The 72,089-nt window shown below is 43.1% G+C and overlaps 1 protein-coding gene across 1 annotated transcript; it reads left to right on the top strand.

The window, feature by feature from the left end:
- Window positions 1-9,182: 9,182 nt before the first annotated feature.
- On the top strand, window positions 9,183-31,347 carry DCK (deoxycytidine kinase). The gene is made up of 7 exons (XM_075607948.1): window positions 9,183-9,539; window positions 16,803-16,918; window positions 21,341-21,534; window positions 23,167-23,314; window positions 24,555-24,670; window positions 26,936-27,035; window positions 28,470-31,347. The coding sequence occupies exons 1-7, from the start codon at window positions 9,425-9,427 to the stop codon at window positions 28,494-28,496; spliced, it is 816 nt and encodes a 271-aa protein (XP_075464063.1). The 5' UTR covers window positions 9,183-9,424; the 3' UTR covers window positions 28,497-31,347.
- Window positions 31,348-72,089: the final 40,742 nt, after the last annotated feature.

Consider the following 72,089-nt stretch of genomic DNA (forward strand, 5'->3'; position numbering starts at 1 on the left):
CACACACACACACACACACACATACAATGTATACACACAAACATGTATACACACACACACTATCCCCAGCACCACCACACCAGCACACCGCTATCCGATGTCCCCCCCAGCACACTGGCATTCTCGGCTCCCCGCCATTCCCAGCCCCCATCAACACCATCAGCACCCACACATCGGCACCTTTGCACCTCCCCCATCGGCACACCCACATCCGCACCCCCACATCAGCACCAAACCCTCCCAAATCAGCACACCGATGCAATCACCATCAGTACAGCCACAGCAGCACTACCACCGCACATGGGCCGCGTGGACCACTCCCCACCCAAATGCCACACCCACACCACAAACATCCCGGGCAACGCCGGGGCTCTCAGCTAGTATATTATATAATGATATCAAAATATATATATATATATATATAACTTTTTAATTTCCTGTTTAAATCAATATCACCACTGCAGTACATTATCACCACTATGTATTGTTGTTACATATCTTGTTTTCAAGGGCTTTCACATTGCAAAAAATGCCATTTAATAATCGAATACAAATCCTAACATCTTTGCCACTGGAGAAGCTGCAACACATTCTGCTATCACACCCTACAAGTCCTTGAATCCGAAAAAGGTTTACGACTGCTGGAAGTGCATTCAACCTACTTTAAGCATGTAGCTATGCCTAAATGAACGATACCCGTTAACCTGCATATAATTGTGTACTAAAAACAATGCAGATAATACTGTAGTTTCAGTGCAAGAATCTCTATTAGTTGACACCAAGAGGATAATTGTGCAAACATACACTGACTTTAGCTTGGAAATGACATCTGTCCTTAGGCCTGAGATAATAGTCAGTGTTCCAAGATTCTCCTACTTATGGTCAACAGGGAGGGGAGAGACAGGACCAAGATATACACCCCTTTCTCTGCCGGGGGGGCTTTGCATGGCAGCAAAGGGACTAATGTCACTTGTATTCCCTCTCTGAGCTTAAAAAAAAAAAAAAAATCATTCTTCCTTGTAAATTGGCTGTGTATGGGGTTTGGTGTACCACTGGCATAGGAATGCATTTGTAGATTGCTGCGACTGATTGTGCTGCTAGAAAGGGGTATTGAGAAACGCTTGTTTTATTTATTTTTTTACACACCTAAACCTGCACTTTTTTGTTGTTGAGAAATATGGATTTATTTTAAAAAGTCAAGCCCGTCATAGTACCAAAGTGTAATGATGCCAGTGCTACGAGTGTAAATTGTGATGCCTAACGCTTAAACAATGAAGCAGCCATTTTTGTTTTACAGCATCTTTGCAGTGTTTGCAGACATATATCACAAGACCGACCCTCCCTTTTTTTTTTTTAACAGGCAAATTGCTCCCAGGGAGGTGGTATTCATAAACATGGTGACCGCAGTATGGGGAGGAATAGAGTGGCCAAGGGTAGGAAAACAATAGGAGGTGGACAAAGCCAGGGTCTCAGCGGTTTAATCCACTTAATTATACTTATAAGATGTTTACAAAAATGTTTTTTTTTTTTATGAGAAATGAACTGTTACGTTAAAAGCAGGCACATTACAATTATAGTCCCTATTCAATATATAGTAAAGCCACTTGGGGAAGCCTCTGAGCTCCATTCATTTGACCTATGGTGGTGGCTTCTCAGCCTATTGTATAAGGGCCTGTGTTTCTGGTGACACTTTGAATAATTGTAACATGACTACAAATTGCCAAGGAATGGTATGGTAATATATCAATGTGTACAGCCAGAAGTGTATGTGTAGTGCACTAACAATGTTTTCACTAAGCTAATGTGCTCTACTGACCTTTTTTTAATGCCAGTGACCGGATTTTTACTTGATTTACCAATGAGCGGTTAGATTGGTGCAGCATTTTTGTGCCTAACAGCAAGCAGGAGGGTACCAGTTACTGCTGTTGTTTTTTGGGGACTCAAATAACTTATGTAGCTACTTAATATTATTGGCAAATTTGTATATTCACACTGATGAGAATAGGTCATGGATAAGAAGTCTAACTTTTTTTTATAAGAGCTTTAAAAAAACACTATAGTATTATACCGACCCATGTATATGCTCCACTGGGCATCCCCTGACACATTACACATCTCTATCATTTATACCAGGGGTCCCCAACCTTTTTTTGCCCAAGGGTGCACCTTGAGCGTTCAGGAGGGGTGGGCACCAACCAATGCGCACGCACACACTACACTTACCTTGGGGGGAGGCCTCCAGCCCTGCTCACGGATACGGAAGTTGGTCCTGCCTCCCAGGGCGGGCCCAACTTCTGATGCGGTCCAGCACACAGCAGCTGTCTGCGGCACTGCGGTCACCGGCACCGACAAAAGGCTTGGCGAGCACCGCGTTGGCGAACCCTAACATACTTATTTACTTTGTGGCTTGACTCTTATTGCCGGGGGATACAAAACAATTGAAATAATCACCGATGAAACATTTTTTTGCTTACTACATCCTGTGGATTTACATCTACCTACGGATGTACAGTGGCTTGCAGAAGTGTTCACCCCCTACCATTAATCTCACAAGTTGTGGAATTACAAATAATGTATGCACATTTTTTGTCAAACTAACTATTTTTATACAAAGCTGCAGTGTTTTAAACTGAGCACTGTTATATGAGGAGGAATGTCGGCAAAGGAAAAAAAAATGAAAAATACTGTTTGCATAAGTATTCAGCCCCTTAAGTCTGTACTTGGTAGAAGCACCTTTTCAGCAATTACTGAGTCTTCTTTAATCGGTCTCTACTCGCTTTTCACAGTAGGATAGAGACATTTTTTCCCCATTCTTCACAGTAAAATTGATCCTGTTCTGATAAGTTTGTTGGGGATCATCGATGGACTGCAATCTTCAAGTCCCGCCATCAATGTTCAATTGGATTCAAGTCAGGACTTTGACTGGGTCACTTAAGAACATTAATTCTCTTCTTGTTCAACTACTCCAGTGTAGCTTTGGCTTACTGCTTGCACAGGTCCTTTTCCTGCTGAAATATGAATGTCCTCCCCAGTTTACCTACTGAGCAAAGCTAGTAGAATCCGATCTAAAAAGACTCATAGCCGTAATTGCTGCAAAAAGTGCTTCTACCAAGTACTAACTTAAGGGACTGAATACTTATGCAACCAGCATTTTTCACTCTCCCCCCCCCCCCCCCCTTTCCTGTCATTTAACCTTCTCCTCATATAACCACTACTGCTTTGAATAAAAATTGTTAGTTTGAAAAAAGAAATGTGCATACATTATTTATAATTCAACAACATGTGACATTGGCAGGGTGTGAATACTTCCGTAAGCCACTGTAGCGAGACTTCCTGTTCCCGGTGTCACGTATGTAGCTTGCCCAGGTCATAATGACACTATGATTAAGAGGCCTTCTGTAGAGCTACTGAGCTTACTGTGCCACTTGCCAAAAAGTGGCCGGTTGAGTTGCTCTTCTGCATTACGGTTCTTCACATACATTGCAAATGCTGCATATATTTCTCTCATTTTGTTCAAAGCAAGTAGGATTCTGATATTACGTGATGTATAATGCAAGACTGTAACCGTGAGCTATGTGTGCCAATATCGTTTCAGGTTTTTAACACTGACCTAAAGTTTTAAGTCAAATTGCAAACTTCTAAAGAAAGTAATAGAATGTTTAAAACTTTTCAACATCTAGGCCATTGTAAATAATGTATACAGATTGTATTTGAGGGCTTACGATATTTAAAATAGTTTTTTTTCTCTAGTAATACCCGAATGCTGTTTTTATGAAAAATAAATATCTGGTTTGACCACACATCATGTTTTCCTTTCCTAAGAATTGCTGCATTTTCAATCTTTTTCAAAAATTGCTTTCGTGTCACCTTTTGTTTAATACCAGTTACGAAGCAATAGTGCAACATGAAGCACAAACAGTAATCACACGCAAAAATAAATAGCAAGGGGTCTTACATTTACATGCATATGTATTTACATACAGTACACGTGATTATCAAGAAGAATGTACATCACATCAATGCTTTCTCAGACGACGAATTGGTGTTTGACGCTCACTCCATACATGAAGCCATCGATGGACATATGGGTGACAGGACTGCTAATAAAAGATCGAGGTCACTGGCAGTGCACAGACCTAAGAAGATAACAGGGATTTTTCTAGAACACAGAATCATTTTTACAGGGATGAGAAATAAAGGCTTGTGCTAGGATGTCTATTCAGGGATTATAAATGCTCCCAATTGTTTTTTCAGAAAATGGTGTGGTCTTTTTATTGAAATCTCCCAGCTGCAAAACTGGGACAAAAACAAAACGCCATACTGTATTCATCAAAGAAAAGGAATCCCATTGAAAATCTGTAGACGTTTTTCCTTTGATAAACGCCCCGACGCTCTCTGCCGGCAATCACTGAGGAAGAGAGTGAGGACTCTGTCGTCCCAAAATCTTGCCGCCCTAGGGCGGGACTATAAGGTGTAATGGGAAATATGCCACTGTGCCTAGGTGTTTTACCCCCCCCATCCCCATAAGTTTATAAAATGCGGTTTTATCTTACCACCTATCACGGTCAAAAGCCCATACATTAAAGATATGACGGGCTGTTTCCCTTTACTGAAGAGAAGCACAAGATCTTGAACATCGCTCCTATTTAATGTAGTGAAAACAGGGTTAACGCACAATGGAAGTTCATGCATCATAACTAAGCGTAAACCTCACAGTTTAAATCCTGTTGGAAAATGTATTTCAATTTGGGTCGGCATTGCTTTTCAGTGCCGTGGGCCCTGCAGCACTTCTGCGTCACGTGATCACTCCTGGAGCACTCACGTGATGCGGCTGTTGGACAGTAACGGAAACTGAAGTGTAGGGAGCCCTACTTCTTCTGGTTTGAGCTGGTGGCTCCGTCGGAGTGGTCAGCACGATCACCTCCTAGAAAAAGAGAATTTGTCCATCCCGTACCAGGTACATCAGGGCACTGAAAGGGTAATGGTGGCGTATATGTTGTCTTCTACCAATCAGAGACTGTGTTGAAAGCTCAAGCACAACTGCATCTAGGAAGTACTCAGTTATTGGTCTACAAAAGAAGCAAGTCCCCAAAATGAGATTTATTTTTTTATTTTGTCTTTCGTTAACGGGCTCTCCCAGAGGAGGAATATTCTGGCTGGATGAGTAGACTCTCAATATTAATTTGGAAATGAACATTGGCAGATGTATTAGTAAACAAAGTGACAATAAATATCAAATTATGATATTAAAAAAAAAAACCCTAACACGCATCAGTGTAGTAAAAAGGTGAATATGTACTCAAACACATAAAGAGTGACTAGGTGAATATCCCAAAATAATACACACACAAAATGTGAAGTGATAAAAATATGTATAGTAGTATATCAACTTAAAATAAAGGACAGAACATAGAACACAGACAGAGCCCAGTGCTACATCCAATGACACAAATACACAGTAAAGTACATATACACATATATATATATATATATATATATATATCTAAAATAAAAACATATGGTCATTTAGTTTGATTCTTTGGCCAAAGCATCTTAAGCTTGTACACCAAACGCCAAGGTAGACCAAGTCTGTGCAAGTCCTAACACTAATCAAATTTCTTAATAACCTGTTAGTAATATATCAAATAATGAATATTGAAAATATATTTCCCTTGTTGGCTGAAGGGATAATCACAGTGCTTGAGGTCTGGATGGTTCAGCATCACAATTTAGAAACAAAAACACAAAAAGAGCGCTCAACTCTCATAGTGATGTAAGTATATTCAAAATGATTAGTAAAAATGGGCAAGTATAGTATAGCACATACAAAAAAGTGGCGTAATCTCTAGGGGCAGCTGCCACCCTCTGCAGGATGTGTTGTGGCATGGTATAAGCAGGCCTGTCCCTAGGCGGTAAGCAAGTAAGACACTGCCATGGGTTGGCCATGTCACTGAGGACGGTGGAAGGGGAGGACCGCGGGAGCAGGGCAGTCGAGCAAGGTGGTGGCAGAAGAGGACAGAGGACAACCAGAGCAGTGAGTGGAGCGCAGAGGAGGACGATGGCCGGGAAGGACCGCGCCCCAGCGGTCCGACCCGAGAAGTCTTCACTGACTTCCAGTGCCTGCCACTGCTACAGTGTGCTCCTCCCCAGCCATTGCCCTCGCTCTGGCTGCCGCCCTGCTTTGCTCCTGCCGTTCAACTCCTCTGCTGCCGTGCTCTGCTCACCGCTCTGGCGGTCCTTCGTCCTCTTCTGCCACCACTCTGCTCTATTCCTGGCCGCGGTCTTCCTCCACTGAAGCCAGGTAGGCAGCGCCGCAGCTGTATTGTTAAGGGGGTTAGAGGAGGAGGGGTTTCAGAGGAGATGAGGAGAAGGGATGAGGGGTGAGGAGGAGCGGGGTGAGGAGGAGGAGGAGGGGGTGAGAGAATGAGGAGCGGGTGAGGAGTTGGGTGAGAGGATGAGAAGCAGCCCTCTGCGCTGGTTGCTGATCGTGCGCGCATCCCCGTTCTGTTTACAGAGCATGCGCGCACGCGCAGCTCTTCTACCCATGCCACGGAGCCTAGCTCCGCCCACGGACATGCCACGTGCTCACATGACACCATGCACCGCTCCCCAGCTGCGTGGCAAGTATCCTGAGTGCCCCTTGTCTCCTGCAGCCTATCCTGAACTCCGCGGAGGACGCGCCTCCATTCCGCCCCCAGTCTCATTGGTTCCTGTGTGCTACCTAAGACTTTCACTTCCTGATTGCTGAGCATAACTCTTGCGACCTTCTGTTCCTGCGTTTGTTTTGCTTTGCCTTGCTTTGTCTTGCTTTGCTTGTGCCTTGCTGTGTTCTCTGCTGCTTTCCTGTGTACGGAACTGGCTTGACTATAGGACCTTCTCTGGAAAAAGACCCCGGCTTGTACCTGACTACCCGCACCGCTCCATCCCAGACCTCGGCTTACGGACAATCTACCACTCTTCTTTCTCCTACCCTAGACCACGGCACAACGGACACTGACCACCCCACTGGCTCCGCCTCCGGACTTTGGCAAGTACTCCTACTAACCCACTCTCTCCAACCCAGACCCGGCTACGCTAACTATCCACCCTCCAGGCGTGCTCCCGTTGCTGTGGGTTTGTAATCTTGTACTTTCCCACCTCAGTACCGGGGGCCCGCCTTGTTCGTGGTGAGCGCAAGTGTTACAGTGGGAGAGGATGAGGAGGGGTGAGAGGATGAGGAGGGGTGAGAGGATGAGGAGGGGGGTATGAGAGAGGATGAGGAAGATCAATAAAATATAAATAATTTGCTCTGCTTCAGCATTTACTTGTTGTTCCTGAAATGTTATCAAATAATATATTCTATGCATATCTAAGAGGTTTAAATGGGCCAATAGGAAGCCGTGACATCATCCCTTGCATTGCAGCTTCCTATTGGCTCACGTGACTGGAACCTGAGCATGACATACCTACACCCTCTATCGAGGTATTTATCTCAGGAATCAGGGGGTTCCTGGAGCCGAAATTAATGCGGTTCAGCACCGGAGATCCCCTGCTTCCTACCTAGAGGGAGGAAAAAATTTGGGGGGGAATTTGTTTTTTATTTTGGGGGGGGGGAGGGGGATGTGGCTTTAATAGTGCTTACCTAAGGTCGGCACATACCCTGGACATAGCTGAGTTTTAAAAGCCAGACACGTCTCTGAAGGATCTCCGCAGGCCACAGCACGCTGCCTCGGACTCCGTCAGAGGAAATCCGGCAGTTGCGCACCTCGAATTGGAAAGCGGGGGTGCTCAAGGATAAAGTAAGCATCAGGTGGAATTCAACAATCCAGAGAGCGTCTCAGGTTGAATAGGGCAAAGTATGTCCAGACAACTGGGTCACATCAAACCGATCCGAGCTGGAGAGTAACAGTCGCCAATAAACTCCAACACGTTTCGTGATGCTCTGCCACTTCATCAGGGTTAAAAGTCAATGGAAATTCAGTCCATACATATCTAAAGGTTACCATATACTATGTCCTAGTCTATAATTGACAAATGCATCTGCTGTGCGATGCACTTTCTGAACAGCTGGCCCTCCAGCTAGGGAGGATTTGTTTTATAAGGTACACCTAGTTTGGCATAGGTTTTGGATGTCAGGACATCAGTTTGCAACCCAAACGTTACATGGGAGTAAAGCCATATGCCCAGATATTTAAAACTAGTGACCAGCCTAGAATGGTGTTAGAGTTGGTTCTGATCTGAAGCTCTGTCATTGGTAGCTTTAGACATTTTTAAAGTTTGAAAAGTACTCCCATCCCATTGATTTAAAGTTTGTGACACCACTAATGAAAAAATTGAGTGAGACTAATGGTGAATCAAAGAGCTCTAACGGTTCAGAATAATAATTAAAAAAAAGATTTGAATACAAATGCAATGACTTCACACTTCCCCCATTGGACTTTATGCTTCAAACGAGTGAGCCTAAGGCCGCGTCCAGGCTGAGAGCGCGTGTGATATAACGGAATTGTAGCGTCCATACTGTGCACGCGCACGTGAGCGTGGGTAGGTACGATGCGTGCAGAAGCAAAAATTTTTGTCATTGTCGCGCAATGCCCTGGTCACGTGAGCGGTTCAGCCAATGAGGGTGAACCGCTCACGTGAAATCACGGGCACGCCCCCGGCATGCAGGCCAGAAATCGCCCCAGCTATAGCCAAGCGTGACGTCACGGTGCATGTGAGCGCATACGCAATCAGCCTGGACTCGGCCCAGCAGACTCCCAGCGACACTCTGTTAAAGGCCAAGTATTGATCACCTCACTGTTGGGACCATTTACCAGAGTCACTCAAATCTGCTTTCTGCCTAAATTCCTTCAAGACTTCAGCTGTTTCCTACTTTAAACATGTTGGCAACGTTTATTTGTGCCCAGGACATACAGGAAAACGAGAGGTAACTCAAAATGTATTATTTTCCGGTTAAACATTTTATGAATAATTTTTTTTAACTAATTTATCTGTGAAGCCATTTTCCCACATCTCAATTGGGGCTCCAGTGGAGTGCAGGGCTTCACTGACACCCTGAAAACGGATTCACAACATATTGAAACAGGTGACATGGACACCATGTCCCCACCCAGCAGCCTCCTACCGCTCAGCGGCAGCAGGGGGCGGGATGTCTCTCTGGGACGCAGAGCGCAGAATGTCCGCGTGCCAGCCTCCTGGAGCGCATCATCGTGACGTCACAGGGACTGGAAGCCCGGCGTGCATCTTATAGGTTCCAAAGTCTGATGTTGGAACCGGTCTTGTGTGACGTCGCCAGGTTCCACCCAACACCTCCAGGCTGCGACTGGTAGGCGGTAGCGCCAAAAATTCAAACGGGCGGGAGCTGCACAGACAACAAGCCACCATTCTCCCCCCCCCCCCGAGCCAGGCTGCACGTTCACGAGGGGATAACCCAGGGATCTTCATCATGGCTACTCCCCCGAAAAGAAGCTGCTCCGAGCTCCCACCATCACCTTCCTCCTCATCCTCCTCTCTAGGCAAGACCAACAAAATCAAGAAGATCTCTATAGAAGGCAACATCGGTAAGATGGGGGAGGGGGGAGAGAGAGGACATCACACGGATGTAGTAACGCAGTGCCCGTCTGGGAACGAAGGGGTTAATAAAAGCAAGATGCAGCGTGCATCCCCTGGAAACGAAGGGGTTAATAATGCAAGATGCCGATTACATCCCCTGGAAACGAAGGGGTTAATAATGCAAGATGCCGATTACATCCCCTGGAAACGAAGGGGTTAATAACGCTGCTTGCATCCCCTGGGAGAACAGAAAAAAACCAGGTTTGGCGCTAAGGATAGTGACTGGAAAGATGGCTGATGACAGGTGGAGATGTATACACAGTAAAGATACAGTGAAAATACTAACCTCTTTTAATAACCCAGCAGTGATTCCTTGGTGTAAAAGGAGAAATCTGAGTGCAGATAATACCCACAGCAGGGATAGAGTAAAAACACCACTGCTGTAGAGAAATTAAAAGTAACAATCTAAAGACAAATACTGCGACCCTACTCAACCTTCAGAGAAGGGAAAGAGTCTTCCTTTCCTTGGAACACAGTAGACAAACAGGATGAGGGAGAAGGATACACGATATGTCAAAAGCTAAACAAATAAAGCAGAATATAGTGTAATATTGTCTTGAACACCACTGATAAAACTAAAAAAGCTTCAAAGGTTTTACTCACAAGTGGGTAAAAGAGGCACGTCACACAAACAGATGAGATGTGCGGGAAACAGGTCTGTCTGTCTGTTAATAGATGTGAATCCAAACACAAGGAGGGAAAAAGGGGAAGTGGAGGTGGAAGGAATACCCTCGCTACTGCTTGCTGGATGTGGCTATGTGGAGGTGCTACTATCAGGGGTAATGTCAAATAGAAAAAACAGAGAGAGGTAGAACCCCAAGGAGAGCACTCTACCAATGTGTAGCCAAAATGTATCAGAACCTAGTAAGGTGGGTGAGTAATGAATTAATTAAAACCAGAAACTTTAATTGAGTCTTAACTCTAAATATAAAATAATATGGGGAACACTATAGGTCAAGTAATATACTAATGATAGGCAGTGTACAGTGAATTAATATTAAAAATGAGCAAAGCAGACCACAATAAACTCTGTACTGTAAACCCAGAGTCTGGGATATGGCCGCACGATAACACTAGTGGTGTAGAGTAGATCCAAAGGATGGTTATAGGTCAAAACAGGTAACGGTAAGTGTCTAGTTTGTACTATGTCGTATGGCATAAATCAGCATGTCGATATCAATGCTGACTGTAGCAGTATACAGGTATAGCTGGTTACTTGTACAGGTTAGTGGTATTGTACCTATATCAGTAGCAGAGCACACAGAGTCAGTTATCTGTGTAAATAATGCCAAAAGCCATGCCTGTTGGTGGTGGATCTCTATGTACAAAAGCCACTTGATGTTAGTATGGTGCGTGAGTATTGTACACACAAGTTAGTGGTATTGTACCTATATCGCTAGCACAGCCCACAGAGTCAGTTATCTGTGTAAATAATGCCAAAAGCCGTGCCTGTTGGTGGTGGATCTCTATGTACAAAAGCCACTTGATGTTAGTATGGTGCGTGAGTATTGTACACACAAGTTAGTGGTATTGTACCTATATCGCTAGCACAGCCCACAGAGTCAGTTATCTGTGTAAACAATGCCAAAAAGCCGTGCCTGTTTATGGTGGTTCTCTGTAAGTATAAGCCACCTGGTGTTAGTGCGGTGCGTGAGTGTTGTACACACACATACACGTAGCAGTATACAGGTATAGCTGGTTACTTGTACAGGTTGGTGGTATTGTGCCTACATCAGTAACACAGCACACAGAGTCAGTTTATCTGTGTAATTAATGCCAAAAGCCATGCCTGTTGGTGGTTGATCTCTATGTACAAAAACCACTAATGTTAGTATGGTGCGTGAGTATTGTACACACAAGTTAGTGGTATTGTGCCTATATCGGTAACACAGCCCACAGAGTCAGTTATCTGTGTAAACAATGCCAGAAGCCGTGCCTGTTCATGGTGGTTCTCTATACAGTATGTATAAGCCACTTGGTGTTAGTGCGGTGCGTGAGTGTTGTACACACACATACACACCATATCAGTGTCAGTATTAATCTAAAACAGTGCACAAGTAGTGCCTGTTAACATGGATTGTGGTAGATTCGCGAAATTCATACACTCACACACATGTCAGAGAATATATTGACTGAATCAGTATTAATCTAAAACAGTGCACAAGTAGTGCCTGTTAACATGGAGTGGAATCACGCAATGCTTTGCTCATAACACACCAGACATACCTCCTATGTGGGGGGCTGGGAGCCTTTGGCAGCATGCCAGGAGCTCTCTAGTATCAGCCTTGAGAAAGCAGTACGAGTGAAACGTATGGCACGTACGTCGGCAGGTTATGACGTCATCGCGTCAAAGGGGCGGGATATGCGCTGGCGGTCGGAGCGCCTCCTGCACCCAGTAGCTTCAGCTGCATGGCTGTGCTACCGATGGTATCAACTTAACTTTTAGCTATCACCTGACGCACCGAGGCTGATACTAGAGAGCTCCTGGCATGCTGCCAAAGGCTCCCAGCCCCCCACATAGGAGGTATGTCTGGTGTGTTATGAGCAAAGCATTGCGTGATTCCACTCCATGTTAACAGGCACTACTTGTGCACTGTTTTAGATTAATACTGATTCAGTCAATATATTCTCTGACATGTGTGTGAGTGTATGAATTTCGCGAATCTACCACAATCCATGTTAACAGGCACTACTTGTGCACTGTTTTAGATTAATACTGACACTGATATGGTGTGTATGTGTGTGTACAACACTCACGCACCGCACTAACACCAAGTGGCTTATACATACTGTATAGAGAACCACCATGAACAGGCACGGCCTTTTGGCATTGTTTACACAGATAACTGACTCTGTGGGCTGTGTTACCGATATAGGCACAATACCACTAACTTGTGTGTACAATACTCACGCACCATACTAACATTAGTGGTTTTTGTACATAGAGATCAACCACCAACAGGCATGGCTTTTGGCATTAATTACACAGATAAACTGACTCTGTGTGCTGTGTTACTGATATAGGCACAACACCACCAACCTGTACAAGTAACCAGCTATACCTGTATACTGCTACGTGTATGTGTGTGTACAACACTCACGCACCGCACTAACACCAGGTGGCTTATACGTACAGAGAACCACCATAAACAGGCACGGCTTTTTGGCATTGTTTACACAGATAACTGACTCTGTGGGCTGTGCTAGCGATATAGGTACAATACCACTAACTTGTGTGTACAATACTCACGCACCATACTAACATCAAGTGGCTTTTGTACATAGAGATCCACCACCAACAGGCATGGCTTTTGGCATTATTTACACAGATAACTGACTCTGTGTGCTCTGCTACTGATATAGGTACAATACCACTAACCTGTACAAGTAACCAGCTATACCTGTATACTGCTACAGTCAGCATTGATATCGACATGCTGATTTATGCCATACGACATAGTACAAACTAGACACTTACCGTTACCTGTTTTGACCTATAACCATCCTTTGGATCTACTCTACACCACTAGTGTTATCGTGCGGCCATATCCCAGACTCTGGGTTTACAGTACAGAGTTTATTGTGGTCTGCTTTGCTCATTTTTAATATTAATTCACTGTACACTGGCTATCATTAGTATATTACTTGACCTATAGTGTTCCCCATATTATTTTATATTTAGAGTTAAGACTCAATTAAAGTTTCTGGTTTTAATTAATTCATTACTCACCCACCTTACTAGGTTCTGATACATTTTGGCTACACATTGGTAGAGTGCTCTCCTTGGGGTTCTACCTCTCTCTGTTTTTTCTGTTAATAGATGTGACCTTTTGTTGATAGGGTGTGCTGGATTGATTAGGGTGTGCTGGAGTGGAAGACAGGGGGAGACACCATAGCGCAGACTGCAAGCAATAAAGTTTAATACTAATACTAGCAGTATGATATCATAGGCATTACTGAAACATGGTGGGATGAAACTCATGACTGGACAGTTAATTTAGAGGGTTATTCTCTTTTTCGGAAGGATCGAACAAATAGAAGGGGAGGTGGAGTATGTTTATATGTTAAACCGGATCTAAAACCTATTATAAGGGATGATGTCTATGAAGGGAATGATGAAAATGTAGAGACTTTGTGGATAGAAATTAGCAGTGGAGGTAAAAGTATAAAGAAAATGTTTGTGGGAATATGCTATAAACCACCAAATATCTGTGAGATTGAGGAAGCTAAAATACTTTTGCAAATGGAGAAGGCATCAAAACGAGGTCATGTTTGCATAATTGGTGATTTTAATTATCCAGACATAAATTGGGGCAATGAGATTAGCTTTACCACAAAAGGAAACAGGTTTTTGGGGGTGCTTAAAGACCATTATATGACCCAAATTATTGAGGAACCAACCAGGAGAGGGGCAGTTCTGGATTTGGTCATATCAAACAATGTAGAAGTAATAACAAATATTCAAGTCCTGGAACATTTGGGTAACAGTGATCATAACATGGTGTCATTTGAAATAAATTATCAAAAAACAGATTACTTGGGTTCAACAAAGACCTTAAACTTTAGAAAGGCAGATTTTAATAAACTGAGGTCTAATCTAGTAGTAATACAATGGGATGATGTTTTTGCAGGGAAAAATGTAGAAGATAAATGGGCAGTCTTTAAAACACTGTTAGAAAAGCACACATCAGTGTATACCCTTGGGTAATAAGTATAAAAGAAATAAGTCAAAACCAATGTGGCTAAATAAACAGGTAGGGGAGGAAATTGACAAGAAGAGGAAGGCGTTTAGATTCTTTAAGTCAGAAGGGACAGAGACATCGTATCAGAATTATAAGGAATGTAACAAAAATTGCAAAAGGGCAATCAAATTAGCAAAAATGGATAATGAAAAAAGGATTGCAATAGAAAGTAAGGTCAACCCTAAAAGTTCTTTAAGTACCTTAATAACAAAAAAGTGAGAAAAGAAAATATAGGACCCTTTCAGTGTGAGATGGGTAGGCAGATTATTGGAGATAAGGAAAAAGCTGAGGTATTAAACAAATTCTTTGCCTCTGTGTTTACCAGGGAAGAATCAAGTTCAATAGTAGTGCCGCAGGAGGAAGCCACAACCTCCATATTAATGAACAATTGGTTAACTGAGGAAGAAGTTCATAAGCAACTTGAAAAAATTAAAGTTAATAAGGCACCTGGCCCCGGTGGCATACACCCAAGAGTTCTCAAGGAGTTAAGCTCAGTAATAGCCAAAACATTATATTTAATATTCAAGGACTTCATTTCCACAGGCTCAGTATCACAAAATTGACGTAAAGCAGATGTGGTCCCTATATTTAAAAAGGGAGCTAGATCACAACCGGGAAATTACAGACCTGTAAGCCTGACGTCAATAGTAGGGAAACTACTTGAAGGTTTAATACGGGATAATATTCAGGAATACCTAATGGAAAACAAAATTATTAGTAATAGTCAGCATGGATTTATGAAGCATAGATCATGCCAAACTAACCTTATTTGTTTCTTTGAGGAGGTAAGTAAGAATTTAGACCAGGGTAATGCAGTTGATGTGGTCTACTTTGATTTTGCAAAGGCTTTTGATATGGTTTCACACGAGGTTGGTGTACAAAATAAAGAAAATTGGTAATAATATATGCACCTGGATTGAAAACTGGTTAAAGGACAGACAACAGAGGGTTGTCATAAATGGAACCTTTTCAAGTTGGGCTAAAGTTGCGAGTGGAGTACCTGAGGGATCAGTAATGGGACCCTTGCTTTTTAACTTGTTTATTAATGATCTTGAGGTTGGCATCGAGAGCAAAGTCTCCATCTTTGCTGATGATACTAAATTGTGTAAGGTAGTAGAATCAGAGCAGGATGTAATTTCTCTCCAGAAGGACTTGGAGAGACTGGAAACGTGGGCAGGTAAATGGCAGATGAGGTTTAATACAGATAAATGTAAGGTTATGTATATGGGAAACTAGAATAAACAGGCGACTTACACATTAAATGGGGATAATGTAGGAGAATCATTAATGGAGAAGGATTTAGGAGTCTTGTAGGCAGCTTAGCAATAGTGCCCAAAGTCTTGCAGAAGCTGCAAAGACAAACAAGATCTTATCTTGCATTAAACGGGTAATGGATGGAAGGGAAGTAAACATAAGTATGCCCCTTTATAAAGCATTAGTAAGACCACACCTTGAATATGGAGTACAATTTTGGGCACCACTCCATAGAAAATACCTTATTCCGTGATCGATGAGCAAAGATCCTGCTTCCATGGGTTCACTAAATGGCTGCCCTTCAGTTTGAAGCAATCATTCAGTCAGTGTAACTCAACAGCTACAATTTATTCTTATATTACTAAGGTAACATTATCTATTGTTACAGCTTGCAGCTCAAACTGCAGGGAATATTGGCAACACATTATCACAAACAGAAAACTGTTGCAAATATCTTGTACTGCTGGGGAAGTGTGCTAAAACCTGCTATAGAAATCAAGGTATATTTAGCAATATATTAAAAATTGAGTTTTTTTTTTTTTTTTTAATTTAAACCACACGTAGGATATTTCAGGGATGGTTCATTTAAAACAGCAAAATGTGAAAAACAAACAAACCAAAAAAATCCGTTCTGTAGTACTAGGTAATACTGTTTGCATTTTTTTTTAATGCCAGCACTTTTTTTTATTATTGTACTGATCATTCTCTGGTTGCTACAGCAACCATTTAGAAAGTCATATCACCTTCCTCTTTTAGCTCTGCCCTTTGCAACAAAGTATCACAACCAAATCTGTTGCTGTGTTCCATACATCAGACTGTCTATTGCTCATAAAAGCTGTAACAATAATGTGTTACGTTTCGCAATATAATCTTACATATCAGCTGTAGCATTTCACGGACTATAGCATAGTCAGGCCGCCATTTTGTTAGGCACACAATCGGGATCTTTACAGATTTATAGCCGGAGCACCAAACGATTGCCAGATTAGGTTAAAATGTAGAATTATACATTGTCACATGCTTTACATATGCAAATAAGGGAAAGGAAAGGGGGAATGTAGTATTGCTGCTTTAAGACACTTATTAACCTTAATGCTGACCAACGTATTGCATTAATTATACTCCTCTTATTTACTACAAAAAAAAGTGTACCATGAATATCTGTTAATGTCTGAAGTGCCATCATTTGTTCTGTTTTTTTGCTTTTCCACACAGCTGCCGGGAAATCTACATTTGTGAACATCCTCCAGAGAACCAACGAGGACTGGGAGGTTGTGCCTGAGCCCATAGGAAGGTGGTGCAATGTTCAAAGCTGCCAAAACGAATTTCAGGTACGAATTACAGATGTTTGTCTATGCTGCTGTTATGTATATGGGCACTTTGATCTCTAAACTCACAACCAGTACCAACAAGGACAATATTATTTAATAGAAATAAAAGCTTTGGTATAAGCCACATACTAGAGTTCTAACCTGCTAAATGTGTATTTATTTGTATTTACCTCTCTTTTTCAACTATGTCCTGGGCACAGAGTTATGATGATAGATACGTGGTTACATTAAATGAACAGAGGTCAGACAGTCAATTCACAGACATTTCATGGACAGTTAGAGTTGGAAAATGGGGTACAGGGGATACAAGGGCTGGTGAGTTTCAGATTGAAACTAGAGCAGCTTTAATATCAGCGAACAGCAGCAAACGGCTCATACCCTTTGGCTGCCTTTTGAGGCGACACATGTGTACACTGAAGGGGTTCAGATTGAATGCAGCTGTGGTTTCAAAAAGTCCTTTGTCCTCTTGGGTCACTATACAGTAGGTACAGTTGGAGGGTATGAGATTGTGTGTGTGGAAATAATTGGTGCTATAGGACTCACCTAAAGTGTTAATAGTGCTTACAAAAAGTGCTGACGAATAGAAACAATTAATATTGATCACTTGACTGGAAGTGTATTAGAACATAAAACTGTTCGTAAAGGTGCACCAATGATTAAATGCAATAAAATGTAAGTATTAATAACACATACATGTAGGTGAAAAATATAAGTAAAAGTCAGAGATCACAAAATGGGAGTCCAATAAGTCAATATAAAGTGCGTGTGACCAACTTGTAGGGTTTTAAAAAATGGGGACATAGCAGCTTCAGGTGGAAAATGTGGGTTCCAAAAGAGTCTAGAATGCAAAAAAGAAAATAAGCGCCTGCTCCATAGTACAGGTCAATTTTATATAAAAAGTGATGTATTCAGATTCAGGATTTATCTGCGTTACAGTAGATGGCTATCTTTTTTTTCATTTATATTATGCTCATGGAATCTCTGTAAATCAGTATCGCTGACCCGAGGAAGAGAGAAAGCTTGTCTTAAAGTGTGTGTGTGTGTGTGTGTGTGTGTGTGTGTGTGTGTGTAACCCCTCTACTTTTAGCTGTCAGACTTTATTACTATTGCTAACTTACTCGGCCACACGTGACCTACGGTCAGACGGCAGGAAGAACACAGACGCAGTATTGGGGATACAACTAGTTTACTTATGCCATTCTAACTCTGATATCTCTGCCGAGGATCACTACAGACGGCACACAAATATAACACAATCCCCAATAACGCTGTGTGAATCAGTGACAGTGGTGTATTAGCCACCCAATCCTGGGTATGTTGGCTTGTGATGGTGCCCGTGGGAGCTCATTGTGTGCCAACTGTTGCAGGCCTGTGCTTCGAAAAGGTTGCTTCGGTACCACTATGCTTTATAGCCATTGAGGGTCCCCTCCGATGGTGCTATGTGCACTCTACAAACCTCGACCGAACCTGATAGCATTCAGGTCCACACAAATCTGACTCATCCTAAAGGCTCCTCCTCTCCCTCATAGGCCCTTCTCTTCTACAGCGGATATTATTGGCTGCTTTCATGTCCATCAGGCCTCGGCCAGGTAGGGAACTGGCGCTCGTGCGCTGCACCCTGCTCGGCCGGGCGATTCGTGGCCGGCTAGGTGCGCGCACGTCTGGGGGCGCGGCCACGACTTCATGGAGCTGAGGGCGAACCGCTCACGTGACGCGCTTGCAAGCAGCAAATTCAAATTTGCTTGCTCGGCAAGCAGCTATGCGCCGAGCAGGCGCGCCCGCCTGCTCACGCTAGCCACACATTGTTGCAATGTGTCTCATTGTGGCGGGCGTGAGCGCGCCCGCTCAGCACCACCCTGGACGAGGCCTTACAGTCACATGTCAAGAGCACACTGGAGAGGAACCAGCTAGGGGGCAATGTGTGTGGTAATCATCACAACTTTCATTAGATCAACAATGTCTTTCAGTACACAAACCTCACATGTTCTTCAGGTATGGCAGCTGTACAGCAACTCCAATTATATACAATTGGTAGTATGTCTAAATAGGGGCCCATTTCTAAATGAGGCAATAATGCCGTAATTAGGGCTAGCACACAAATCGGCTTCTTAAGAGGCAACAAAGTGTTGCATCAATATATCCAAATCAGGAAATATACTTGATGATTTTCATAGAGGACTATGTTATCAGGATGAAAAAGTAGAGGTGGTGTGTGTGTGTGTGTGTGTGTGTGTGTGTGTGTGTGTGTGTGTGTGTGTGTGTGTGTGTGTGTGTGGAGGGGGGGTGATATTTACCTTAACACCGGGCCTTCAAACAGCGCTAGTAAAACAATATTACTGTATCTGCCCTCTAACTACCATTTGAATTACATGTTGTATTTTAGATTTGTGTTCAGAACCGGAGGGGTTATTTGTTCATTAATACATCACTCAGTAGGTCCAAAATATTTCATAGGGATCTATATACCTTTTTATGTTTACTTTTTCAGCTCAATCTAGTCCATTTAGTTTTAAAACATTGAGTAGTTGTATGGTTTGGGGAAATATTAATTGAAATATTTGATTTTGATTTTGTAGAAACGTTTTTAGACTTGGCCCTGTTCACTACAACTTTTTTTCACTGTTGCATTATTTCCTCTGGTATACGGGAGCTTCTAGCACTAAACTTTTCCCCCTGTGCACCCCTGCCTGCTCTCCTTACCGGCTCGTGCCCCCCTCCTTCCTTGTCCTTGGTGTCAAATGACGCAGCAGGGTCACGTGACCCCGTGGCGACGCGTCACCGAAGACAAGGTTGGAGACATTGCAGAGGCCTCGCGCAATCCCCCACCACAGAATTTAAATGCCGTGGGGAAGAGCACGGGGGCCTCTGCAACCACCGCGCCCCCCCAGAAAAATCTTGTGCCCCCCACTTTGCACACCCCTGCACTAGACCACACTGAAAGTATTGTATTTAATATTATTGTAACATTTTCAGTTAGGTGGTAATAGAGACTATATAATATAGACAAGTACTTTCCCTTTTTAGAAATGACAGGTGTGTGTTTTAAATTGCAAATTAAAATGAATACAACACAAGAAGATTATAGAAAAAATAAAGATATTACTTTATTAATATATATATATATATATATGTATATATATATATATATATACACACACACACACACACACACACACACACACACACACACAGCTAAACCCCGTTATAGCGCGGTCCTCGGGGGCCACCCGATCCGACCGTGCTAGAACCGGGGTCGCGCTAATTTGAAAAAAAATGACCGCCGCGCGCCCGATCGGGAGGGAGTGAGGAGAGAAGGAAGGAAGGAAGAGGTGGCCGGAAGCCCTACACGTCCCCTAGCAACGGCGAGTCCAGCCGCAACCTGCTCCTTACCTCCCACCACCGGCATCCATTTCCTCCCCCCCAGGCCCCCACACCTACCGGCCCTCCGCGGCATAGCCCACGCGGCCCTCCGAGTCCCAGCCTGCTCCTCACTCACCCCCACTCCTCCCGACACCCCCCTCCTCCCGACACCCCCCTCCTCCCGACACCCCCCTCTCCTCCTGATGCTAGCTCCGCTCCGATCTCAGCAGCCGACACCCAAGGTAGGGAGGGGGAGTGGGAGGTGTGGTGTAGTGTGCTGTGAGTGCTGTGAGAGTGTGCTGTGAGTGCTGTGAGAGCTGTGTGCTGTGAGAGCTGTGTGCTGTGAGAGCTGTGTGCTGTGAGAGCTGTGTGCTGTGAGAGCTGTGTGCTGTGAGAGGTGAGAGCTGTGTGCAGTGAGAGCTGTGTGCAGTGAGAGCTGTGTGCAGTGAGAGCTGTGTGCAGTGAGAGCTGTGTTTGCAGTGAGAGCTGTGTTTGCAGTGAGAGCTGTGTGCAGTGAGAGCTGTGTGCAGTGAGAGCTGTGTTTGCAGTGAGAGCTGTGTGCAGTGAGAGCTGTGTTTGCAGTGTGGCAGTGAAAACCGCGTTATAACAGGTCGCGATATAACGGGGTGTATACGCACCCAAACCCAACATTTCGGATGTTCATGAGGGATAATGGGGATTTGATATATGTATTAATAAAGTAATATTTTTATTTTTCTATAATCTTCTTGTACTGGTATTCATTTCAATTTGGAATGTTAAACCTGTATATACCACGTTTTCCAGCTTGCACAGACTGAGTGTTGCACTCTTCTAAAAGCTTAACGTGCACAAACTCAAAGCAAAATATGTTTGTGTTCACGCTTTACACCATTGAGTAGAACACTTTGGTGTCTTTATACTTATTCGTTCAGTTTTGCAGTATACGTTTTCTGATGACCGTTTTATGATCAGGGCCTTTTTGTTTGTTTTTTAACCAAGAACAAAATATTGAGCAGAGAGAGGGTGCCTGCGTATAACTTCCCTGCATTTTTCTTTTGCTATCATTTTGTCTCTGAGCAGGAGCTGACTATGTCTCAGAAAAGTGGTGGGAACCTCCTCCAGATGATGTATGAAAAGCCTGAGCGCTGGTCCTTCACTTTTCAGTCCTACGCTTGTCTGAGCCGTATCCGGGCCCAACTGAAAGCTCTTGGAGGAAAGCTGAAAGAAGCGGAGAAACCTGTGCTCTTCTTTGAACGCTCCGTCTATAGTGATAGGTATGGGGAACTTATACTTTTGATGTTGAACACCTCGAACTGCTGGAGAGACTTGAACCACGTGGCTCTCCAGCCCTCTAACAGAAATGTTGTTTTAATCACGGGTGACGTCCCTTTTAAAATATTTACAAAATAATTAAATACACCATGTATTAAAAACGACTTAATCTAGCCCACATGCACCATGCCACTTCTTACAACTTGTTCCTATCGTGTGACTTTTCTGCAATCCCCATAGTCCTTTGCGTTTTCTGATTCAAGTGGCGCACACATTTCTGGATATATGTATACAAATGATCGTGTGAACTGCTGTAACTTCACTTTCCCAACACATTGACTTTTCTGTGATATTTACTAAGCGGTGCTATTTCATAAGACCTTTTCCGGCATCGGTAGCTACCGTACAGCCCGTTCAAGTGAGTGGGCTGGAAGATGTCTTATGGCAAAGCACCGTTTAGTACATTTGCGCTTTTGTGTGCGGTGTGCTACATTTTAAAATAGTAAAAGCTTCGGGGCAGGAATAACACCACTTAGTACAAAAATACAATAGCAGCAGGATCTCTTCCAATATTGGGAACAAAAAAGCTCTACTTGCCGTTTCTGTATTTCTGTATTCATTTTGAGGAACATGAGAGAAACCAACCATTAAGTCCTACTGTACACTGAACTTTCATCAGGTGAAAATGACGAGAACAAGCACATATTTACAGTATAGCCACATTTGACCCCAAACACAAGTGAACAGGAAATGACACTCGCAATCAAGGATAACAGATTTTTCTATACAGTGCAACCACAGAGCAATATAATCCTTAGGGTGCATATAATTGGGGCACGTATAATAGATCTAATAGGAAACTTGCTTAGAAAAATGCAGTCTCAGATCAACTGCAGCTGAAACCCTGTGTGATTCAGTGTAGGCATGAAATTGGTGGACGTACATGTTACTAACTCAGCGTCACTGAAACGCGATGCTAACGCATCCCCGGAAGTCACACTAAGACTCCTATCGCTCCACTCAAAACATGACGTCACTAACATGCTGTGTTGGAATACAACCCGGGCGTGTGCACATACAAAGGAGGTCATCCCTCAAATGTATCATTAACAATGATACAAAAATACAAAATATATAGATAGTAATGCAGCCTTATGAAGCAGTATGCACAATGATTCAATGTAAACATAAGTGCAATAAAGCCTACTGAAAAAAAAAATATATATATATATATATGAACTGATACAAAACCAATAAGACCAGGGGACCCTTTTTTTATTATTATTATTATTATTAATAGCACGTCACAAATCCAGATTCTTGAAAATAAATGAGAATGTGACACATATGTAAGTAGAGCTTTTTTGTTCTCGATATTGGAAGAGATGCTGCTGCTTTTGTATTTTTGACTGTGGTGTTGGCCACACGTGCAGTTTTTTTCTGAGCTCCCACTCCTGTTTTCTGCTTAATTGAACCACCTACTACACATTACTATGTCGGTGCCCATGGATCTGCTGGTAGACAGCTGCAAACCGACACACATTAAGTGTGCTTCTTTTGTGTTTTAACTTTACTTCACCTGGTGATCCAGAGTAGGTAGCAAATCAAAGTAATCAGACCTCTTTCCTTTCCAGATACATTTTTGCATCTAATTTGTACGAGGCGGATTGCATGAATGAGACGGAATGGGCTGTTTACCAGGACTGGCATGAGTGGATGAATTCTCAATTTGGCGCTGATCTTGAACTTGATGCAATCATTTATCTCCGAGCTACTCCCGAGGTAATTAGGGTCTCGAGATTCAGCTTTTTGGGTAATACATGATTTCCAGATGAAAGATTTCGGGCTTATTTTATATCCCCCGCAGTGGCTGTTCGGGCTGTTTTCGGGCAAAAACGGCATGGTAGGTCACTTCGGCAGATCTACGGCCCATAAACATAGTTTATTCTGGAACTCATATACAGGAGGGAAAGCAAGACCTGCAGAGAGCTAAATGAGTACCCTATTTACAGAACTAGGAAGGCTAAGTGTTACACCGGGGAAGGCTGTGTAGTTTTGCTTCAGTGCTTTGTGTTGATTAGAAAGTGCTGTTATGTGTTTTTTGTTTTTTTTGTGCACTAAAAAACACACAATAAAGCAGAGTATGTCATGGTGTCAGAACTAGTGATGTATGAGTACCCGAAACTACCCGGCACATTTTCAAATACCCGGACCCGGCAACTGAGAAGTGGGCCCGGCGCCGGGTAATGTCAGGATAGCTGAAAATAATCACATCACTTACCTGCAGCCAGCGACGGAAGACATCTATGAAGAGCAGCAGAGGTCCTGTAGCGGTGGCAGCATCAGCAGTGTCTTCAGCCGGCGTGGGAGCAGCAGGAATCCATCACACAGCACCGCAGCAGGTAAGCAGAGTGAGCCAGGGAACCATGTGACCGGAGCAGGAGCATTCCTATTGGACAGCTGTGTGTCCAATAGGAACGCTCTTGCTCCTGCTCCGGTCACATGGTTCCCTGGCTCACTTTGCTTACCTGCTGCGGTGCTGTGTGATGGATTCCTGCTGCTCCCACGCCGGCTGAAGACACTGCTGATGCTGCCACCGCTACAGGACCTCTGCTGCTCTTCATAGTTGTCGCCGCGGTCTTCCTCCACCCTGCAGTTAAGTGCTAACCGGGTACCCGACCGGGTAGAAATATTGATTTTGGCTGGGTACCCATTACCCGATATTTTTTTTTTTTTTTAAATAAAACATTACCAGATACAACACTAGTCCAGAACATGTCCTGACTTTATTAAAGATGCTCATTTACATCGACACCTTTTTCGTATTTGAGATTTTATTTATTTTTCATACCAGTTTTTAACCAGCAGAGAAAAAAAAGATTTAAAACGAAGAAGAAAAAAGGAACTTTTTGGAATAGGCAATTGTTTCTTTTTAATAAATCCATTTCTGAACTTCTGGTTCTAGCTCCTGAATTATTTTCTCTCTGTAATACTTTGCTGATTGCTATCCCTCCCTTGGCAGAAATGCTTGAGCAGGATTTACTCCCGTGGAAGAGAAGAGGAGCAGGACATTCCCGTGGAGTACCTGGAGAAGCTTCACTACAAGCACGAGAGCTGGCTTCATCACAGGACCATGAGGTTAATCACTCACATATATGTACAACTTGCAGTCTGGTCACAAACTCAAATGAGCATATTTTCACCAATCTCTTTTTTGGAGAAATGTACAGGTGCGCCGACGAGTATTCTAAAACTTGCCTTAAACTTGCCTTGGAAAATCTGGGGCTATCACCAACAAGATCCGGGTACATGCTGCAATATTTCAGTGACATTTCTGCAGAGACTAATGGCCCATCGGATTAACACAGCAGGGGTCCCTGGCAGTCCCATTCAGTTGGAATGGGACTGCCAGGAACCCCCGCTGTTAATCCGATAGGCCATTAGTCTGTCTGGAGGAATGTCACTGAAATGTTGCAGCATGTACCCTGCATGTACCTGGGTCTTGTTGGTGATTGCCCCAGATTTGGCACTACAGTAGGATAACAAAGTTGCAGGTTCTACCGATGCAGCCACCTGTATCAGCTGCCGCAGAGCATGTACTGGAGCACAGCGTGAAAAGAGTTGACCTTCCCTGGTACAGCACTTCACAGAGAGTAATGGCCCCATCAGGATTAACACAGCGGGAGTCCCTGCTTCAGTAAGGCCTCGGCCAAGCTTCGTGCTGAGGCGCGCTGAGGCTCAGGGAAAGCGGGTGCTTTCCCTGGCCTTGCGGGTGCTTTCACTGCGCGCTGTCAGGGGGCGGGCCAGTGACGTCACGGAGCTGGTTCGCCCTCATTGGGCGAACCGCTCACGTGACCGGCCCTGTGCTCCGGCAAGCGCTTGATTTTGAAAATTACCTAAGACCTACGCTTACGCGCGCTTGCGGAAGCGTAGGCGAGCCCCTACTAAAGCCGCTCTAATTGTGGCTGTAGGGGCTCAGTGCTGAGCGGGAGCGCGCCTCAGCGCGCCTCCGCCAGCAATAAGGTAACATGGCCGAGGCCTAAGAGTAGACAGAATCAGTGTCTCTCCCCCAGCGCCTCTAACAGGCGATCATGCAGCTTTTATTTTAATAAAACGGTATTAAAGCAAGGTGTCACTGGAACTGAACCGCATTAATTTCAGCCTCGGGACCCCCTGCTTCCCGAGTTACAGGCTCCGGTGTGGGGTGCCAATATCTCTACCATGTTTAAATGTCCCGGTCATGTGATGCGGGACATTTTAAAGAATGCAGGGAAATAGCTTGTAAAGTTTAAAACGTACATACAGAGACTTGCAAAATATAACTTTGTGGTTTTGTTTGCAATTTCTCTGAGCATTGCACGGTCTGACCTTGGGGTGAATTTGCTGGGACGTCCACTCCTGGGAAGATTGGCAACTGTCTTGAATGTTTTCCACTTTTGAATAATCTTTCTCACTGCAGAATGATGGACTTTTAAATTGTTTGGAAATGGCCTTATAACCCTTCCCAGATTGATGGGCAGCAACAATTGCTTCTCTAAGATCATTGCTGATGTCTTTCCTCCTTGGCATTGTGTTAACACACACCTGAATGCTCCAGACCAGCAAACTGCTAAAACTTCGGCTTTTATAGAGGTGGTCACACTTGCTGATGATCAATTAATCAAGGGCATTTGATTAGCAGCACCTGTCTGCTACTTAGCATCTTAATTCCTACGGAAGCTGTAAGGGTGTACTTAGATTTTCACACATGGCTTCTCCATTTTGGCTTTATTTTTGTTAAATCATGACACGGTGTAATATGTCATATGTTATTGTTCATCTGAGGTTGTATTTACCTAATTTTAAGACCTGCTAAGGAACAGATGATTGGTTAGTAGGGCTGTTGTGTGTATTTTTTTTTTTTTTGTATTGTGGGTAGCGGTGGTGCGTGAAGGGGGTATTGGCCCCAAGGATGGGTGTTGAGGCCTACTACCGGGTGTGTAGCTGTAGGGGTTATATAGCACTTGGGACACTAACTAGAAGTAGTTCTCACCCCCTACCTCCACACTGTGCGCAGAGTTACAAACGTGCTCAAATTTATTTATAACATCTTTGCGTTCGAATATTCATTCTCAAATCGAATATTGTCTAAAACTCCACAAATTTGCAAGTCGAATTTTGTCACATTCGCCCGTCTCGACTTAAATTATACCTCCAACATCTTTTAAGCATTTTCAACATCTGTTTTATATACATATTTACATTGCCTTCGCAAGTGCATTTGAGAAATTAGTGAAATTTGTCACGCCCAGAGGCAGTGCAGGGAAATTAGTAGAAAGTCCAAGGGTCACTCCAAGTCTCTTTGCGGGCTTGTAGTTGAATAGTCCCGCATCACCTTGATATTTTATTTCCTACGTCTTGCAGGACGAACTTTGAGTATCTGCATCAACTACCCATCCTCACCCTGGACGTGAACAACAGTTTTAAAGACGATAAAGAAAAACAAGAGAGTCTGATTGAAAAGGTACATTCCAGCAACTTTTTCTTTTATGTGTGCTTTGTAATTAAATAATGACCCACAACATGATTTGTTAAATACCCTTCTTTGCTACATTTCGGATCCTTTCACTACCATTTGCCCTCCAATGCATATACATTGACTATACATTGCATACTGCTCTTATAGGCAAGTACGGGCTCACGCCTGTCTAAGGAGAGTGCACTGCAGCAGTGATTGAAGCACAGTGCTTGTTGGACCTCATTTGTCCCAAATAAAAATGTACTGGAAGATTTCCCAGTGGCGTTTGTGATGATCATGAAAAGGACGTATATTTGTTTAACTGGTACTGCAGCTTTAAAATGCACCCACTTTATGTATACAACAATAGACAAAGAAGCCCTGATGCTACATCCAATATGACACATTGTTTAGTTCATATATCTGTTTTTCTATGTGTCTTCTCAGAAATATGGGTCACTTAGTTCAATTCTTCGGTCAAAACATTTCAAGCCTGCGACCATTTCAAGCAGTGTGCATGCATTTTTCACTATAATTATTGGCGCACTTCTGGTTTTTAGCAGTTTTATCTGCACTCGAGCTCACAGATAACACATACAGTGTTCTAAATCTTATCTCCTTGGGCACCGCATACAAAGGACACAGTATAAAATTGGTAGTGTAAGACCTGCTGATGGGTTTGTCTTGAAATGGTTGCAGGTTTAATAAACATGTTTTGGCCAAAGGATTGAACTAAATGACCCATATTTAAGAAAAGAAGAAAAAACAAATATATGAACAAAATAATTTGTCAGATTGGATGTGCATTGCAGTTTCTTTGCCTATTGTGTACTTGAGGTCACTTTCCCATTGACACTTCTGTATAGACACATAATGCAGTGGGTTTGGGTCTTGAGCTTGCTAAGACTGTGTATTCCTCCACTTTAACCCTCCAATAAAATGACATACGTGCAAATGATTATTCTAATTACTAATTGTTTTTGTTATACAAAGTAATGGTTCTGACTAATCTCAATAATTACATTCTTGGTCACGGTCTAAATTTTCAGTGGTTAAGTGAAATATTACATGAATGAGGTTTATTTAATAAAAAAAAAAAAAGCAATCGCCTCTGGCAGTAAAATGGTTAAATAGGACAGGGTCTGCACTGACAATGTGAGGCCGTCTGTTGTGCTGTTAGCTCAGCACTAGATGGCCGTGTTCTACAAATAAAGCTTTTTTTCCCAGATCCGGAAAGAGTGGAGCAGTCAGATATTGTTCATGCACAATTTCCCGAAACAGCTAACAAGTCCATTCATTCCAATATTCTAATGAGCTTGTTTTATCTCATTTATATCAAATTGAGAGGGTTTTTCGTGGCAATGTATCCAAAACGTAGCTCGAATATATATGTGCTGTGCTTTCCATTCAGTAAAACCGCTGTTGTTCTTTCTTTGACAGGTGAAAGAATTTTTGAGCACTTTGTAGCATTTTGAAGACAGACTGGTGTGCACTTGTTTCAAGTGTACTGTTATGCATGATGAAGAATGTTTTTAGAAGGAGAAGAGGGTACACACCTGACTACATTTTTGAAGCAGCAGTTTGTTTTTAACAAGCTTTTAACCCTTTGTGCATGAAACAAAATGATTTGTGAGAGATGCAGTGTCTGGTATAAAGCAGCCGTCCATTAAGTTAGGGTGCTGAACTCCAGTCCTCAAGCGCCCCAACAGGTTGGGTTTTTAGGATTCGGCACAGAAACGGCTGTGGCCACGCTGCTGCTGAGCGTGCTGGACGCGATCACTTCAGTGATTCTCCGTAAGAATGGCCACGCTCTCACAGTGCACGCGTACTCATGCACATACGCTTAGCAAAGCTAGGCGCTTGGGGAGATGGGGAAAATTGTTTTTCAAGCGCGCTGAAGGGTCACAAGACCCTTATGCAACCAATCGGCACCAGTAAATGCACACGGCAAACAGACACACACACAGTCATAGCCCCGATCCAGCCAATGACACGCCCCCTACCCACCGAGGACAGCCGAGCGCTCATGCTTGGAGAGTTGGTGATGTCACCGCTCTCAAGCATGAGCATGCTCAGCGGCGGCGTGGCCGCAACCTAACTCAGTCAAAGACTGCTCCACCAGGGACTGATTGAGCCACCTCTGCTGAAGCAGGGATATCCTGGAAACCTGACCTGGGGGGCGAGAGGGGGGGTTGCTTGAGGACTGGAGTTGAGCACACCTGAGTTAAGACATCATACAGTCAATTTAATGACTAAAGAAAAAGAGACTGAAAAGGTCTGTACAATCTCTGCCTTCCCTCGCCTTCAGATGCTATTAAAAGACTCATAAAGAAGCACTTAAAGGAACAGTACCGTCTGATCCTTAAAAAATAAATATATATACAGTATATTACTATATTACCCCCTAATACTCACATGTTTTTTGTTAAGGGGGGGGGGGGGGGTTACCAAGGACTCTGGAGCTAAACCGTATTAATTTAATCTCTATGAACCCACTGTGCCTCAGGGAAGGTACTGCCAGTAGCCACAGGAAACAAATTGGCTTTTAAATATCACACATTACGGGCCAATAGGAAGCCGTAACATCATCCATTGCAGCGTCTGATTGGTCTGTGTGACGCAGACTATTTATATACAGGCAGTCCTTGCTTTTCCGACACAATGCGTTCTGCAAACCCGCGTTGGAGACGAGACAGTCGGAAAGCGGGACCCATGTTAATCGGCGGCGATTTCCGTCGGATACGCGAAAACCACGGCGGATAATGAGTTTTTAGACTGCATTATGCGCCGACGGAAAGCGAAACGTCTTAAAGCGAGGACTGCCTGTACTAGGAAGTTACCGGTAGTTCCTTCTGTGGGAAGCAGGGGGTCCAGTCCTGCTGAAATTAACATTGACAGTGGGAATCAGCATAAGTGCATATCCTACAAGCATGGCGACTGGAAGTTGGGGTGTGGGCGGGGTGCTTTGTATGTACTGCACCCCCATCCAAAAAATGTGTTCCTGCACCCCTGCCTACTAGCATATCAAATGTATTTGCTCAGATTTTCTCCACCTTTCGCAATTGCTTAGACTGAAAGATGTTGAGGTCACCGATTTCCAGGTGTTACTATTTAATAATGAGGTGAGACTTTCATAAACAAGAATTGAGCTCTCCATTAAGTATTTATCACGGCTATATAATGTAAAGTGGTGAATGTATATACGATGCAGTAAAAAATAAATAAATCAATTTATTGCCAAAGTATATGGCAGCATGGTTTGGAGGATAGCTTTCACAGTATAGTATACCCAGGAATCTAACATCTGTAACATTTTCAGGTCCTGAGCCTCATACAGTATATTGCAGCTTCGTGGCTTGAAAAATGAAATTAGTGCTCATTTGTAATTCAATGTACCTTGTATATCATAAATCCTTTAAGTGCTCATCAATCTATTTTAGCTTCCGTATTATAATATTTGAATGTATTTTATATAGCATGTAGTATTGATTTTCTAGACATACTGCCGAAATTAGCCTTGTGTTCTGTTTTTGTGCTGGTGGATGTGAATATTTGAATTTAGAAACTATTATTGGTGCTAATGTGTTGTATTGTGCTGGCTAAATGCTAAACAACTGCATATTTCTATTTGCTTAAACGTAACTAAATGTATTTTAATATCAATATAGCAAACTATAAAAGGAAGGCCTTTCTTCATGAGGCTAGGATTATTTTCTAATATATTGAATCATTTGGAAATTGAATATCCATTGTTAATAAATGAAAATACTGGCAGCTATCTTTTACATAGGCGATTCTTTACTTAAAGTGAAATATTTAGAAATGTGTCAATTAAATTATTTTCAGGTGTGCTCCATTAATAGCATACCATAAACAACAAGTTTAGTTGCAGCAAGTGCCATATTTTTCTAAATCGAGCAGTTTAATTATATAGTATTAATTATATTTTTGTATTTTTCGTTGTTTGAATAAGTTTTGCGCCTTTTTTTTTTTTTTTTTTAGGGTGGAAAATTCTCATTGTTTTTGCAGTTTTTATGCTTTTCTTTCTCTGCCATCAGCACTTGCCAACAAAGAAAAATAATTGTGTTGTGATGTGACCATTGTGCTAGGCACTGATATATGTATAATAACACGCACAAAAACAAGGTGTGTATGTGTTTCAATTTGTATATATAAAAATAAGTAGTAGTTTAAACAGTCAATCCTGGTTTTGAATCTTTGGGGGGAAATCTTTAAATGTTCTTTGCTTTATTGTGTGTGTGTATACAGTGTATATATATTAGTGTGATATGCAAATTATATTATTCCTTTGTGTGAAAACCTATGCTTTTGAAATAAAAAGAAAAAAATGGTTAAAAACAGGTTTTGTTTTTCCTCTGCTCATTTTTATCATGGATTCTCCCATTTGCATATACGTTGCTGTGTCATACATTTGTGTAATTTCCATTCCCCCCTCTTCCCGGCTAATTAAACTTCTAGAAGCTGTTTTGGACCATGGGGAAGTATAGCTTTTGTAGCCAGCTGTGTTACCTTTTAATGGACCACAACATGAGTGTTCTTCATAGCTGAAATAGTGCACGAGCGTCCAAAAGCTCACGGGTCTCTTTCTCTAGTATACATTATAATTTCTATCTAATCTATGAACATTTAGGTTGTCTGTCCCCCCCTCCCCCCCTTCCCCCTCCAAATATATCGGTGCCTGCTAATCGACACTGCCAGTTTGGATGAACATACTGCATGTGCAAAGTGCGGGTGCTGAAGTGACAGCTGCTAGTTGGTCACATTGCCAGGTTATGTGCAACACTTATGGAATGGGTTGAGTTGTCATATGTGGCATTCTCTGAAAATGGCAGAGAGTAACAAAAGTGGGCAGGGTGTGTAAGGGGGAAAGAAGATTGTGGGATATGATTGAAACAGGTATTCACTAGGTGGTGGTCCGGTTAATGACTGACATTTTAGGGGTTATTTATTAAACTGCAAAAGTGTTGATCGGGGCATTATTGCATGGAAACTCCTAATGAAGTCAATGGGAGTTGACGTGTGTTTGTGCCCAGGATTGGCACAATCACAGTTTAATGAATAACCCCCTTTTAATTAAAAGATAAAACGGTTATATTTAGACTTCTATAACGTAGCCTACATTTAAAGGTTTTAAACAGTCTTCAAGTTTACTGCAATTCATTTTTATTTCCAAAAGAAGTTTGGACATGTAGAGCTGTGATTTAATTCTGTAGAATTATGAGACATCACACAGGTCGGTATGTAAGATACTAAATGTGGCACTACAGCAGTCCAGGAATAGCACAAACTGCTAGATCTAAGGGAAGACTAAAGGACCTTTATATGTACAGCTTTAAGGCTAGAAGGTAGTTGGGGGGCAGGGTGGTACAACCTTTCATAATCATAAAGGGTTTCAAGAAAGTACAGGATGGAAGCATATTTCAGAGAAAAGTGCTAGAACAGGCCATGCTCTGAAGCTGGAGGGTGGGAGGCCAAGGGAAAATGTGAGGAATTACTTCTTCACTGCGAGGCTGGTGGATTCCTGGAATAGCTCATAGCAGGGATGGTAGTGGCTAATATAGTAGGGGAATTCAGGCATGCTTGGGATGGACATAGGGCTATCCTAAATATGAAATAAAGCTAAAGATCAAGTCTTAGGTTCGTACAGCTGGCTGGACAATAGGCAGAATAGGTGGGCTAAATGGTTCTCATCTGTTGTCATATTCTATGTTTTCTATGTAGAAATATTAAATGGCGTATTTTATCATATGCAATCTTCTATTTAAACAACATTTGCGTGTACAAAAGTGCTTGTGTAAATTGGTAAATCTGACTTGAAGTGTAAAACAATTACAACTTAGTTGTATACTGTCTGTCAATTTACAACCCAGCATCAGTCAAATCAAATACCTTTTGTAAATGTTACAGCTGATGTCAAATATGTTGTTTAATGGAAAGTGCATTGTGCCTGTATATTAAATAAAGGAATGTGTACTGTAAGTTATTCTATATATCAGGTATTTTACCTCTCGCAGACCTTTGCTAAACCTATAGTTCATTGACTGTAGATTATACATTTGGTAAGAGCATCACAGGTATGTTGTTGTTGTTGGGCTCATGACTAATTTAGTCCATAAACACACAGATAACCAGCAGTATTTTAAGCCTGCAAGCCACTTCAAGGCACGACCAAATATTGCAGGTCCTAACACTAACTGATTAAAATTCTTATTTACCCCTATAGTCACAACCAGCTGCATGAAAGAGAACTGCCTACTTGGAAAGTGGGGAGGGGTGATCTTAAACCCTGGGAGGGAGGAGCCACCAACCTCCAAAACAGCTGAGACCAGCTGGACAAAGTTAATGAACACACAGATACCCAGCAAGATCTAAGAAACCCCAAAATTGACCACTAATTAATATATATATATATATATATAATTAGTGTCAATTTGGAGTGCTACTGGGCGTGGCTAAATATATACAACAAAAAACAAGCCCAAAGCTTCATTCAATATGTCAAAAATACACAGTGAAATACCTATATATCTCTTGAAAAGGGGTCATTTAGTTAAACCCTTTGGCCAAAGCATTAGGACCTTCAATATTTGGTCATGCCTTGAAGTGGCTTGCAGGCTTAAAATGCTTTGGCCAAAGGATTTAACTAAATGATCCTTTTTTCAAGAGATATATAGGTATTTCACTGTATATTTTTGTCATATTGGATGTAGCTTTGGGCTTCTTTGTTTTTTTGTTGTATAATTTAGTCCATGCCTGGACAAAAGTAACGCTGTTTAATTCCAACACTTCATAGAAATGTATCTGTTTTTGTACAAGTAAGCTGGTATTCCTTTTGGTTGGAGTGGTGGCTATGTACTAATATTATAGTTGAAGCAGCCCGTCAAAAAAAGTGACATGCAGGTGGAGTCATGTATTAATGCATTCAATGAAGATGCTTTTCTTTTTTTTTTTAAATGTCCCTATTCCTGTTTTACAAGTTTGCCGTCCATTTGATTGATCTTATTTAGAGTGAATTTAAGCAACCTCGGGAATTTAGGATGCTTTGTTACCAGCTCATTAAATACGTGGCACTAACAATAATTCTAAACGGTTCCCTTACCAAACAAATTGCCCATCATTTAATTTAAATGACTCCTAGCTGCTTTAAAGCCACGCTCAGGGTGCCGGCGCAGGTGCACGCTACCATGTGCGCTACCGCGCGCACTCCAGCCCCAGCGATGTGTGCACTGGGCTGCAAGAGATTTGGGAGGCAATCGGGGTCATGGCGAATGCGTCACGGAGCTGGTTGGCCCTCATTGGCGACTACAGCCTGGAAGACAAATTCACTTGTCTTGGCAAAATGTTGCAGCATCGACGCGTTACAGCTCAGCGGACACTTTAGGAACTACCCTTGGAAATCAGGTAAGAGTCCCAAAAGTGCGCGCACGTCGTGATGCTGGCACCCTGAGCACGTGCGGCCCAAATCTGTTTTCCTTGGAGCAGTTCGGCCCATCTCACTTTACAAGTTGTGCAGGCCTGCGTTAACCCTTTACCCTACAACCCTAACCGTAACTTCTTACCCTAACTTTAACACCTTACCTTAAAATTCCTAACCTTAACTCCTTACCCAAACCGCCTAACCTTACCACTTACCCTAAAAAGCTTATTCACTTACCCTAAAATTAACCACTTAATTTAGCGGCGAGACGGCCGGCGGCGAACTGCTCTCAGTGGCTGATCGGCGGCCATAACGCTTTTCCGAAATGTTTTATGAAAACTGAATTTTTTCACGTGATCACTATTTTTTGAACCCACTTTGATCACTAGCTCCCTGGGATCTGCCATGGCACAGGGACCTGCTTATTTGTGGATCACAGAAATCAGACGAGTATCAATATTTTTTCAATTATACTGTATTTGTACATTCTTTGCGGATTGGTATACCTTTTAGAGGACAATAAAGTGAGTGTTTCATAGATATAATAAATAAAATAATGTATAAAGCTTTTTAACCTCATAAGTCTCTTCTTCAAATAAACGTTGTGTTAAGAGAACCCGCCCCTTAAAAGATATCACAACCTACAAAGACTTTCTCTTCCCTCCATCACACAAACAATGGCCACTGCACAGTAATTACCAATGTAAATGAAATAGAAGTGTGGTTTACCTAGAAATACTGGAGGCTCAAGTGGTATTTGAATACATGTATTGCTTTCTTTGTGTTACATGTGTACATTTGTGAAGGTAACCACACGAGGTCACTGCAGACCTGAATTTTTACCTTTCTCTCCAATACTACAGTGTAAAAGAGCCGCTGAACCTCATGACTTTAAAAACAGAAACTGGTTTATATACAAGCAGTGTGGATTTAGAGAAGACCGTGGGAACTTATTACTGGTTTATTCATTATTTTCAACATATATTGTTAGACTTGAAGCCATTTAATATCATGCTTACCAGCTAAGAGGTCTATCTAGCAAGTAAATTGTGGAGCAAAACCAGGGCATATTCACCCTGCACCTGCAGTGACGAGAGAAAGTTTGTGAACCCCAATGATAATTACATAAATTCTATAGTTTTTCCATGATAGCCTTCTTGAATCAAAACCAGTCTTTTCTTAAATATCCAAGTCCATGTCTTTTGAAACAAAATGATGCATGACTTAGACAAACAACGAGTAATTAAGAGCCATGGGATGTGCAAAAGTTAGTGAACCCCTGGTTTTATCAGCTAAATGAAACGGGATAATTAAAATCAGATGTTTAAATAATTGGGTAGATCTTCATGGGTGAGTTTGGGAGGCCCACCATATATAAAGATCCGAAACTTTGTGCGTTTGGACTTCACCATATAGTTGTGTGGAAACACGTCATGCCACGGTCAAAAGAAATCTCTGAGGACTTCAGAAAAGCAGTTATTGATGCTCATCAGTCTTGAAAGGGTTAAAAACCATTTCTGAGGCTTTGGGGCTCCACCAATCTACTGCCAGACAGTCTACAAATGGAGAAAGTTCAATTCCAGAGTCACTCTACCCAGGAGCGTTCGTCCTACCAAAATCTCTCCAAGACCAAACCAGCAAATCATCCAACAAGTCACAAAGAGCCCCAGAGCAACATACAAGGATCTGCAGGCCACTCTCACCGTGGCTAAGGTAAGTGTTCATGACTCAACATCAGAAAAAGACTGAACAATAATGGTGTTCATGGAAGGATAGCCAGAAGGAAAACACTGGTCTCTAAAAAGAACATTGCTGCCCATCTGAAGTTCGCCAAAGAGCACATAGATGATCCACAAGACTTCTGGAACAATGTTCTCTGGACAGAAGTCAAAGGTAAAACGTTTTGGCCTCAATGAGAAACATTGTTTGGCGAAAAAACAAACACTGCGTTTGAACAGTAGAACCTGATGCCAACCTTCAAGCGTGGTGGTGGGAGTGTAATGGTTTGGGGCTGCTTTGCTGCCGCAGGACCTGTATAGTTTGCCATCATTGACACAACCATGTGTAACCCCTCTTTATTTAACCTCAGATTATATGGCCTATCACTGAGGTGGGAGCCTGAGTCGTATGGGTTACTGTTTAATTCTTATAGTGTATGGTACATGTTTTGTGAGAGTGTAGTAACTAGACACAACACAGTGGTAATGAATTATAACAAGCTTTATATACTCATATAGCTTTAATTTGTGGTGTTACATATCATATGAATCAGTACGGTGACTCTTAATCTAAGAATCACTTCATACACATATATACTTAAACAAACTATACCAACAATGCGAACGCTGTGCAAACAAATAAACTTTTATCTCTGTCCGGCCTCCCAATCATGGGGTACTGGCCTGTAGATCCGGGTGTGCCAGTACAATCGTTGGAGCTCAAACTGTGAGTGTGTTGCAGGCCTGGAGCTTCACAAAGATCAAACTGTGATGGCAATATAACTGCAGTTTATATCATTTGTGGGTTAGCTCACCCACTCCAACCTGGTGTCATTCCTGCACAGCTGGGCTCCCTAATCTCTCTTTGTAGTAGCCTATGTCTGCCTGCTTTCCTCTGCACTGTCAGGTCCTGGTCTCTGCTGGGCCCTGCTGCATGCACTGGTCCAATGGGGCAACTCTCTCTGCAGTTCCCTCTCTCTTAGGGGTCCTGCATGGACTCCCTCAGCTCCATTTCCAACTGTCACCAACTGTCATTCCACTGGCTAAGCAAAGTCACATGGTCCAGTGGAATGTAATTCTTAAAGGGCCATGTCCTGTGCTGATAGCAGACACAGTGGGTTACATATGAATTCTGCATTGTATCAGATTCTAGAGGAGAATGTCATGCCATCTGTCTGTGGGCTGAAACTGAAATGAAAGTGGGTCATGCAGCAAGACAATGTTCCTAAACATTTATTTATTTATTTATAAAAATGTTTTACCAGGAAGTAATACATTGAGAGTTACCTCTCGTTTTCAAGTATGTCCTGGGCACAGAGTTCTAAAAAAAATACATGGTTACATTAAAAGAACAGGGTTATACAGTGAATTCACAGACATTTCATGCACAGATAGAGTTTGAAAATTGGGTACAAGGGATAAAGGGCTTATGAGTTTCAGATTGAAATAGAGCAGCTTTAACATCACCGTACATCAGCGAACGGCAACAAATGGCTCACACCCTTTGGCTGCCCTTCGGCTGCTCTAAAGGCTGTCCGCCTTTGAGGCAATGCAGATGTACACTGGGGTGGTTGAGATTGAATCTGCTGCAGCTGTGAACAAAAAGATCTTTGTGTCCTCTTGGCTCATTAACATTCCAGTGGTGGGGGTTGACGTTCCACAAAGTACAAGCACATGTTAACCCTTAGCACGCTGGTCCTGTGCAGAGGGGAGCAGTTCTTGGGAGCCCCATCAGGCTGTCCGCCTTTGGGGCAACGCAGATGTACACTGGGGTGGTTCAGATTGAAACATACAAGCAGATCTACGAAAGAATGGCTGTAGAAGAAGAAATTTAGCATTTTAGAATGGCCTGGTCAAAGTCCGGACCTAAACCTCATTGAAATGTTGTGCCACCACCTGAAGCGAGCAGTCCATGCAAGAAAGCCCTCCAATGTCACCGAGTTGAAGCATTTCTGTTCTGAGGAGTGGGCCAAAATGTCTCAAAACTGATATGAGAGACTGACCAACAGTTACAGGAAACACAAGTCATTGCTGCTCAAGGGTGTGCCACCAGCTACTGAAGCTAAAGGTTCACATACTTTTTCACACATGGATATTGAATGTTTAATCATTTGTGGATAAATAAAGGTTGAAAAGGTATCATGTTTTTGTGTAATTTGTTAGATCAGGTTATTTTGATCTATTATTAGGATTTAGATTAAGATCTAATACAATTTTAGGTTTGAAATATGTAAAACTCCTAAGGGTTTCACATGCTTTTTCTCGCTCTGTCTGCCCCAGCTTGCTCCTTGTGGCGTGTCAGTAGTAGGAGTTGGGGATGACACAGATTATAATTGTTACATAGTGCACAGATTATAATGAGCTGTATTACATACCGAATCTCTGTTCACCATTATTTTGCCCTTTTATTTGCAATCCCAAAGTGCGGGGAAACCATTTCAGGCGAGAAGAACCCCGCTTGTGCAGCCAACACAATATAGACAAATAATTTCTTCAAAGAACAGGTCTCCTCTAAGACAGAGATACAAAGTAAAGCTCTACTCACAAGTTCATAATGAAGTTCTCCATTTAATGTGACCACTAAGACAAGTAGAAAAACAACGTTTAATGTCCGATATGGGGACCTTTCATTATATGGACTTGATGAAAAGTCAATATGGGACCTGAAACATTGTTTTTCCACTGTTCTTGGCTGTCACATTAAATGGAGAGCTTCTTTATGAACTTGTGAGGAGAGCTCTACTTTGTATCTCTGTCTTAGAGATATTAAGAGTACAGTCACATGACCATGGCTGAGTCTGTAGAGATCGACCTGCACTTTGAAGGAGTAGTTTGCCCTTTTATTTGCACCACAAATCCTCCATATGTGCAGTGGCATACAGTAAGTTTAAAAGTCTGCACCAGGTGTAAGAAACGGGTTTTACATACACTGTATGCCGCAGCTCTGCTCCACAAAACATTGTCTAAACACACGTTTTATCACGATGATACATAGACCTCATGATCTAGCTGGAGTTCAAGAGTGTGAAAATGATCAGTATTCCCATTTGCTGGTCTGCTAATAACTTTGGGGCATTAGAGTAAGCTCTGAAGAAAGAATGTCCTGGATCTCTATCACACTGGTGATCTGGAGTTAGTTGGCAGGTACTGTATGGGCAACTCAACACTGCAGAACCTAAATCTAAAGCAATGTGGAACTTCACCACTATGATGGTTGGAGATATTAAATGCAGATATAAGTAGCGGCATTTTTTAAGCAGAAAACGTGGCTTAGTCATCTCTACATTTACTCTGATTTTATCATCTTGATTAAATATTTTAGTATAATATAATAACATTTTAGTATAATATAGTAACCGGGTAACTCCTTAATGATGGCTGCACCTTTTTCCAAGATTGCATAATACTGTAGCATCACCCTCGCTGCTTTATTATAGGAATCGCTACAAGGGTCTTCATTTTCTGTTGCCCAACTCCAACGTGCCTTGTTAGAATGCACTGCAGCTGTAACACTAGATTGTAACATACTGTAAATGCACATAAAGTGTTTTCTTTGCAAGTGAAAAGTGTGTACTGTAAACTACATTATACATCGCATTCGTGCTCTCTCTTTGTTTTTGGCATGGAAAGTGTGATTATAGTTGCAAATAAATATGCTTGCCAACTGATCAAGGTAGCAGCACACGCACTACAAATAAACATGGGGGTTTCTGTGTTGGGCCTGTTCACCCCTCCTTAAGACAATATTTGACATTTCTATTGGATCACCGTACTCATGTTGAGCTTAGTGTCTATACAGTAAGTGATTATTATTATTATTATACCAAGTGCTACTACTTGGTGCATTGTGGTGAACTATACGGAAGCATACTGTATGAAACACTGTAGCCCCTATTCAACATTCTGTAAAGAAGTTTTCTCCATGCTGGGGAGCAGTTAAGTTCTATTGCAATTAATGGAGCTAAACTCTTTCCCCGCACAAGGAAGATGGCAGCACATTTAATGAGGGGGAGAGGGGGGGAGCGCTGTACCATTGGCCATGTTTGTCCCCGAGGTTCCAGGTATAGCTACGATCTCTGCAGACTCAGCCATGGTCATGTGACTGCACTCTTCTTAAACAATAATTTGAGCAAGGCGACGTGTAATTTCTCAAATCATAATTTAATTGTGTTACCAGCACACAATAGGATATTGCAGGCATCGTGAACAGCGGCACTGTTTTGCAAAATGCCTCTGCTGCCATGCACTTTACACTGCACTTAAATCATAATACAAAAGTATACTGTATATCAATATACAGTAGAAACAAAAACTATCCGACCTTGGCTCCAGTTATTTGACCTGTCCAAAGTTGCGCAGAAACATAATTCCCCACTTCAGAGGTCAGTGGCTTAACTACGTACATCTCCCTGGAAGTGCTCTTGCTTGCAGAAAGAATTCAGGCCAGGCACAACCGTCTCCCATGAAACTTGGCAGCTCTGCATTGCATGTTGTTTGATTTCGAAGTAGGTAACGCAAAGCACACACAAAAGGTTATTACAGTAACTGCCTCTTGCTAGGGCGAATACATTAACAGATTAATGAATACTTTCTAAAATGAGGTGAATTTGGTAAGGTGCCAACAGGCGACCTATAGGATTAAACACTGGCTGTGCAGCATGGCTACGTATGAGCGGCATAAGGCCTGCGCTCAGCTCACAGCTGCTTTCCTTCTCTGTCAAAATATTAAATGCACGGATAATACTAATCCCAGCCATCCGTGATTTACAACTGCCAGGCTGGATATGTGCAGCTGACTGAAGGCAATCATGAGGGTGTCGTCATCAAATGAAACAATTAGAAATGTCATAAACTGAGCAAGGCAAGACTTGAAATCTTTACTGCAAAGAATGTTGTTGCAGGCCTTCTGCAGCCTGGCAATGCCTATCCACAGGCTCAAATACACTTCCATTCACACCTGTACAGCCACAGGAAAGCCATTACCGAGGCTACTCGGCAACTGAGGCAGAAGGACATGGCAAACAGAAAGTTAATTTGTTGGACATTTTTATAGCAGTTTAATTGACAATGTTGGCAATTTGAACTGCATGGCACTGCGCCACGGCTTTTTTTTTTAATGATCACTCACAAAAATAATCAAATTTGGGGTGTAGTGTCTATCATTAAACAGTAGAAGCAAGTACTGTGCCTTTCAGAGAAATGACTGAGGTACACAAGATGTGATATGGCAGCCATCTTGGAAGGAGGTGTTCTAACCTCTGGTTGTAGAGACACAGCTCTATGCAGCTCCTGAGGCAAGTCACTAACTACCCTCTTATGTTAAATAAATAAGTTTGTTTCATACTTAACTGTACAAAAAAACCACAATATAACGACGTCTAGATGAAACTATTATCACCTAAGTGATTAACCACTGATAGTCCAGCCCTCACAGTCCAAGTAAAATCCAAGGTTGATTTGCTTGATGTCTCATGACATGTGGGGATAAGGGAGACAAATCATAGTGCAACACTGGAAAACAAACTGGTGAACAAACAGACAAACAGTGGGGAGGCATGTTATTTATAAATGATCCGGCTGGGGTGTCATTTTTTTAAAATTTCACTCCACGTATGCACCAATTTGCAACATTTCATTTTCTCTTTCGGAAAAAATTTTGGGGGAGGAGTTTGGGGATTGAGCACCCTCCCAGCATTTTTTACAAAATAGAATAGGAAATACTGCAAATTGGTGCAAAATACACCCCACGCACCCCCCAATACATATAAAAAAAAATACACCCCCGATACATATAAAATACACACCCGATACATATAAAATACACCCCCCAATACATATAAAAAATACACCACCCAATACATATAAAAATACCCCCACCCAATACATATAAAAATACCCTCACCCCAATACATATAAAAAAACACCCCACGCACACCACAATACATATTAAAAAAATCACCCCCGATACATATAAAAAATACACCTCAATACATATAAAAAATACACCCCCAATATATATAAAAAATACACCCCCCCAATACATATAAAAATACTCCCACCCCAGTACATATAAAAATACCCCCACCCAATACATATAAATATACACTCACCTCCCCAATACATATACAAATACACCCACCCCCCAATGCATATAAAAAATACACCCTCCCCCATATAAAAAAATACACAACCCTCCCAATAAATATTAAAAATACACCCACCCACGTCCCCAATACATATAAAAAAAAATACACCCACCCCCTATACATATAAAAATACCCCCACCCCCCTATACATATAAAAAAACAGACTTTTCCCACTGCGTCCGGTAAAAAATGAGAAGTAATACCGGACATGTAGAGATGTGCGTTGGGCAGGCAGCGTGAGCTGGGCCCCGGCTCTGCCCTTGCTGCAGGCTTCTCTCCCTCACTGACTGTGTCCCACGTTGAGCTTGTGACGCTGGCGCGTGCCGGGCCTCTCTGACGTCGGTGCGCCGGAAGTAAGCTTGGCTTAGCTTCCGGCATGCGCTGGCATGAGAGGGAGGCCTGGCACGCCCTGCGTCACAAGCTCAACGTAGGACACAGTCAGTGAGGGAGAGAAGCCTGCAGCAAGGGCAGAGCCGGGGCCCGGTTCGCACGATCAGAGAGGTAATACCGGACACATACATGCCCGGTATTGCCTCTCATTTTTTACCGGACGCAGGGGGAAATTACCGGTCTGTCCGGTTCAAAACCAGACATCTGGTAACCCTAGTAACCTTAGGTTCCTCCCCATTTCAAAGAACTAAAAAGAAGGCAAAGCTGACGGCAGTGCCGGACTTACACATTAGCTAAGTAAGCTACAGCTTAGGACGTCACTATACGAGGGGCCTCAAAATTAGAAAAAAAATAATGCATTTCAAGTTTTAAAATCGGATGATAAAGAAAGAAGATTCTCTATTAATATGGAGAGTTTCATTCTAATATGACCCTAAGCCTCATGTGCACCGAAAGTAACAAACTTCGTCGCCTCTCATTTGAAGGCATCATCAATGACTTTGGTCTCCAAAAACCCTGAAAGAAAATGTTTCAATATTAAAATGAATGTGTTATGTAAACACTGTTCATTTTAGCTTTACACAGTCATCTTTGTATAAAACAATGCTAGTATAATGCTGTCATTCATTTCAGTTTCATGTCTATGTTTTCAATGGTCCCTTCAGAATAATCTATTTCTAATTTTTGGGCCCTCAAACTTGACGTAGTTTAGGGCTTCAGAAGGTCAAAGTCCAGCCCTGGCTGGTGGAAGAACTTCTAAGGAGGTATGTTTATAGATGTCTCATAGCTGTAAAACTGGGTACATTCAAGATCCAGGTTATTCAAAGAAAAATACCCCATTGTCTAAAACAGGGGAGCGCAAACTTTTGGAGCTGCGGCCCCCTGCCTGCTCCCCCAGGTGCTCACGCCCCACTTACTTTTTTACCGGCATCAAATGAGGCCGTGGGTGAAGTCACATGACCCTGTTGCCAAGGCAACAGGCGTCAAATGACGCCACCAGGTCATGTAATGTCACATGATGCTGCGTTGCCATGACAATGAAGCACAACAAGGCTTCTGAATCCCGGTAAGTAGGTTAAAGAGGCCTCGCGCGATCCCCTGGCATTTAATTTAATTTACATGTCTTGGGGAAGAGCACGGGGCCTCTGCAACCACCCGCGGCCCCCAAAAATAAATCCACACGCACCCCCAGTTTGCGCAGCCCTGGTCTAAAAATTACAAATATATATGTATTATATATATATGAACTATGCATTACACATAATTAATTATCAACATACACATAATTAATTATCAACAAGTAAAATTCAAATTTCACAAAAGTGTAAACACCTCTGTTGGGGTTACTATATGGGATACAGGAGTTATACAGTATGCTAAATCCTTGCCCCTTTAGATAAGGTGTTTACCAATAGACAGGCAGAGGGTTACCTCTGCCCCTTTTCTTCCCAGAGACAAGGGATGAGGGGAAGATGACAAATAGGAGAGGAGAAGAACTCTATCCTCAGACCTCTGGAGGAGAGACAGTGGGGAGGTCTCACCTGTATATAGCAATGTAATGAAATAGCATAGGGTAGACAGGCCTTTCTTTGGTTTGTTGATAGGAAAGTATCCTTTGAAGTTAGGTTCCCTAGAGTATGGAAGAAGATAAGTACAGGCTCCCAAATGAGAAGCCGAAGTCCCCTAGCATTTGCCGAATATGTAGCCCTGGGACTATTCTGACAGAGAAGAAGATAGTCGACTGAAGGCCTATCCCTGTGGTGAGAATCCCCAAGGGAATAAAGTGGGCCAGTATAAGTGGACCATGATATTTGTTTCCCCAGCCATGAAGCATTTTAAAGAGGGCAGTGTAATACAGAGTGCAAGTAATTAGATATATCCAGAAGGAATACACAGGGTAGCCCAAGAAAGAGCCCATGACAGAAGTGGCTATGCAGTATCTAAACGAGAGCTATCATAAATGTATTGCTCATATAACCTGTTCAAAGGATGTGCCCCTTTAGGGATGCTGTAATGCACCTGGACAAGAAGTTGTAACCTATAAATGATCACTAAAGTCTGTCCTGTTCATAACTACGAAGTTCATCTTTTTTTTTTTTTTCCAAAGGTTTTTATTAGGCAAATACTTATTTCACAATATACATGTTATATATGTTAATACAGCCTAATACAAATTTTCTCAATTTTTTGGTTAAAGAAACCAGAAAGAGAGAGGAAAGCTCATCGCCCCCCTGACCCTCCTGGGGTAGAGAGGGGAGCGCGAGAATGGAAACAGAGAGTCAGAATATGGAAAGGGAGAGGGGGGAAGGTGGGGAGGGGGGGGGGAAAGGGGGGAGGGGGGAATACCTGTTGCTTATCACGTCCTCAGAGTATTTCTATTGGAGTTTCTAGACTCGTTCTTTTTACTTTGTGTTTTTGAGTTAGGGGCGTGGGGGTGCCATATGGGTTAACCACGGGTCCCATGTTTTATTAAAGGAGTCCGTGGATCTTTTTAAGAAAGCCGATAATTTCTCCATGTTCATTACCTCTTGTATCCTATTTTTTATCGTTTGTCTTGAGGGGGGAGACACTTTCTTCCAGGCGGCTGCCACTGCACATCTAGCCGCTGTTAAGATGAAGGAGATTAATTTACTTGTTGGTCGGTCCACATTTTCTAAGGGCCTGGCCAACAGGTAGGTCAGCGGGTCAACAGGGATTTTGAGGCCGGTGACCTCTTCTATTAATTTTTGAGTGGTTCCCCAGTATTTTTGAATTTCCGGACATGTCCACCAAATGTGTGCCATGTCCCCCTTTTGACCGCAACCTCTCCAGCATAGATCAGACGCCTGGGGGTAGATTTGGTTTATTCTAACTGGGGTAAGATACCAGCGGAACAGTATTTTATATATATTTTCTTTGATTGTGGTACATATGGAGGTTCCTGAGGCATTCTCCCAAATTCTTTCCCAGTCCTCTCGGTCTATAACTATGCCCAATTCTGCTGCCCAATGCAGCATATAATCATGGGTGGGGGCTTCTATAGCCCTTTCTAATACTGCGTAAATTTGTGTTATAAGACCTTTCTGGTGGCCTGTTTCTCGACAGAGCCGCTCAAAAACTGTGAGAGGGGGAAATTTCAACGTTGGGGATAAGGTACGAACAAAGTGCCGAATTTGTAGATACTTAAATACGTCCAGCCTTGCTATTTCATATTTGATTTGTAGATTTTGATAGCTCAGGAATTCTCCAATGCTCAAGAGGTCAGCGATCGTTCTAATATTTTTTACTTTGAATTGGTCGAATTGTCTGGGCTCACAACCAGGAGGGAATTTCGGGTTTTTGTGAATTGGTATGAGTTGGGATTGGGGCGAAGTGAGCTTAAATTTATATTTGCATCTCGTCCAGATCTCCCATGTATGTCTCATTGGGCCTAATTTAAGTTTACTATTCTGCATGTCTTCCCTGCTCAGGGACCAAAGGTAAGCTGGTAGTGAAGGCGTTCCGGCGTAGTATGATTCTATATCTAGCCAACAGTATTGGTTTGGGTTGGCATTCCAGACTACTACCTGTCGCAATTGTGCGGCTAGGTAGTATTTGGTGATGTCTGGGACACCAAGTCCTCCTCTACCCCTTGATGCCAGGAGAACTGTCCTAGCGGTTCTGGGTTTCTTACCCTGCCAAATGAAGTGGAAGATTAGTTTTTGTATGTTTTTTAATTCTGAGCCAGGGATGTGGACCGGGAGCGTCTGGAAATAGTATAATAATCTGGGGAGTATGTTCATTTTAACCGAGATCATTCTCCCGATCCATGATATTTGATATCCTCCCCATTTCGCTAGGTCTTGTTTAATTTTCCGGAATAAGGTCGGGTAATTTTGTTGATATAGGGATTGGTAGTTCCTCGCTATCTTTACTCCCAGATACTTGATACTCGAGGAGCTCCAATGGTAATTAAAGTTTAATTTGAGGAGTTTCACCTCTGGCTCTGGCAGGCTTAAATTTAATGCTTCCGATTTATCGTTATTGATTTTATAGCCTGATATATCTCCAAAATCTCGGAGTTCTTTTTGGAGGTTAGGTAGGGATGTTTGGGGTTGCGTCAGGGTTAAAATGACATCATCTGCGAATAGTGATATTTTGTGCTGCCTGTGTCCAATTTCTATTCCTCTGATGTCTCTATTTGTTCTTATTGCCGCTGCTAGGGGTTCTATGGTTAATGCAAAGAGGAGAGGAGATAGGGGGCATCCCTGTCGAGTTCCATTAGTAATCTCAAATCTCTGGTTACTGCCCCCTGGTAGTTTTACTGTTGCAGATGGATTTTGATATAATCTACGGACTCCTTCTAGATATGCGTCTTTGAAGCCGAATTTGCGCATAACATGGTCCATGAATAGCCAGTCTATTCTATCAAACGCCTTCTCTGCGTCCAGGCTAAGGAGTAATGCTTTGGTCCCTGTGAGATGGACATGTTCAATAATGTCAATTATCTTTCGGGTATTGTCCGAGGCCTGTCTGCCTGCTACGAATCCCACTTGGTCTTTATCTATTAATCTTGGTAAAATGGGATTCAATCTATTTGCGAGTATTTTGCTATATAGTTTGAGATCACAGTTAAGCAGGGAGATTGGACGGTAGCTTCCACATTGCATCGGGTCCCTGCCTTCTTTGTGTATTATGGCCAGGCTGGCTAGGGACATTGATGAAGGGATTTGATTTCCTTCCATAAAATCGTTAAATGTTCTGAGGAGATGCGTGGATAATACTGGCAAGAATCTCTTATAGTAGACATTAGTGAAGCCATCTGGGCCGGGAGACTTAGTGATTTTTAATGATTTGACCGCCTCTTCCAGTTCCTCTTTTGAAATCTCAGCGTTGAGGACTGTGTTTTCCTCTTCCGTTAGTGTTGGAAGCTGACACTTATCTAAGTATTGTGCTATTAATTCGGATGCTACTGATTCAGGACGGCCTTTTTTGGATCTTAAGTTATAAAGTTCGGTGTAAAATTTTGTGAATTCGGCTGCTATTTTATTGTCACTATGTTGTATCTCACCAGACCTACTCTTGATCGCCGTGATTTGGGATCGTTTATGCACCCCTCTTAATTTAGTCGCTAAAAGTCTGTCTGCTTTGTTACCTTTATCATAATATTGTTGGTTGGTCCACTTGAGGGCTTTCTCAACATCCTCCAGCTGGATTTGTCTATGTTTTGCTCTAGCTGTTGTTAATGTCTTATATATTTTTTTTGAGGGGTTAGCTTTATGAGCTTGTTCTATTATTTTGATATCATCTGTGAGCTCCTTTATTATTTTTTGGCGGGCTTTTTTCCTGTGGGATGCGATGGAGATGATTTTCCCTCTAATGGTTGCCTTATGGGCTTCCCACAGGATTGCTGGTGAGGAAACGGATCCTGAGTTAAAAAAAAAGTAGTCTCGAATAGCAGCTCTGATCTCTCTTTCTATCTCAGGATGGTTGAGTAGTGAGTCATTTAGCCTCCATGAGTAATTTATTGTCTTTTCGAAGGGTGTTGTCAAGGTTATGGTAACCGGGGCATGATCAGACCATGTGATCGGTCCTATGTCGGAGTCGGTTGTAGCCGCCACTACATTTTTTGTGGCCAGAAAGTGATCTATTCGAGAGTAGGTCTGGTGAGGTGCTGAGTAGAAGGTATAGTCTCTCTGGCCCTGGTGTTGGGTTCTCCAGATGTCCACCAGTGAAAACTCGCTCAAGATTCCCCTAAACCTTTTCCCTGTGATTTGGGAGGGGGTTGTACGGGGAGGACCCATTGTGGTCGATCTGTCCTCGGTGGGGTTGAGGACCATGTTTAGGTCCCCTCCCACTATCATCGATGACAGATATCCCGGGTCTATGCCCTCGAGTACTTTCTTTAGAAATTCGGTTTGGTTCTCGTTTGGGGCATATACATTGATAAGAGCGATCGCTGAGCCCGCTAAGGAGCCATATACCACTAAAAATCTACCCTCTGGGTCCGCAGTTGTTTTGATATGATTGAATGGGGTGCCCTGCCTGATGAGGACAGCTACACCCCTTTTTTTGCTAGTAAATGATGCGAAAAAACACATTGGGAACACTTTTTTGAATAAATTTGGGGGGTCTTGTGATGTGAAGTGGGTCTCCTGTAGAAATATGATGTCCCCCCCTGATCTTTTCATATCTTGGAGTGCTAGTCTCCTTTTTCGGTTATTCTGGAGGCCCTTCACATTGAGTGATGTGAATTTAATTGTGGATTGGCTAGTCATTTGGGTTCTTTTTTGGGTGGTATCGTGAGGCCTCACCTTTCCCATTTGAGAGGCCTTGATTCAGTAAGTCTGAGTCTGGTTTGTATCTCTGTAGGTGTGGGATCTGCGAATTTTTTTTGCCTGGAATGGCTATTTTAAGCTGAGGTGGGGGGGCGTGGGGAAGGGTCAGTGGGGGTAGGGCATAGATCAGCTGGGACAGAGTCAGCTGATAGAGATAGGTTGTAGCGAGGCCTTGAGAAGGTCTCAACAAACTTTTGCCAGCTTTAAAAACAGCCGGCATTTGGGCTATAAGAGCCCTTCTGGGGTGGTTCCGGGTCAGTCCACCGTTGGACGTCTGAGGGGTCCAAACCCTCTATAGAAATTACTTAACCCCTTTTTTTTTTTACGTAAGTCCTCAGACCACAGGTGGGGGGGGGCGAGGGCATGAGTCAGGCAGTTTAAACATTTCACCTTTTTTGTACGTCATCTGTTATGTAACATTACATCATGGTCCCATTATGCACAATTTGGGGGGGGTGGGGGGGGTGGGGGGGGGGGGTGGGAGGGTGGTGGGGGGGGGGTGGGGGGGGGGAGGGTGGTGGGTGGGGGGAGGGGGTGGGAGGGTGGGGGGGGGGGAGGGGGGTGGGAGGGTAGTGGGGGGGGGGGGTGGGGGGGGGGGGTGGGGGGCTGGAGAGGACGGGGGAGAGGGGTAGGGGGGGGCAGGTGTGGGGGAGGGGGGAGGGGCTTGACAGAGCCACTCCGACAATATGGGCATTTCACATTTTTGTTTGCTGTGTCTGTTGTATAACCCTATATACTAAACATACTATACACTGTCTGGAAATTAGCCTAGACACATTTAGTTTTCCTATGAGCCTCTGCTTCCTCTAGGTGCTTTTCCAAGGGAGATCATAGGTACATATCATTTATTACATATATTTTTCAACTTTTGAATAACATCCGGGGGGGTGGGGGCGTGAAGGGGGGGGGTGGGGGGGGGTGGGAGGGTGGTGGGTGGGGGGGGGGGGTGGGAGGGTGGTGGGTGGTGGGGGGGTGGGAGGGTGGTGGGGAGGGGGGGGGTGGGAGGGTGGTGGGTGGGGGGGGGGGGTGGGAGGGTGGTGGGGAGGGGGGGGGGTGGGAGGGTGGTGAGGGGTGGAGGGGGGGGGTGGGGGGGGGGGGTGGGAGGGTGGTGGGGAGGGGGGGGGTGGGAGGGTGGTGGGGGGTGGAGGGGGGGGGTGGGGGGTGGGGGGTGGGGGGAGGGGGGTGGGAGGGTAGTGGGGGGGGGGGGGTGGGGGGCTGGAAAGGACGGGGGAGAGGGGTAGGGGGGGGCGGGTGTGGGGGAGGGGGGAGGGGCTTGACAGAGCCACTCCGACAATATGGGCATTTCACATTTTTGTTTGCTGTGTCTGTTGTATAACCCTATATAATAAACATACTATACACTGTCTGGAAATTAGCCTAGACACATTTAGTTTTCCTATGAGCCTCTGCTTCCTCTAGGTGCTTTTCCAAGGGAGAACATAGGTACATATCATTTATTACATATATTTTTCAACTTTTGAATAACATCCGGGGGGTGGGGGCGTGAAGGGGGGGGGGGGGGCAGGGAGTGGGGACGGGGGACGGCGGGGGGGGGGGAAGAGGGGGGGAGGAGGGGGGGGGAGGAGGGGGGGGGAAGGGTTGATGGAACATTTCCAGCAGTAAGGACATTTCACATTTTTGTATGTTGCCACAGTAGTACCACTTTATCCAGTGAGTGTCTTATGTGCTGTTTGAAAATCAGTAAGGGCACTTTTAATTTCCTTATGTATTTTTGCTTCTTCTGAGTGCTATCCTACGGGAAGATATAGGTGTACCTCCCCCGTTTCGTGTACCTCTTAGCTTTTATTTAATACTAGGGGGGGGGGAGGAGGGGGGGGGGGTGTGGGAAAGCATAGGTGCATCTCACCCCATGTATAAACTCCTTAGCTTTTTGTTTAATACTGGGGGGGGGGGGATAGGAGGGGTGGGAAGGCTTAGGTGCACCTCGCCTATTGCCTATGCTTCTCATCTTTTATATAATTCTGGGTTGGGGGTGAGGTGGGGGGGGGGTGGGGGTGAGGTGGGGGGAGGGGGGGGGGTAGGGGGAGGGGGGTAGGGGGGAGGAGGGGGGGGATGATTGAACATTTCAAACAGTGTGGGCATTTCACTTTCTTGTATGTTGCGTCTCTCGTACCAATCTATGACATAAATATACTGAGTACTGTCTGACAATCGGCCGGGGTCCATTTAGTTTCTTAAATATCCCTGCTTCCCCCGGGTGTTATTCCACGGGGGGGCATGGGTACACCTCTTGTTTCGCATGTACTTCTCAACTTTTATATAGCACCGGGGGGGGGGGGGGGGGAAAGGGGGGGGGGAGAGGGGGGGATGTGTATGGGGGGGGGGGCAGCGACCCACTTCCAACAGGACAGGTGTTTCCCAGTTTTATATATACTCTCTATGATCCTCTGGGAGTCGTTCCAGGAGTGAGGGAAGTATGATGGGGGCCATAGGGGTATTTTATTTATTGTTTACACTTCTTTATTTTTATGTATGGGGGGGGGGGAGGCTATGTGCTTAGGTTATGGTTGAAATGGGGAGAGGGGAGGGGGGGGGGTGGGCTGCGGGGTGTCTTCCATAGCATAACATTTTATTACTTTACTCACGGCCTTCAGGGCGCTAAACCTCAGTCTGTGTTTTTGCGTCCCTTAAGTCAGCTCGGGTGATTCAGTTCCCCTGGGCCACAGTTGTTCTTCATCGCCCGAGCCGGTGTGTTCCTCTTCGGTCCTGGCCCCCCCGCCGACGAGCCATACCCCCCCCCCCCCCCCCCCTGCACCCCAAGCAAAAGAAAAGACCATCTCGAAAAATCGGGGCAGCTGGCCTGAGAGAGGGGGGGGGGGGGCCGGGGCTCAGCAGAACAAGGCCGAGGACCCGGCTCTTCTAGCGTATTGGGATTGGGGAGGTTACGCTCCTGCTCCATCCGATCGGGCCGGGTGTGCACCAGGGTTTCAAAGCAGCCGGCGGGATCAGCTCCGGTGCCCTCGCGGGAGTAGATGACACGTGGCTCAGTGTGGGGAGCGGTGTCCAGCGTCGTCTCGATCGGGAAGTCGGCAGCTCCTCTCCAGGTACTGCTCCGGTTCGATGGGGTGTCTTCCAATGTGGTCGTGGGCCCCCCCCCTCCTCGGGATCACCTAGGGAAGGGGGGGGGGGTGTTGTTTGAGTGCGGTGGCGGCTATTACTGCTTGTCCCTGGAGTGCTGGGCCGCGATCCTCTCTGATATCCGAGGCGGGTCTCCTGCTGCTTCACTAGATGACGGGTTGTCTGGTAGCCATCCTTGTGGAGGAGTTAGGCCCAAGGCCTTTGCAAATGGGGCCATGTCCGAGGGGTACTTCAGGGACAGGAACTTTCCGTTTCTGTTCACCGATAACTTAAACGGGAAGCCCCATCTATACAGGATTCCCTTCTCACGAAGAAAGTTAGTCAGCGGCTTTAACTCCCGTCTGCGGTCTCTTGTTGCTTTTGACAAATCATTGTAGACTTGTAAGGTCTCATTTTGAAATTTTATTTCTCCCATGTCTCGGCATGCTGAGATGATTTTTTCTTTGGAGGTGTATTTATGCATTTTTATTATTATGTCCCTCCTTCGTTTTGGATCATCTGACTTGGGTCCCAGCGCACGGTGGGCTCTGTCCATTTCTAACTCCTTTTCTTCCAGCTCCCCGCAGACCAAATTGAAGAGCTCCAGGAGGTAAGGCCTGATCTGTTCCTGCGTGACCGACTCTGGAACACCCCTCACACGGATGTTCTGTCGCCGGTCACGATTTTCCTGTTCCTCCATGCCTTCCTTGAGGAGGGAGATCTCTTCCCCTAGGCGGCTGATCTCCTCTTCTGCCTCTCCCTGTCTTTGTAGGGATTCAGAAAGCCTGTTCTCCAGGGACGTGGTCTTTTCTGTCAGCCCTGATATTTCTCTTCTAATGTCGCTCACTGCAGCCCGCAATTCCGTTTGGAAGGAAGTTTTGAGTGTAGCAGCCATGCCTGCCATCAGTTCCTCCAAATATGCCCTGGTTATTTTGTGTTCTGGGCTTGTAGGGGGGTTTTCGCTTAGCTGGGTCTTTTTCCCAGATTGGGAGGTAGCACCATGCGGTCCGCCGCCATCTTGGGGATTCATATTGCCGTCCTTCCCCCGCTGAGACGGTGAAAAAAATTTAGTGACAGGGTGGTTATTCGCTTTTTTCGTTTTTGACATCCCCCTTCTGTTTATTTATCCGGAGGGACTAATTTCATCCAGAAATTTTAAGTTTGAGTAGGGGTTTTTGCGCTGTTTAACCCGCGGGTTTCAGGAGCTCCTCTAACAGCCGTCCATGTCGGGTGACGTCACCGGAAGTTCCCCCCCGAAGTTCATCTTTAACATCTGCAGTTACATCCAGCCTACACGTTTCGGCTCCCCTGATAATGCACCCTGAGTAGCCCACAACAGAAATATCTATGTAAACTCCCTTATAGCCTGGCAGGGAGGGTTACAAAAGAAAAGCAAACTTTAATATGAAGTGAACAGTGTACTACTTCGCTAACTCATGTTATGGCAAATACCCTGATGGCACAGCCCCCTACTATTTATCTTTCAGGGCTTCATGTAAGGGTGGAAGTGCCTCCTGGCATCTCTCCACCTCTTTTGTTGTCATGGTTTTGCTGCTGTGGATTTTTGTTGGGGAGATGCTCGGTTATGGGGAGGCGGTTGGGGTTCAAGAACTTCATTGGTAATGTAGTGCCCGAGCCTAGTTGGGAAGGTTCTGTTGGAAAGCAGGGTAGTGTTATAAGGAGCACCGGGGGCAGGTAGATTAACGCACGAGGCAGGTATCTAAGGTGCATCGACCCGTCCTCCCTCACAGCACCCATTTTCTAAGGGAGTTATTTTCAATTGTGCTTGCCTGGCTAATGATATTATTTACATGATTTTATAAAAAAAAACATATAAACAAAATTAAGATAATTAAGATATGGTGGAATTTAGTTTTGTTGATCACAGTAGGCCTTACCAATAAGCATTGTTTGTATTATTTGTTATTTTATATGTTTATTTTCCACTTAAGGCTCTTGGCTCCTAAGTTATTAAGCTATTTGAGCATGGTATGGTATAACATATCTGAATTATGAAATAGATATTGATGTGACCTTATCCACATAAACCTGTGCTGTGTGTTTTATTGTGTGAATAGCTATTGTGTTGGGGTTTGGGATGGGGAGCGCTATATCCTACTTAAGATTTTTTTCATTGCATATATTAGAGGAACTTGAGACAAATATTAAAAGCATGATCGGTGATGGTACAGCGTATAAACTAAGTCCTAAATGCCTGCTTACCCCGTGAGTGACATCTCTTCACGGTTTCAGGGAGAGGTTTGCATGTCAGTTCCAGTTCAGCCCAGGGAGCATTAATAATTGATACACAGTATCTTTGAGCCCCCATGACCCACCACTCCCCCACACACCCAGCAACAACAATGGCAAAAGCAACATGTTATTATAGTAACACGCAAATAAGGTGTTCAATGACCATCAGGGATTTTCACAGATAGGGTTTTCATGATGAGTAAATCAATTCTTGGGTGCTTTGTCACTTTCAAGATACAGTTACATATTAGGTCCTAAAAATTTCCTTTTTTTGTTCCAAATTGTGTCCACTTTTCCATTTGCATCATATTCCCGATCTCTTGTACCCCACTGTAATGAAAGAAGAGCGCTCTTTATATTGGGTGGTGTTGATCATTGTGCTGGTTGAAGTTCAGTTGTATCGGAATCCTATTCTCAGGGGCAAGAAACAGCATAAGACTATCATGCATCCAGAATTACTAAATACATTATTACCACTGATGTCTTTTCCAAGTCCTATAGGATCAATGACTACCTGCATGTGTTGAGGTGGTAGACCTGTTCAAGTAGAGATGAAGTTATAAGAAACAGAGTTTACCCAACTACAGTACATGGATGGCAGTTACAGTGTATATTATTGTCTCTAGGTTATTCACGGTAAGACCTGGTGCCAGTCCAGGTTTCATATGTCTCATTCAAGTGCATTTTGTTTAGGGAAACTAAGGCAATTGTAGCCCCTTTACCCCCACCCTAAGTGAGATCTGGTCTGCTACTAGTGTCTTTCGTGTGATGCTGTGCATACCTGTGAGGTAACAGGAGGGCTGAGTGCTCCGCGATGATGTGGGGATAATCAGGACAGGTTTACAGGGTACCTTATTCATTGGCAGCGCCTCCAGTCAGCGAGGATCCTGTGGTAGTAGGATGGTCCATGCAGACACTTTTCCATATCCCAAGACAGTGAATCACACTTGCATATGGTTCCATGGTATTTATTGCATTGGTTAGTTGTTACAGCAGTGCATTATTTTCTTTCTTCCCCATGACGGTTACTTTAAGGCTTGAGGCCCATCTAAGTTCCCTTCTGGTGCTCCTCCTGAATCCCCTTATGGGACACAGGGTAGCTGTTGCTCACTTCACAGGGGGAGGAAAGAGACACACACACTTTTGGGAGAGTACCAGTTTATATACCCTGGGGTTGGGCTTTTAACCCTGCCTCACAACAGGACAGGTCTGATACTGACAGGCGTCACATCTGCACATGTGACCCAGCCAGTACCTCTGCCAGGCTGACACTCTCTGGTTGTTGCTAGGCCCGCCCTTGGATACACTTACTGCATCCAAGATTGCACTAGGCCTACAGATGGAATTAACCCTTCCAGTGCCTGACCCTAGCAGGACTTATACTGGTAGGGCCCAAGGAAAGAGGTAGCAGCCGGAGGCTAGGCTACACAATCTAATGAAGGAGCGCTGCAATATGAAGACTGAGTCAGTTTGTCTTTACTTATTGTACCACAGGGGTGTGAGTGCTATGTGGCAAACAGAAGTGTTTTCTTTATTATCTCCTTGACTGAAACAGTTTTAAAAAAAAAGATAAAGTAATGTATATTGGTAAGTAAACTAATGCTCTTGGAATAATTGTATCAATCTATTTTACACAAAACCATTTGGTACAAAAGAATCTTTTTTCTTATTATAGTTGTCATAAGGCAAATATATCATTTATCCAACTCCCCATTCGCTGTAATTAGAAAATGCACTTGGAAATTAGTTTTATGCTGAAAACCTTCCCAGATTATAAGTAAAATTTAGACATCCTTAGAGTCTAGAGATTGTTTCTTATCTAAATACAGAGTACTGTATACGTGAGTTGACTCCAGGAAACTCTTGAAGTGACACTGAAACATATTAATTTTAGAATTTTTTCAAGCAATATTACATTTCAAATAATAAAGACGCAGTTCTGTATGGCCAAGCGAACGTCATAAAGAAACTTTGGACCAGTCCTTGATTTCCAACTGTAATCCCAGCGTATTCTGATTTGTAATAATCCGGAATCTCTGTGGAAAATTGAGCTTTAGAAAACCAGTACTGGAATTTACTCTAATGATGACTCAGTGTGGTAGACAGAGGTTGACCTGTCCCAGTTTGCTTCCCGAAAATGTCTCACAATTGTTTTTTTTTAAAAAGAGGCATTCGCGAAGTGTTTGTAGCAAAGGCTAATGGTTGATTCTCAGATTTAAAAATGAGCACTTTCAATTTATTTATTCAAAATTCAATAATATTCGCCAGCAGATTTGCCAGAACTACACCAAATATTGACAAAATATGGTAGCAAAGTGCTCACTAAGGCCCAGATTCAGGGAAGGGCGCTAAACTTTAGCACACCTTGGCCCAGATCCACAAAAGATTGCTTTACTCACATTTATATGAATGGGAGCTGAGCCGAGCTAAAGCTTAGCACCCTTTTGTGGATCTGTGCCCTTGTCTCCCATTCAAATGGATTAAGGCGTGCTAAAGTGTATCCCCTTTTATTGAATCTGGGCTTAAATAAGATATTTGCAGTTTGTGATTTCCAGCCCAGTTTCATATCTTCAGAATTTTTTTGCCAGCTGTAAAGATTCCACATTTCTGAACTTGCGAGGCTTTGGCCTACAGTATCTCTAACTAGGAATGCATGATCCATGAATGGGCCCATTACAGAATATAATGCTAATCGGTTTGTAGTGGTAATTTCTGATGAGTGGCCTGATATTTGAAGTGCATATACATTCCTCTGCTACAGAACACTAGTAAAGAGACTCGGAAGTCTCAATCTTGTTGGTTCAGTACACGGTGCCACAGCCTGAACCAAATCTACAGTTGGAGCTCTGTTGTATAAGGACTTAGAAAGTAAAAATAATGTAGGAACACCGTATGTTTTTTTTTTCCCCCTGGAAAAATAATTACATTATTAACATTTACACAAGTGACAATCTTACTGAGCCAATATTCTTGTTGTATAAGCACAGAGAAATAAAGAAAGGTAATTCACAATGTCATCTTTCAATCATAGCATACTTTTTTTTGTTATTATTAGAACAACTGAGCGTTTCCTTGTCATAAATATGGATATATATTATAATCAAACAATTAAGAGATGTATAGAAATAAAACATGTACAGATGATTTCAGACTGATTAATACTGATTTAACTCACACTTCCTTGTACGTATGAAAAATCAATGTAAAATAGTTTGTGACTCTGAGAGTGTTAATCATTAATAGGACAAGGGAATGATTACAAAATATATATTCAGTTTGTCCTATTCTCCCTTTAAAGGTTTAAAGGCTCAATTATTTATTTTATTTACAAAGTGTTTTACCAGGAAGAACATTGAGAATTACCTTTCGTTTTCAAGTATGTCCTGGGTAAAGAGTTACGACATCCATTATCCATGGTTACATTAAATGAACAGTGGTAATACATTCAATTTACAGACATTTCATGGACAGTTAGAGATAATATATGATTATGGGCGTATGTAACCGTTCCAGACAGGGTTACAATAGTGTTAAAAGAGGTAGAATAGGCCTGCAATGTGTTTCTCCCCTATGATGAAACTGAACTGAGGACCGTGGCATGTTTAATAAGTTAAATGTGGCTGATTACCTCCCTTTTTTGGACAGGTATTTATAAAAAAATTTTTTTTAATTTTTTAACATTTCTACAAATGCTTTGGAACATTTTCCTATCTTTATCTAGGATCCATTGGTAAATGAATGTTTGTCCATCTTCAACGCAACTGGTAAACTCTTCTTCTTTTGTTCTTTGTTTGCAAAGTAATTAGGATAACATCATTATTCAAACAGATACAAATGAGTAGCTAATATGCTGGAATCCAGTGTTCCCAAATAAAAGCCAAAAAAAGGAACGGAAGAAGAAACCGCAATTACGGGATCGCTCCCGGGGGCCAACCACATGATCACGAAGTGCCAGAGGTGCTGTGGCACCCTGGTGCGGACACCCCTCAGGCACGCATAGGGGTAAGGGCGAACAACTATTTCTAAGGAAGCCAGTTACACTGATAATTTGTGCTACAGTATGTTCTGCATGCTGCAGGCACCCAGCAACGGTTTGCTATGCAGACCTGTCAGCACAAACTGCATGCTTCCTATAGTTAGTGTTAGCAACTGGTTTACCTGCCCTTAAATATTTAATGATGGAAAATCTTTTACAGTATTTGTTTTCTCTCCTTCAAAGAGATTTAAATCTGAATCTGAACCTTGCTGAACCAGAGTAAGAGTCCTTTGCAATATGAAACCACTGTCCCCATCTCTTCCACATGTGAAGAATGCTGAAGCCCTGCTGCTGATTCATTGTCAGCTGCTGGGGAAGTAGATGTTACTGGGTTCATTGCAGAGGTAGACCTGTAAGACACGCTACAGCCTTCTCTAGAAAGCCCAAAAGTGCATGACGTGGGCTCAGGCTCATGACATTCCATAATCATGTTACTGTAGCAAAACTTTATTACACACATTGGCAGCTAACTATATTCAATATGTAAAGACAGCACTCCTTTGCAAGTGAAATGCTCCAAAGTAAAGGGGAAGACAGCAATAAATTCAATAAGGGTCATTGATTCTAGAAAAAAAAGTATATGTATTTAAGATGCAACCATCTTTATCACTAATTAAATATATGTTGTTTTTCTGTCATGTTGCACTGCAGTGATATCTTGTCAATGTATAGGCTTTTGAGCACTTATAAAAAAAAATTCTCTTATGAGGAGTGGCTCAGTGAGTAAAGACACTGACTGGCACTGAGTTTGAAGCAGGGGTTCAATTACCGGCGTCGGCTCCTTGTGACCTTGGGCAAGTCACTTTATCTCCCTGTGCCTCAGGCACCAAAAACATAGATTGTAAGTTCCACGGGGTAAAATGTCTCTGTAAAGCGCTACGTAAAACTAGCAGCGCTATACAAGAACATGCTATTATTATTATTATTATTAATAAAAGAAACAGAAATCAGATCTGTGTGGAAAAAAATGCTTATTTTATGACAAGAATTGGAAAGGAAAATAGTTATATTTTATCCAACTTTTGAGATACAACAATCCTTTGCCCCTTTGCTGATAGAAAAAGGAAAAAGGCAGAGCAATGCCAAAAAAAGGAGGAGGCTCACGTATGAAAATAAAAATGATTTATTGGATAAATGGGTCATAACTGACCCCTAGGTAGGCAACAACGCAACGCACCTACGCGTTTCGGCCAGCACGCCCTTTATCAAGGTGTCGCCGTTTGCTGATAGAGGAGTCTGCAAAACATTGGGGGATAGGAGTCTGCAAAACATTGGGGGAGATATATCAATGTAAAGAAAGGGCAAATAGAAGTTTGTTTTAATGCACGGCTCTATTTTCTGTTGGAGTGTGTGTCAAATGTAACGTATTTCATGTATTTGACGCACATTGTTTGGCGACCTCAGGCATGGAGGATGTTTTAAGCAATTCAATGTACAAAGTGACGCACAAAAAACAGAGGAGAAGAATGGCGTCTGCTGCAGAGGACCATGGCGGCAACAGCGCCAGCAGAGGGCAGTGGTGGAGCCTCCCACAGCGGTATGAGCTGGAAGTCAATTACAACTTCCGGTGTCTGATGCCAGCACAGGATTCACTCCACAGGTAAGTGAGCAATTTCAGCGAGGGTGGGGGTGCTGAGTGGAGGATGGGGGGGGCTGAGTGGAGGAGGAGTGGGGGGCTGAGTGGAGGAGCTGGAGGGGGCTGTGAGGGGGAGGGTGGGGGGCTAAGAGATGGAGGGGGCTGAGAGATGGAGGGAAGGGGGGAGAGAGCGAATGGGGAGGAGAGAGAAGGGGGAGAGATACAGTATGGTTTTTGTTAGGAAAATGTTTAGGAAATGTCTGGATTTAAATTACATTTTCCCACCGGATTTTGGGGTCCCGTATTTAAAAACTTAAATTGTGGCAATCAAGAGATGGGGGGAGTGAGAGGAAGGGAGAGGAAGAGTGAGCGAGAGAGATTCGTGGAGGGGGGGAGGGGGATAGAGTTTGACAGTGGGACAGAGAGGGGAAAGAGTTATAAAGAGAGGGGTTCTTACATAGTTACATAGTAGATGAGGTTAAAAAAAGACGTACGTCCATCAAGTTCAACCTATGCTAAATTTAGACAACAGATACTTTATCCTATATCTATACTTACTTATTGATTCAGAGGAAGGCAAACAAAAAACCCCATTAAGTGGAAAAAATAATTCCTTCCTGACTCTAAGAATTGGCAATCGGATTAATCCCTGGATCAACATCCTTCCCATGTATACTTATTTGGTATATCCCTGTATACCTTTCCCATCTAAAAAGATGTCCAACCTTTTTTTGAAAAAATCTATTGTATCTGCCATCACAGTCTCCATGGGTAATGAATTCTACATTTTAACTGCCCTTACTGTAAAGAACCCTTTCCTTTGTTGCTGGTGAAATTTCCTTTCCTCCAACCTTAAGAGATGGCCCCGAGTCCTTAGTACTGCCCGTGGGATGAATAGTTCTTTTGAAAGCTCCTTGTATTGTCCCCGAATATATTTGTATATAGTTATCATATCCCCTCTTAGACTCCTCTTTTCTAATGTAAATAAATCTAATTTAGCTAGCCTCTCCTCATAAGTTAGAATGTCCATCCCCTTTATTAATTTGGTGGCTCTTCTCTGCACTCTCTCTAGTTCCATAATGTCTTTTCTTAGGATTGGTGCCCAAAATTGTACTCCATATTCAAGGTGTGGTCTTACTAATGCTTTGTAAAGGGGCATAATTATGTTAACTTCCCTTCCATCCATTGCCCCTTTGATGCAAGATAAGATCTTGTTTGCCTTTGCAGCTACTGCATGACATTGGGCACTATTGCTAAGCCTGCTGTCTACAAGCACTCCTAAATCCTTCTCTATCAAGGATTCCCCCAATATATCTCCATTTAATTTGTAAGTCGCCTGTAGACAGACGTTCACAGAGGTACACAATTGGAGACTTTTGTAAGGTGAAATTATAACAAGGCTTTATTGTGCCTCTTCCTTAACATCAGGAAACCATCCAAACAAGGGGGGGAACAAAGCTTCTATTCACTTGGGAGTATTTCTAGTGAAATACCATGCAATTCACAACTCCCCTAAATAAGCATGTCTCCCAGCCCCAAACACATAGCATGAAATGAACAGATATAAAAAGTCGTGTTAATAAAAGTCTTACCTGTTAGCTGGCTGCTGTAGGGGAAGCTTCTCTGCTCTCCTGGAACCACACCCGTGTGTGCACAGAAAATGTCAGCATCCAGGTTTAGAAGTCTTATTTGTCAGCTCCAGAGATCTGTGTTCTCTTGGTCAGTCTCTCCTAGGAGACTCAAGAACCTCTGCTCTGTCTCCAAAGTTCAGCTCACACGTGAGCTAAGGAGTCACTTCCTGTCTCACAAGACAGGCTTTTCTAAGCCATCTAAATCAGGCAGGTGGTGTTAGTTAATTGCCTACCAGTAGTTAACCCCCACACTGCTGGATTAGAGGCACATTTGTGAACATGGATAAGTCCCCTGTTACATACCTCCCCTGTTTGTGGGAAGCTCGGGCTTACCACGGCCAAAGCCCATCCTTCAACTCTCATTCGAGATCTTTGTGACTTGAATGAGAGTGGATGGAGGAAGAGAACCCTGTGTCCCGCTGGGATTGGAGCCCTTTCTCCAGTTTATTTTTGTCTCCTCCCGAAGGCGCTTGAGATCAGCACTCCTCAGTCGCTCGAGGAGGACTTTTTCCAAGTAAAGTCTTTTTACCGAGTGCGCGGTCATGAGATTTCTGTTGCGTTGGGCACTCCTCTTTTTGTAGACAAACTATATGGCAACAGTTGTAGAGCAGTTAGGACTAGCCCTTAGAGTTTTCTGCTTTTGAAGCGGTCTTTCTGCACCTCCTCCACACAACGGAGTCGCCAGTTCAGCTTCTTTGGGACTGAGTTGCACCTCCACCGCCCTTTCCAGAGAATGTCCTACCTTTTCAGCTTCCTCAGCTAAGGATTCTTCTGGCTTTGATTCTGCACTCCTACCTCTGTTTGTTGCCTGTTGGGCAGCTGTAGGTTTGGCTAGTGCTTTCTTAGGTGGCTCAAACGTCATAATCTTGTTTTGAAGGTGCGTGGAGTCCCCAACTCTTACTGTACCCTTGTCCTCACGGGCATTAGTTACTGTGGATACTGGTGCTTGGGCAGAGCCAATACCTTTTTCCGTATTGGAGGAATCTGTAAGTTACTGGTCTGCAGAGTCTCAACCTGTTTGAGTGCGTCTTGCAGGTCTCTTCTCAGGGAATTTATCTGTGCACTTTGCTTTTTCTGAGTCTGTATCAGTGTCTCCTTCATATTCTGGAACTCTGTAATTTTTGTTGTTAAGGTTGCCGCTGCGTCTGTTTTCTCCTTGGTGTACTGACTCAAGGGAATGGAACAGTCTCTCTGTCTCTCCAGCTCTTGCTCCAGTTTCTGAGCCTTCTCACGCTCCCTCTCATACTGAGTCACCTGGTATCGAAGCTCCGCCTCCAACGATGCTCTGGTGACATGCAGCGTGGCCTTTAGCTCCTCATACTGCTCTGTGGGGACATTGAAGAAAAAAATTAAAACTAAACATATACTAAGCGCTCAACCTATGGACCTAACTTAAACAATACATTATAATGATTAATAAGTGCTCTAAATGTTGGAATTTCCTTTAAAAATTACAACAATATATTAAGGGGTCCCACAACCTGATGTGACAGGCTGGGAGAATGGCTGCCTAAGGATTGAAAAAACAAACCTATCCACAAGGTATGTACAACATTAGCATAAAAACACAGAAAATAAACAAACAATGAGTCAAAATAGTCCTTGGCGCACTATCGGGTATATAAACCTGACACACAATGAAGTCCCAAAAACTTGGTAGTAGGGATGAGTGAATCCAGAGTCCAATTCCACTTAGAAGTCCTTTAAGATGGAGGAACCAGATCTGCAATTATACAAGACAAGACAACCATTGCGCAGTACTTCTGGTCAATCGTTATGTCCCCCACCGTTGCCAGCTAGTTACTTAAACAGAGAAACAGGGGCATTGAATGGTATCTTTAACTTCCTTCCCGGCTGGCTGTTCTTGTATGTGTTGTCAGGCGACGTGACCCCTCTTCAGACACACGCTTACAACACCATACACCGGAAAGCAAGGAGAAATAAAGGCACCAATGGTATGATACCGTAAAATTTAATAAAATACTACAGGGCTAAACAACAGTACACTCACATGCCGATAGTCCCTATGCACAGGATACAACGTGCCGTCCGCTTGCGTGAGAGGATGCCGGTGTGATGCAGATGGAGGTGGGACCTAGCGTGAATACCCGCTTCGTGGCCGCGACTCGGAGCACCTTGTCCCCCTCCGATGACGTCACTGCTGTTGCGCCCCTTCTCCTCGCCACACACGTGCACGCAGTATCACGTCTAAGAGAACTCCACCCTACGCGCGTTTCGTGACTGCTGACGTCACTTCTTCAGGGTTTAATGGAGTAATGAGGGCAGTATGTGCTATTTAACCACATTAGGGAATGTCCGCAGGGCTCCTATTGGATGATTACCCAACTAGAACCTCCTACTTATTCCCTTAAACACATATCAAAATCGTACTTAGTATACATACATCCTATATATACTAAACATAAAATATGTATCCTATACACCACTTACAACTGCAAGAGACAAACCGTTAATATAAATACAATGATTAAAAAATATATATAAATAATGCTAGCAACTCCACGGGGGTTATTAGACCTTATAATGCCAAGGGAGACATCCATTGATTTCATTAGACAGAGAACACAGAGGAAAAAAGTTTTGAATCAGAGGATTGGTCAGCAAATGCCCTTAGAATATCGAAAATGACCTAGCCATCTTTCAGAAATGATGCCAGATCAAATTCTATATTCAGACCTCTTGGGGTCAGGGTTTTAAGGGTATATATCCAGAAGCTTTCACGTTTGGATATCAGATTCATTTTATCTCCCCCTCTCCAATTTTGTTTGGGGCATTCAATGCCCTTGCATACTAATCCTGCAGGGTTTTGATCATGTTTCAATTTGAAGTGATTTTTATATTATAAACATGTTCTGCAAAATGTCGTTTCAATGGTCTACCTGTTCGCCCTACATATTTTAATCCACACGGGCACTCTAACAGGTAGACCACAAAAGGACTCTTGCAGGTGATGAATGACTTTATCGGGAACGAAATCCCTATAACATTTGAAACCATATCTGCAGCCAATGCCCTTACTACATGTGAAGAATCCATTAAGTTCCTTCAACCATGTAGTATTGCGTTCCTTAATTGGATTAAGTGGACAACTGGGGGATAGTTTTAATTTTAGATTGTCAGCCTTTTCAAATACTATCTGTGGACACTTAGGTAATATTGTTTTTAGTACCGTGTCACCCTGTAGGATACCCCAATGTTTTTTTAATTATTTGTGTGATCTTATTAGCCATTCCATTGTATTTTGTAATAAAAGGAATAAATTCAACTCCGTCTTGTTTGTTTTTCATTCTCTTATTATCCATAACAATTAGATCCTCTCTATTTGTATTTCTAGCTGCTTCTAGTGCCATCGTAACCTTATTATGACTATATTCCCTACCGATGAATTTGTTTTTAAGTTCGTTGGCCTGTGTGTTAAATATCTCTACCTGGGGTATTCGCATCAACCTTTTTATAGAAGGTCTTGGTCTCAATGGATCCCTTCTCGATGAACAATGTCTAGAAAGTCAATGGTGAGTGGACTGGTGTTAAATGTGAATTTCAGATTTAAGTTATTGTTATTAAGATACTGTTGGAATTTACCCAAATCTTCCTCGTTTCCACCCCAGATACATAGCACGTCGTCAATATAATGTTTCCACAGCACCAGGTCCACCCCAAGTGGGCTGCGGGATTGGATATAATCCTCCTCCCACATGCCCATAAAGATGTTGGCATAACTAGGGGCGAACCTGTTGCCCATGGCGGTGCCACATATCTGGAGGTAGAAATTGTTGTCATAATTAAAGAAATTATGGGTAAGAATATATCTTATCCCCTCTAAAATAAATTCTTTAAAACCCTGTTCGAGACTATCATCATGATCTAATACTCTCCTGATTGCCTCAATGCCTAGGTCATGATTAATGACAGTATATAGTGAGGTCACGTCACACGTGACCCATATATAGTGATCCTCCCACTTTAGATCATTAACAATATTTAAAACATGAGTGGTATCTCGGAGATACGATGGTATTTGAGAGACATACTTTTGTAACGTAGAATCAATAAATTGGGATAAATTGGATGTCAACGATTTAATCCCAGATATTATGGGGCGGCCGGGGGGATTCCAAAGATCCTTATGGATCTTCGGGATAAAGTAGAAAATTGGAATTCTTGGCTGCTGTATATCCAAGAACTCCAATTTTCACTTGGAAATAATTCCATCAATGAATCCCTTTTGTAAAAACTCATTTAGAGTTACCTTAAACTCAGCCGATGGATTACATGGCAGTTTTTGGTATGTGGTTATATCACTTAGGATTCTCATGGACTCTGCCTTATAATATGCCGAATCCATGATGACAATGCCACCCCCCTTGTCGGCAGATTTAATTACAATTTGTGTGTTACTCTCTAGACTCTTAATAGCATCTTTTTCTAATTTGCTCAAATTGTGTTTTTGGAATTTGAACTCACTAGTTGCCTTCTCCATGTCCTGAATGACTAGTCCAGTAAAGGTGTCTATAAAATTACCCTTAATATGTTTAGGATAGAAAACGGAAGGTCTTTTAAATTTAGTTGATGAAATCGACTTAATATCACTACAATTATTGCTTTCCTGAATGGCCTCCCTACTCACAGCGTCTTTGATAAAGTACTTTTTGAGGGTTAGACATCTCACAAATTTGTGGGTGTCTATATGCAGATCAAACATATTGGGTCCCTGCGAATGGGCGAAACTAAGACCCTTTGAAAGGACCCTCTCTTCAACCTCAGTGGTTTTATAACCACTGATATTGAACACATTGCTAAACTCTACCGATGGCTCGCTTGGTCTGACTTTTTTCTCTGTGGGGACATACTGGGTAATCAGACGTTCCTGCAGCGCTTGTACCTCTTTAGCAGCCTGCAGCTTTTCTTCCTGCAGTGTTTGTTGCTTCTCCTCAGCATACTGGAGGTGCGTACGCAGACCTTGCAGTTGGTTCTGCAGTCGGTGCTCTGCTTCAAACATTTCCTTGACGTGTTCAGTCAACTCAGAATTTTCTTTTCTTAATCTTGAATTTTCTCCTTTTTCAGTCTCTGTACTATTCAGGGCCTCTTTGCAGTCCTCCTTCCATTTACGCACATCTGCTTTGAGAAAGACAGTCTCCTGGCGTGAGACATCCTTCTCTAGGTTGAGGGTCTGAAGCTCCGACTGGGAGACTTGGAGATTTGTATTAAGATTGGCAATCGTTTCTTTAGAAATGTCCAGCTCCTCAGTGAGACTGTGTAGTTCCTTTCTGGAAACTTCCAGGTCTGTGCGGCAGCTGTTGGTCTCATGATGTGAGGCATTCAGTGCTCTGCGGAGTGTCTGAACCTCTTTCTGAGATACGTCCACCTCTATCCGGACACTGTTGACCTCCTGTTGTGAGGCATTCAGCTCTATGTGAAGAGTGTGAACCACTATTTGATCAGATTGGCTCTGCTTTTCATCCATGGCGGAAATAGTAGCATTTGCAGTATCTAGCTCAGTCTTGAGATCGTCTAATTCTGTCCTGGCTAAAGAGAACATTGCAAGCACATATTCCTGTAGCTTCACGTTATTTTTCTGTAGCTCTGTGTAACCATCTTCCTTTTGTTTCAATTGTTCACGGAGCATATCACAGTCATGCCTGGCATTTTTCAGGGCATCTTCAGGGCTGGTCAAGGGATCGTCACTCACTGGTCCCGGCTCCACTTCCCTGGGATGGTTGGTTGAGGGTTCCTCACTGTTGGCACCGGACAGACACTTCTTTGGGGTACACGACTTCTGCCTTGGGCCCTCTGGATATTCAGTTAACCGCGGGACGAATCCTCAATTTTCTCTAGGCTGCAGGGCAACTCGGTCCCCCTTTTCCTCCACAGGATCTGCGGACGTGTCTGTTCCTTCCACGGTAAGTGAAGAACCGCTTTTCTTTTTCTTTTTCCGCCTTTTTGATTTGGATGACACCGTCCCTTCAGGGATATGGGGGTCTCCATCTTCATTTGAAATTTTAGCAGTGTCACTGGGTCCACCCGGCTTTTCTTGACTCTGTAATAGCTGACGGAAATATTCGGTGATCCACTGCTCCCGCTCTGTCTCCTGCTGATCATATTCGTCATCAAAGGGAGCGGTCTTTTCTGTTCCTGCCGAGTTCAGGCACCCCCACCATTCTTGGGGTGTTTTGTGAGTGTGACTCGGTTCGGGTTCCCCGTAAGAGATGTCTTCCTCTTTATTGGACTGGAAGGGCCACTCTTCCGCGGGGAGGAGTTCATTACAGGAACGCTGCATCTTGTCCTCCATTTTTAGGCTATCAGGTGTAATTTTCTTCCTGGCCTCAGGAGGTGCTATTGCAGCTGTTACCACTGTATTTGCTAGAACCCCCAATTGTGGTAGTCCTACAGGTGGGCATATTTTGCATGTAGAGGTCGTAGCTCTCACAGGCATCTCTGTAGAATTTTTCTTTCTTGGATAAGTTTTACAATATCAGCAGTACTGTGCATGCATTTTCTCTCATCAGGTATACAAGATGTGCAGTTGCTAGGTAAAAAAGTCTATTTGCTTTACACCATTTACTTGCTAGGGGCAATCCCCCCGCTTCAGCAACAAAATTTGGTTTTCTGCTTGAGTTCAGTAATTTTCAGTCTCATCTTTGGGTATTATGGCATTCACACTTCACACTTTGGGTGTCTGTTTTGCTCCCAAGATATATATAGGCAGACTTTTTTACTTGCAGAAAAAAGAATATTCTTTGCAGTGGAATATTTCTTTCACTCCCTGCAGGGTGACTCAACACTCAGCAATTGGCTTTGGAAATACCTTTTACACAGTTCAGCAATCCCTTTTTCCCCTGTAGGGCAATTTTACACTCAGCATTTGTTTGCTAAAAAATTCCCCTGCTTCAGCACAGTCTTATATCAATTTTCACACTTTTCTGCATATACTCCATTCACAGCTGGTAGTCCTATGCGGTGTGGCAACCTTTATTTGCAAAATCAGTACCGCTCGTGGGTCGCCATCTGTATTCACTGCTTCAGCAAAACTTTTCAAAACAACAAACACCTATCCCTTTTTAAGGGCTGACTCACTTCTTGAACCCTGACTATGGCTAGAAGGCAAAATCCCTATTTCAATGACCATATTACACTTTGTGATAGGCAAATAAAGGTTTACCTGCTTCAGCAGTCTCTCTTGGGGCTGGGGAAAAGAGTCCATCTGTGGTTTTGTAAGTTTCAGTGCAGTGTAAGTTTCAGTGGTGTGTATCACTTTAACTCTGGTCTCTGCTGCATGAGATTTTTTTTTTTTTTTTTTTAAGTTGCTCAGACTGTTTGTAGGCAAAAAGCATAAAAAAAATTCACATAAAAAATCTACGGTCCTTTTTAACTTCAAAGACACCTCTCGTCCCACTTCGGACACCATATGCAGACGGACGTTCACAGAGGTACACAATTGGAGACTTTTGTAAGGTGAAATTATAACAAGGCTTTATTGTGCCTCTTCCTTAACATCAGGAAACCATCCAAACACGGGGGGGGAACAAAGCTCTTATTCACTTGGGAATATTTCTAGAGAAATACCACGCAATTCACAACTCCCCTAGATAAGCATGTCTCCCCGCCCCAAACACATAGCATGAAATGAACAGATATAAAAAGTCTTGTTAATAAAAGTCTTATCTGTTAGCTGGCTGCTGTAGGGGAAGCTTCTCTGCTCTCCTGGAAACGCACCCGTGTGTGCACAGAAAATGTCAGCATCCAGGTTTAGAAGTCTTATTTGTCAGCTCCAGAGATCTGTGTTCTCTTGGTCAGTCTCTCCTGGGAGACTCAAGAACCTCTGCTCTGTCTCCAAAGTTCAGCTCACACGTGAGCTAAGGAGTCACTTCCTGTCTCACAAGACAGGCTTTTCTAAGCCATCTAAATCAGGTAGGTGGTGTTAGTTAATTGCCTAGCAATAGTTAACCACCACACTGCTGGATTAGAGGCACATTTGTGAACAGGGATAAGTCCCTTGTTACATCGCCTTTTTATTCTTGCATCCCAAATGCATAACCTTACATTTATCTGTATTAAACCTCATCTGCCATTTACCTGCCCACGTTTCCAGTCTCTCCAAGTCCTTCTGAAGAGAAATTAAATTAGTATCATCAGCAAAGATGGAGACTTTGCTCTCGATCACAACCTCAAGGTCATTAATAAACAAGTTAAAGAGCAGGGGTTCCAGTACCGATCCCTGAGGTACTCCACTCGCAACTTTAGCCCAACCTGAAAAAGTTCCATTTATGACAACCCTCTGTTGTCTGTCCTTTAACCAGTTTTCAATCCAGGTGCATATATTATTACTGAGTCCAATTTTCTTTATTTTGTACACCAACCTCGTGTGAAACCGTATCAAAAGCCTTTGCAAAATCTAAGTAGACAACATCAACTGCATTACCCTGGTCTAAATTCCTACTTACCTCCTCAAAGAAAGAAATAAGGTTCTGCTCTGGATAGGGGGATAGAGATGGGATGGCGGGAGAGATAAGGGATAGGGGGAAGAGAGGGAATGCGGGAAGGGAGAGAGAGAGAGAAGGAAAGCTGAAGAAAAAAGTGCCCGCGTAAGTTATAGTGACTATTTGTTTTATTTTTTCCTGGTGCGGCCCGAGTCTTGCGGTCGGACTTAAGAATTGTCCCCCGAGCTATTCTGAGTTTGACAGGCCTGCCCTACCACAAGCTGAAACATACGGTGCCAAACTTTGAGCAAAGCCCTTAATACATTGAAGCAAAGAAAGAGACACAAGATTAAAATATTTTGCTCCTTGACTCATCACTCCCATGGTATTAAAGTGACGATAGTGTACCTGAAAAACTGCTTTTAAAACTTTTTAAATGTTATCTTAACATGCAGTTCTTGGGATCAGTACCAATCCTACCTGACAACCTGCAGCCCCATATTCAGGAGAAGTTCAGCTGCAAAGAACATTGAGCATCAGAGCTACATCCCCTTCGTTTACTAGCGTGATTGCATGCAGCCATTTTTATTATTCTGGAATTCAGCTGCTGAGTTTCTCCTAAACCGGGCAGCTGCTGTAAGTCCATCTCTGAGGGACTGGCAGATTTATGTGTTTAATAAATAAACCACGACCATAAGGAATGACTGTTTCTTACTAAATTGAACCAAACCATGTCAAACTGACAGCAAACGTCTGACATCCAAAGGGAGAACCTGAGAAGTGTTAACTTCTGAATGTTTATGCAAATAACACATGGGCTGTATGTAGCAATGATTGTATGTGACACAGGCTTCACATACCTAGGGGCCCCTATAATACAGTTATGGGGTATAATGATGGGGCTTTCTTTCTTAGGTACAGAATATGGGAACTTCCAACAATTACTTCTGAACAAATGAAGATGTAAAAACAAAATCTAACAGTTTAATTATTGGGGTATGGAGGTCCCCACCCCCCAAATGTCCCTATAGGTTCCACAATAAAACACCTATTATGCACTTCTACATGATTTGAGCACAGATATATATATATATATTGAGAAAGAGAATAAAGCGCAATCCTATGTGGCTGTTAAAAATAAGGGGAAATTTAATAAAGGCAAATAAAGGTTGGTTACTGGATGTACAATTGACACAAATACAGAAAAAGCATAAATAACAATAAAACAATATAAATGGGTAAAAAATATTGGAAAAATAAATGTCCAAAAGTGTGTCCAAAAAATGTCCAGCAGATCTACTGTGAGGGAGTAGCACTTTAAATAGATGAAGCACTTATTTGCCCGACATGGATTGTGGCTGAAGCAACAAATGGGGAGTGGAGTGACTCTGATATAAATCAAATGTGAAGGTAGAAATAGCCATGGCTGGCTGTTGGATGTTTCCTGTATATAGGATCCAAAGGGAAAGGCAGAAGGGGGTAAAGGAACAGTCTCACCAGATGAGTGTAAACACGATGAACCCCAAGGGGTATCTGTGTCCCTCCGTCAGCTGTGCCTGCAAATCCGTGACGCAAGTATCACGTGATGCTGATCCAGCTAACACTAGAGACACTGTCCTGTCTCCTGCATACCCCCCTCACGACAGCCAGATTTCTCCAAACAAAGGTTGATGCAGCAGGTAGATCTTCACTGCTGTACTGCTATGTTGAATACAGCCGCACATAAGCTGGCGCCTTCCTCTCAAATGCCGGTATGAGAAAAACCGCTGCTCGCCAATTCTCACTCCTCTCACGTTACTCGGCTCTCCTCCCACAATCAGCTGGTGGACACAGTGACGTAACCTACGCGTTTCGTCAGCTGTTGCGCCGACTTCTACAAGGGTGTGACCAGCAAAGGTAAGGAGACAACAGCACTCAGAAGGTATAAGCAGCTATAAACTGTATTAAAGAAACTTGCACATATATCCAACGTTTCGGTTCGCTGAACAGGACCTTCCTCAGGGGGGTACAGTGTTCGACAAATCCAATGCCGGTTCACTACGGGCGACTGTATTTTCCTT

Source organism: Ascaphus truei, chromosome 1 (genome assembly GCF_040206685.1).
Source record: "Ascaphus truei isolate aAscTru1 chromosome 1, aAscTru1.hap1, whole genome shotgun sequence".
NCBI lineage: Eukaryota > Metazoa > Chordata > Amphibia > Anura > Ascaphidae > Ascaphus > Ascaphus truei.

Bases quoted from the DNA above. Each gene is read 5' to 3' on its own strand.
- DCK (XM_075607948.1), top strand. From the start codon at position 9,425: ATGGCTACTCCCCCGAAAAGAAGCTGCTCCGAGCTCCCACCATCACCT. The intron at 9,540-16,802 runs GTAAGATGGGGG...TTTTCCACACAG, and splicing joins CTCTATAGAAGGCAACATCG to CTGCCGGGAAATCTACATTT. The intron at 23,315-24,554 runs GTAATTAGGGTC...CTCCCTTGGCAG, and splicing joins ATCTCCGAGCTACTCCCGAG to AAATGCTTGAGCAGGATTTA.